This window comes from Sorex fumeus, unplaced genomic scaffold, assembly GCF_029834395.1.
Source record: "Sorex fumeus unplaced genomic scaffold, SorFum_2.1 ptg000019l, whole genome shotgun sequence".
Taxonomy (NCBI): domain Eukaryota; kingdom Metazoa; phylum Chordata; class Mammalia; order Eulipotyphla; family Soricidae; genus Sorex; species Sorex fumeus.
The window spans coordinates 12,707,689-12,779,777 of NW_026606076.1; the positions used below are offsets into that span (position 1 = coordinate 12,707,689).

The 72,089-nt window shown below is 43.6% G+C and overlaps 1 protein-coding gene and 1 pseudogene across 1 annotated transcript; both read right to left on the reverse strand.

Moving 5' to 3' along the window:
• Window positions 1-16,081: 16,081 nt before the first annotated feature.
• LOC130022509 (olfactory receptor 7A5-like) lies at window positions 16,082-35,495 on the reverse strand. The gene is made up of 5 exons (XM_056113276.1): window positions 34,592-35,495; window positions 33,565-33,594; window positions 21,985-22,133; window positions 16,873-16,989; window positions 16,082-16,144 (listed from the first exon to the last, which is right to left on the reverse strand). The coding sequence occupies exons 1-5, from the start codon at window positions 35,493-35,495 to the stop codon at window positions 16,082-16,084; spliced, it is 1,263 nt and encodes a 420-aa protein (XP_055969251.1).
• A 24,620-nt stretch (window positions 35,496-60,115) lies between these two features.
• LOC130022510 (olfactory receptor 7A10-like) lies at window positions 60,116-60,897 on the reverse strand (annotated as a pseudogene).
• Between the last annotated feature and the right edge of the window lie 11,192 nt (window positions 60,898-72,089).

The window sequence follows — 72,089 nt, forward strand, 5'->3', positions numbered from 1 at the left end:
CTTGCAACAACAGCCCTTGAGACACAGGTAGTAAGACAGTGATAGAGTGTTGAGAAAGACTGTGGTAACATACTTTCTCTCTAATTGTTTCATTTCCTGTGTGTCTAGATACATCAGTGGGTGTGATTAGTATTGCTTTGCTTGTGAATTGTCTGTTGGAGTCCTTTGCTTTAGGATGGTGAGGTCAGCAGTGTATTTATTCCCATTTTTTCATTGCATTCATTGAAATTCTAGAATTAAAATAGGTCTCTTTTGCATTAATTAAATAAATTAACTTTAATTAAATTATAAACATGGATGTTTTAAATTTACTAATTTATTTATAGAGGTGTGTAAAGGAAGAATGTGAGGGAAAATTTTGTTATGGTAAAACTGGCATTGTTAGTCTTAATACTATGATTTTTTTTTTTTTTTTTGCTTTTTGGGTCACACCTGGCAATGCACAGGGGTTACTCCTGGCTCTGCACTCAGGAGTTACTCCTGGCAGTGCTCAGGGGACCCTATGGGATGCTAGGAATTGAACCCGGGGCTATCTCTCCAGCCCCCAATACTATGATCATTTTTGAGGGAGGGAGAGAGAAAGAGCAGTGTTTGCCATAGAGGCAGGTATAAGAGAAACATTGATGATGATAAGTGGTGGAGGAACGGGTGTTGGAACATTGTATGGCTGAAACTCAATCATGAATAACTTTGTAACTGTGTATCTCACAATTATTCAATTTTAGAAATGAATAACAAAGCTAGGGTCACATGTGTCATGACAAATTCTGAGAATCAAACTGAGCAGAATATAATACTATATTGGATTTTCTGTACTTATATGAGTGCCACTAATTTATACACTTTTTATTGAATCACCATGAGCTACAACTACAAAGCTTTCATGTTTGAGATTTGGTCCTACAATGTTTGAGCACCCATCCCTCCACCAGTGTTTATTTAACACCACAAATGTCCTCTTTATCCCTCTTGCCACCCCCACCCTTCCCACCCCATGTGTCTGTGGTATGCACCTTCCTTCTTACTCTCTCTCTACTTCTGGGCGTTATGGTTTGAGTGCAACTAATTTAGTTCTTGAAGTACTCAAACAGCCGGGGTAACAGCAACATTAATAGATTTTTTACTATTTTTACTATTTTTACATTTACTCCGTGGTCTAAATTAATTTCTAAGAAAAAAACCTTCTGAACATACCTAAATGATACCGAGTTGATTGGGAAAGGTTAATAAAGCTGAAGACATGAAGTGTAATACAAAGATCATTTTTGGGTTTTTGGGGGGGGGTTTTGTTTTTTGTTTTTGTTTTTTTGCTTTTTGGGTCACACGCGGCAATGCACAGGGGTTATTCCTGGCTCTGCACTCAGGAATTACTCCTGGTGGCGCTCAGGGGACCATATGTGATGCTGGGAATCGAACTCAGGTCGGCCGCGTGCAAATCAAACGCCCTACCCACTGTGCTATTGTTCCGGCCCCTAAAAGATCATTTTGACAACCACAAAGTTTTTATATTTCTAGTAATGTGGAAAAATATAATACGTGATTTTGCCTTTATCACTTGCATCTAAAGACTTAATCATGACTATTGACCCCATTGGGGGCGATAACATCACGTATGATGTGTTTCTGCCAATATTTCCCTTAAAAACTATTATTTTCTTTGTATATATTTGGTGCAAGGATATTTAATGTTATAGATTAGTGATTTCTATGTTATTAATAGATTGGTTCCTTATGCAACAGCTGTCTGTAGTTTATTTTCAATATTGCTTAATGTTTCTATGATGACCCGAGTTTTTCTAAATTAAAATTTAGGGGGCTGGAGCAATAGCACAGCAGGTAAGGCTTTAGCCTTGCACGTGGCCGACCTGGGTTTGATTCCCAGCATCCCATATGGTCCCCCAGTACTGCCAGGAGTAATTCCTGAGTGCAGAGCCAGGAGTAACCCCTGTGCATCACCAGGTATGACCCAAAAAGCAAATAAATAAATAAATAAATAATAAAATTAAGTAGAGGCTGGAGTGATAGCACAGCATGTGGGGCATTTGCCTTGCACGTGGCCAACCCAGGTTCAATTCCCAGCATCCCATATGGTCCCCCAGCACTGCCAGGAGTGATTCCTGAGTGCAAAGCCAGGATTAACCCCTGAGCATCACCAGGTGTGACCCAGAAAGCAAAAAAAAAAAATTAAGTAAGAATTCTTAACTTCTGATATAAGTATGAAATTTATCATTACTCGGTATATATATATATATCACCAGGACAAGAATGAGGTTCCCAGCTAAATTTCATCAGAGTAACAGACCTTTGCTTGTTAGAGAGGAGACCGGCCACTCTCAAGAGATTAGGGGGGTTAGTTATTTTTCATCACTTGCCAATACTGTGATGATGCACTTAGTCAAGATGCAGTTCCAACAACTGGAATTTTGAGAGATTTTAACTCATAATTGGAATGTTTGGTGAGATTGGAGATTCACTGAGGCATCATAATTATTAAATATAGCTGATTTCTAACAAGATTTTCATTTATTACTATATACCTTCAAAGATGTTTCCTTCGATTTCGGGGGTATAACATGCTCCATAACGTTATGTTAAAACCAAGGGCTGGAGTCATAGCACAGTGGGTCGGGCATTTGCCTTGCATGCAGCTGACCCGACTGACCTGGGTTCAATTCCTCTGCCACTCTCGGAGAACCCGGCAAGCTACCGAGAGTATCTTGCCCACACGGCAAAGCCTGGCAAGCTACCCAATTCGATATGCCAAACATAGTAACAATAAGTCTCACGGTGGAGATGTTACTGGGCCCGCTCAAGCAAATTGATGAACAATGGGAGGACAGTGACAGTGACAGATAAAACCAAATGGTTACGTAAGGACCTGTTAATTTACAAAGTGCTTGCCTAGCACATGGCCAATTTAGGTTCTATCCCCAGCATCCCATATGGTCTCTGGTGAGGAAAGTGAGCACAGAACAAAGTACATCAGGTAGCAGCAGGAAGGGCACTTGCCTTGTATGTGGTCAACCTGGGTTTGATCCTCAGCATCCCAGCATCCTGATAGGGCCCACTGAGCCTGCCAGGAATAATCCCTGCCAGGAAAAATCCCTGAGTGCACAGCCAGGAGTAATCCCTCAAGATCACTGAGCATGTACCCTCCAAAAAATTATTTCCTAGTTTTATTATGTTTTTCATTCTCATGTTGGATCCCTATCAAGTGAATGTTGTGAGTTGTGTACAATAGGAACTGAAGTTACTCTCTCCACCTAAAATGGCCTGACACCTGACACCATTCCCGGCTCCGTGTTTCTTTGTTGAATATCACTTTCCAGATTCTTCACTCTATTTAATAGGGCTAAGTTGATGTCTGTATGCTAATATAATAGTAAGTAAGTAAGTAAAGGCCCTCCCGTTGATCATCGATTTGCTCGAGCGCCCAGTAAAGTCTCCATTGGATATTTTGTTGTTACTGTGTTCGGCATATTGAATATGTCACGGGGAGCTTGCCAGGCTCTGCCATGCAGGCGAGATACTCTCGGTAGCTTGCCGGGCTCTCCGAGAGGGGCGGAGGAATCAAACTCGGGTCGGCCATGTTGGCTGCGTGCAAGGCAAACGCCCTACCGCTATGCTATCGCTCCAGCCCTAATATATAATATATAATTAATGGATTTTTGGAAATAAAACCCACACGGCAAAGCGTGGCAAGCTACCGATGACGTATTCAATATGCCAAACACAGTAACATCAAAAGTCTCACACTGGAGACGTTACGGGGCCCACTCGAGAAAATTGATGAACAATGGGAGGACAGTGACAGTGACAGTGGAAATAAAATTATTTTATTTTAAAATTAATATTATGGGGCTGGAGCAATAGGACAGCAGGTAGGGCGTTTGCCTTGCACGCGGCCGACCCGGGTTCAATTCCCAGCATTCCATATGGTCCCCCAGCATGTCCAGGAGTGATTCCTGAGTGCAGAGACAGGTGTAACCCCTGAGCACCTGCTGGGTGTGACCCCAAAAGCAAAAATAAATTAATTAATAAAATAAATTTAAAAATTAAAATTATTTTATTTTTGGTTTGGGGGCCACACTTGGCAGTGCTCAGGGTTTACTCCTGTTCAGCACTCAAGGGATCACTCCTGGCAGACTCAGGGGACCTTGTGGGGGTTCCAGGGATCAAACCCAGGTTGACCACGTGCCAGGCAAGCACCCTATCTGCTGTACTATTGCTCCAGTCCCTGTAATAAAAATTTAATCAAGAATTACAATGCTTGAAGTTTTGATCTTTTTCTGGTTGCTTTGGCTCATGGTGTCTTCAGTGAATATCTCTCTACTTTAGGAATTTTTTTCCTTTTATGAAAATTGTCACTGGAGTTTGGGTATTTTGTTCAGGAAAGATTTCCACTGATGATATACTGGTTCCTGGCTGAAAACTCTAGGGCACCCTCAGGAGAGGGATGGATCAAGTCCCTGCCTCCGCAAAAACATTTCCATTGATATTTTTGCTCAATTTCTTTAATCTATTTTTCTGAGTAGCCTCTAAAGCAGTGCTCAGGGAGTGTTGAGAACCACTCAAAGTGATGCTTGATTAATACTTGGTCAGAGGGTCACATGCACCTTTTGTTCATTACAGCACATTGTACAATTGATGGAACATGGAAGCAATTCGGATTTCAAATGACAGACTAGATAATGAAGATCTAGTGGATATACACAATGAACTATTTTATTAAGCTTTATGTTTTCATTGCATTTTTTTCTGCATTTCAATGCTAGGGCCCAGATATATAGTGCTGCTCTGATTTAGCTATTCTGGGCTGCTCAGGAATCCAGAGCTGCCTTGGGCCTCCAGCACCTGACGAGCTACCGGGTTTCCTTGTGGATCTGAGATTAAAATTAGGTCCCTGAGCAAGAAAGGCATTTGTCCCTGATGCTTAGCTATAGCATGGTCTCCTTGTCAATGTCTTATAAAATTCTACAATGTATATCTTTTACCTCACTGTTTAACCTTATTCATAAATATTTTACACTATTATGAAAGTGTGCACTTTATTTTTTTTTGCCCATGACTATTTTTTAAATATTTTCAACTATTTTTAATTGAATCACCGTGAGATACTGTTACAAAGCTTTCATTTCAGTCATGAAATGTTCAATGTTCCAATATCCGTCCCTCCACCAATGAACATTTCCCATCACCAATATCCCATATATCACCCACTGCCACTGCCCTCCCAGCCTGCCTCTATGGAGGGCACTTTTTCTCTCCTCTCTTTTTCTCTCTCTCCCTCTCTTCCTCTCTCCCTCCCTCCTACTCTTTCTCTCTCCTCTCTCTCTTTCTCCTCTCTCTCTCTCTCTCTCTCTTTCTCTCTCTCTCCCTTTGGGCATTAGGGTTTGCAATACAGATATTGAAAGGCCATCCTATTTCAACTTTTCCCCACACATCTCCCATCCAGAGCGATCCCTTCCAACCATCATTGCCATTCTGGTCCCCTCTCTATCCCAACTGCCCTTTCCCCTAGCCTTTTAGGCAGGAGTCCAACTCTGGACCAATCCTCCTACCCCTTGTTTCTACTGTCCTTGGGTGTTAGTCTCACACTTTGGTGTTTTGGTTTTTGTTGTTGTTGTTGTTGTTTTGATATCCCACATGTGAGCGCACTCATTCTATGTCTGTCCTTCTCCTTCTGACTTATTTCACTCAGCATAATCTCTCTATGTCCATCCATTTATAAGCAAATTTCATGACTTGATTTTGGCCGAGCCAGGTTCGATTCCTCCGCCCTTCTCAGAGAGCCCAGCAAGCTACTGAGAGTATCTCGCCTGCACAGCAAAGCCTGGCAAGTTACCCATGACATGTTCAGTATGCCAAACACAGTAACAACAAGTCTCAAAATGGAGACGTTACTGGTCCCACTTGAGCAAATCAATGAACAACAGGAGGAAAGTGACAGTGACAGTGATTTTTTTTCTAACGGCTGTATAGTCTTCCATTGTGTAAATGTACCATAGTTTCTTTAACCAGTCATCTGTTCTTGGGCACACAGGTTGTTTCCAGATTCTGGCTATTGTGAACAGTGCTGCAATGAAAACACAAGTGCTGATGTCATTATTCGGGAGAACATGGTTATATAGGGGAAGAGAGAGATGCTTTATATGTGGATCATAAGACAGGAAGAGGTAGGTGAAATCTATAGTCCACATGGGCTAGATGAGGAGAGGCACGAGGTGTCAAGGGATTTCAACGAGCAAATGTGGTGGTGGAACCATAAGCTTTACAGGTGTCAGCGCTCCCTAATCTGGCCACAGGCAGTTTTGAGGCCATTGAGAGATCCTATCACTGGAGGATTCCAGTTGTCATGGCAACAACTCACCCTCCTCCAGGCTGGGACTCTGGGTTTCCCTGCAGGAGTCCAGCAGCAACCTGTTGATCAGCCTGCTGCACCAGCAAGAATGCCAACACCTTTGAAAGCTGAATTTGTGTTAACAAAAAATTATTAGTTCTTCAGATGACTGGTTAAAGAAACTTTAGTGCGTTTACACAATGGAGTACTGAGTAGCTGATAGAAAAGATGAAGTCATGAAATTTATATACAAGTGGTACTACATGGAAAGTATCATGTTAAGCGAAATGAGTCAGAAAGAGAGGGTTAGACATAGAAACATTGCATTCATCTGGGGAACATAAAGTAACAAAATAGGAGACTAACACTCAAGAATAGCCGAGATAAGTACCAGGAATTTTGCTCCATGGCTTGGAGGCCAGCCACACATGGTAGGAAAAAAGGCAGCTCAGATAGAAAAGGGAACACCAAATAAAGGGTGTTGGGAGGATCCTCCCAGGATGGGAGAAGCATGCTGAAAATAGACTATAGACCAAACATGATTGCCACTCAATGCCTCTTTTGCAAACCACAACATCCAAAAGGAGAGAGAGAACAGAGGGGAATGCCCTGCCACAGAGGCAGGGTGGGATGGGAGGGATGGGGGGTGGGAGGGATACTGGGATCTGTGGTGGTGGGAAATGGGCACTGGTGGAGGGATAGGTATTTGATCATTGTATAATTGAAACCCAAGCACAAAAATGTGTAAGTCTGCAACTGTACCTCATGGTGTCTCACTAATAAAAATTTTTTTAAAAAATACAAATAATAACATACTTAAAAAATTATTAGGGGTGCTGAAGAGATAACATAGCGGGTAGGGCATTTGCCTTGCACACGGCCAACCCAGGTTCAATTCCCAGCATCCCATATGGTCCCCTGAGCACCGCCAGGAGTAACTCCTGAGTGCAGAGCCAGGAGAACCCCTGTGCATCGCTGGGTGTGACCCAAAAAGCAAAAAAAAATTATTAGTTCTTCCTTTTTCTGGGGGCCACAACTGTCAGTACGCAGGTGCTTCTCCTGTCTCTGTGCTTGGAGGTTTTGACCTGAGGTTCTCAAGGCACCATAGTTGCTGGGGATCAAACCCAGCCCTGCTGCATGGAAAACACATGCTCCAACCCCTTGAACTACAACTACAACCTTAGTCCATCCTTCCTATCTCTTCTGAATCCAGGAAACTGGCACAAATAAAAAAAAAAACTTTGAAAGTATAGAATTTAGCCAGTTCAACCACTGTCTACATCTGTTTCTTACCTTCAAAATATCCATCATATTCCATGTTGTGGGGCACTGAGCTTATTAAAGAAGATAACAACTTGGAAAGTTTGCTGTTCAACATTAGTTTCTGCTTTGCCTATGATTGTACTTAAACATGCAAGTTTTTGTTGTAGGTTGCTGCAGAGATTTGGCAGGTGATAGACAATCACCATTAGGGAATTCCCCTGGCAAAGAACGTGTCTTATAGAGCGGGAGCAATAGTACAGTAGGTGGGACGTTTGCCTTGCATGAAGCCAACTGGGTTCGATTCCCAGCATTCCATATGGTCCTCCATGCACCGCCAGGAGTACTCAATGCAAAGCCAAGAGTAACCCCTGAGCTTTGCTGGGTGTGACCCAAAAAAGAAAAAAAAAAGAACATCTTAGTCCCTAACAGGATTTTTTTAAGAGTGATTCCTTTACCATGAGATGGTACTTTGGGACAAAATCCCACATTGATGAAAAACACAATGGCCTACAGATTTCCCAAATGGGAATCAAAACCATTAAGCAAACTCTTCATTTCACTGTTCTTCCTTCTCTCTCCCAAGAAGCTACTTTGTTCATAGAGTAGCTGGAGGAATATTCTTTACTTGGCCTCAGGATGTTCCTGAATGGATAAACGCTCCTTGTCTGCCCTCTTTGTTCCCAGGTCACTGACCCACCATCACGACAAGCAACGTGCCTGTTTCGCCCCGTCCCTTTGATCCCACCATCAGTGCGTCTTCTCTGCACTTCTGTAACTGGCTCGCTGTTTGTCCTTCCATCACTCTGTACAACCTGGGACCCCTGAATGGTTCCTTTGGGCTTACTTGGTGTTTTCTAAAAGGTAATTGTAGGCAGGGGGGCTGGAGCGATAGCACAGCGGTAGGGCATTTGCCTTGCATGCGACCGGCCCGGTCAACCCGGGTTCAATTCTTCTGCCCCTCTCGGAGAGCTGGCAAGCTACCAAGAGTATCTTGCCCGCATAGCAAAGCCTGGCAAGCTCCCCGTGACATATTCGATATGCCAAACACAGTAACAACAAGTCTCACAATGTTACTGGGCCCGCTCGAGCAAATCGATGAACAATGGGAGGACAGTGCTACAGTGCTACAGTGATTGTAGGCAGGAGCCCATGTGAACAGAGTCCAGAAACTCCAGGAGGTGAGTGGCCATAAATCAAAATTTCAAATCATTATTGATGCTGGAGCTGGGAGAGGACTCCAGAATGCAGATTCCATGGAATGATAATGATGTCAGAAGACATTCTTCTCTGATATTTCTTTGATGGTCTTCTCACTACCACTTTAGTGTGGTATGATGCTGCTTATTTGAAAGAAATGTTACTTTTATTTTAAACAATTTTACTGAGGTAATACTGAACATAATAGAGTTTTCAGGGGTCCAATGTCTAATTTGATGTCCATGCTATATCTCAGTTCCTGTCAGAATTCTAGTTTCATCCATTACCATATCATTGTCCTTGTACTTATAGATTATTTAGGTAAATAACCTTTCTTCATGGGCTAGACACATTCTTACAAAAATGTGATTTTCATTGTGACTTCTCATCTCTTACAATCAATTTTTTGTTTTCAAATGATTTTAAATGATTTTGTTTGAGTCTTGCATCATTTATTAACATGCATCTGTATATATGTGCTTTTATGAATCAATAGCATGTTTCTTAATCAGCAAAAAAGACATCAGCTCTGTTGACAGAACATTTCTCTGTGAAGACTTTCTTTAATTGTCTTTTTTATATATATTTCTGTCAGGTCCTTGGGTTTTTATCACAAAAAAATCAAGAAACTCGTGTATTGGGGCCAGAGCAATAGCACAGCGGGTAGGGCGTTTGCCTTGCATGCAGCCAACCCAGGTTGGATCCCCCGGAATCCCATATGGTCCCCCAAGCACCACCAAGGTAATTCCTGAATGCAGAGCCAGGAGTGACCCCTGATCGCTGGGTGTGACCCAAAAGGCAAAAAAAAAAACCCAAGAAACTAGTGCATAGAAAGTTTTACATTGCCAGCTCATTTGAAAGTCATGTGACCCAAATAAATGATCACTTTGCTCATTTGCCCCTTTAATTGGTATGTATCAACTCTTTTCTCTCTTTAGCAAAGATTTCAATACTTTTGGAACAGTTCTGGATTTAATAGATGTTCTACAATGATCTAAAATGGTTTGTTCATGTAAATGTATGGGGCAATTCTCTGTCACAGATATTCCCCACAAATTTTATGGGTTTTGATTTATTTTTAAATGACTCAGAATTAAAAAGTAGTTAAAAGTTACAAAGTTGTTCATGACTGGATTTCAGTCATACAATGTTCCAATACCCACCCCTTCACCAGTGCACATTTCCCACCACCAATACCAATGACCAATGTCCCCAGTTTCCCTTGCCTCCCACCCCCCCAACCCTCCCTCTAGGGCAGGCACTTTTCTTCTCTCTCTCTCTCTCTCTCTCTCTCTCCCTCTCTCTCTCTCTCTTGCATTATGACTTGCAAAACATACTGAAAGGTTATCATACATATCCCTTGACCTCCTTTTAGCACTTGGTTTTTGTCCAGAGTCATCATTTCCAGTTACTATTGTAACAGAGATCCCTTCTCTATCGTAACTGCCCTCTTCCCCCGCTGACATTCTTGGCAAGCTTCCAACCGTGTGTTAGTCTTGATTAAAACTCTGTTCGTGATCATCAATCACCCTCTAGCACTTAAATATTTGTCTTCAAATCCCAAGGCTGTGCTTGTTAGCGTGACTCTTTATGTTCTCTAAAGCATGAATTCATTGTCTCATTCTGACATTTCGATAGAAGAAGTACCATGAATCGTCCCACTGTGCCCACAAGGAACCCAGGTGCAGATGCAATGACTCACCAGGGCTTATTTGGGTGTCGAGTGGAGATTCAGTCCCAAGCTGTCAGCTTCCAGCTTCCTTCATTCCCTGTTACTATCAATGTTCTTCGTCATCTTTATTAAACTTATGTCTATATATGTAGGTGTGTGCTGAGAACAAGGATTTTTTTTGCTTCAGCGGATGTGTTTTGATATCAATCTTGATCACACACCCCACCCTTGTTCTGGCACCTGCTATGTGTGCACACTCAGGTAAGTCAACCCCTGGAATAACCCACTGATCCAAGTGGCCACAATCCCTCACCCACCTACAAACACAAAATGACTGCTGGAGAGATACATGGGGGATTGGTACAAGGAACTGTGTTTGGGAGCCTTACTCGCTTTGTCTGTCCTGATCCCCACCATCCTCTCTCTCTCTCTCTCTCTCTCTCTCTCTCTCTCTCTCTCTCTCTCTCTCTCTCTCTCTCCCCACCTCTTGTTTCCCTGAAATGACCAAATTCACAGCCCCACCAGGATTCTGCACCTTCTGTTCTCCCGGCTCAATGTTTCAATGGTTTTGTTGTTGTTGTTGTTGTTGTTGTTGTTGTTGTTGTTCTGGGGAGTCACATCCATCGATGCTCAGGGGTTACTCCTGGCTCTGCGCTCAGGAATTACCACTGGCGGTGTTCAGGGGACCATATGGGATGCTGAGAATCGAACCCAGGTTGGCTGCATGCAAGGCAAATGCCCTACCCACTGTGCAGTCCCTGAAATGACTTTCTTGATTTCAAAGGTCAATAAAAGTCATTCATGCAAGCCAAATAATGTCTTTAATGAAAATGGTATTGTGGTATATATTTAGAAAAGGTGTAAAACTGTTCCTTGAAAACAAATGCTCTTTATTGCATCATCACCTCAATGAGAAAAATAATCACTTAATCACTTAACTTAACTTCCCGTTAGTCGTCGATTTGCTCGAGCGGGCGCCAGTAACGTCTCCATTTGTCCCTGTCGCGTGCTAGTGTAGCCCAATGGCATCTCTTCGCTCCGGGAACATGGAGGGCCTCAAACCGATCGTTCATGATCTTGACAAAGAAGTCTGACCATCTGGTAGGTGGGCGGCCACGCGGTCTCTTGACATCCCGTGGAATCCAATCAGTAACAGCTCTAGTCCAACGGTCGTCTTTAAATCTCATTACGTGACCAGCCCATCTGATTTTCGACACCTTGGCATATGAGACAGCGTCCCTGATCCTTGATCGTCGACGGATGTCAGAACTCCGGATTCGTTCTCTCATTTGAGTGAAACGTGTTATTCCAAGCATAGCTCTTTCTATTCTTCTTTGGGAGACCTGAATGGCGTTCTCATCTTGTTTGCATAGGGCCCAGGTCTCTGAGGCATATGTTAATGCAGGAAGAACAGTGGAATCAAAGAGATGTGTCCGGAGCCGGAGGTTCTTCGTCCTCTTAGCTATTTCTTCGACGTTCTTGAAGGCGTTCCAAGCCGCTCTCTTCCTCCTGCGCAGCTCGGGTGCCAGGTCATTTCTCATGTTGACCTCTCGACCTAGGTACACATAGCTGTTGCATTCGGAGATGGTCGTTCCATTGAGAGCGAATGGGGCGTCAGGAACAAGGCTGTTTCTCATAAACATTGTCTTCGTAAGATTCAGCTGTAGTCCTACCTTTCCACACTCACGGTCAAAGTCGGCCAGCATTTGTGCCGCTTGGCTGATGTTTGGTGTTATTAAAACAATGTCATCAGCAAAGCGGAGGTGGTGTAGTTGCCGACCATCTATCTTCACTCCCATTCCTTCCCATTCCAGTCGTCGCATGATGTTCTCGAGGGTGGCACTGAAGAGTTTCGGTGAAATGGTATCACCCTGCCGCACCCCTCTCTTGACATCAACGATCACTTCTTTGTAGAATGGTGAGATCCTGGTAGTGAATCTGCAATACAGCTCACGGAGGATCCTGATGTATTGGGCTTGAATGCCCTGATTGGCTAGGGCTTCAATGACCGCTTCCGTCTCAACAGAATCAAAGGCCTTCTTTAAATCAATGAACGTTAAGCAGAGCGGCATCTTGAACTCCCGAGAAACCTCAATGAGCTTGGTTACCGTGTGGATATGGTCGATGGTGCTGAATCCTTTGCGGAACCCTGCTTGCTCGCATGGTTGTCCTTCATCTAGTGTTCTGCCAATCCTATTCAGGATGACTCGAGTGAACAGCTTGTAGATGACAGACAATAGGCAGATCGGGCGATAGTTGCCAATGTCATGGATGTCTCCCTTCTTGAACAGTAGTACGGTCCTGCTGGTTTTCCATTGGGACGGAACCTTGCATTCAGACAGGTAGCGAGTGAAGAGCCGAGCCAGTGTATTGATGAGTACTGACGGCAGGTTCTTCAGGTGTTCAGGTCTGACCTTGTCTGGGCCGGGTGCTGTTTGCTTCTTTACCAACGAAATGGCGTGTCGGATTTCGGAAGGGAGAACATTAGGAACGACATACCCATCCTGTGGAATTTGGTATGTCGGCAAGTGGACATGGCTATCGAAGAGATTTGAGTAGAAGTCATGGATAATCTTCTCCATTGCCGTTCTGGAGGATGTGATGGATCCATCAGGACGTCGGAGGGCAGTCATCTTGGTCTTATAGTTGGCGAAGGACAGGCGGGCGTTACGAATACTTTTCCCGGCTTCTGCCGCATCTATCAGTACTTCTGCTCTTCTCTCTTTGAGGTCTTCCTTGATCGCATCTCTGCACTGCTTTGCAAGCTCGGACGTTAGCTTGCGGTTGCCTGAGGCATGCGCCAAACCACGCTGGCGAATTAGCTCAAGAGTTTTCGAAGATAGGCGACTTTTTGTGGCTATCTCTCTCTTGGCGTTCCTCGCACATTCATGGAGGTGCTGAACCAGTCGATCGTATTCCTCGTCAATGTTGTCAACAATGGCATCTTCCCATGTTGCCGCAATAGTACCAAAGAGTTCCCAGTTGGTGGTCATTCTGGGAGTTCTCTTTTTGAACTTTGCAGCCCTTTCTCCCCGCTCTGTGAAGTAGAATTTTGCACGAAGGAGACGGTGGTCCGATCCCGTTTGAAATTTTGGGACAACAGCGACATCAGTCAGGCAAAACCGTCGATTGAATATGATGTGGTCTATTTCGTTGTGGAATCGTCCACCGGGAGACTCCCATGTCCATCGTTTAGATTCTGCCTTCTGGAACTGTGAGTTACCATGAATGGTCTTGGTCGACATGATGAACTCAGACAGTCTCTCACCCTGTTCGTTCCATTCTAGGCCATGGGTCCCGATGTGAAGTTCTTCAGCTGATCTTCTCGGTCCTATCTTGGCATTAAAATCACCCACAATGATCTTGTAGAAGGTGTGGTCTTCTTTATAGAACTTCTCTAGCTCCATGTAGAACTTCTCGATTTCTCTTTCATCATAATGAGATGTTGGTGCGTAGACAACGAAGATAGAAACTGCAGGCAGTGAGCCACATCTATTCAAATGTAAACGTCCGATTCGGGTTGTTAGGCATTCGAATGAATCAATGCTCTTGGCCAAGTTTGTGTTGACAAGGACACGGACGCCTCCAACACCTCTTTTATCGCATGTTCCGAGGATCAATTCTTCTCCGGTGTCGAAAACAGCATGGTGAGATTCGTGCCTTCTTGTCTCGGTCAGACCAATGATGTCGTACTTGATCATTCGCGCTTGTACCATCAGGTCCTCGATGGATGCATCTGATGCTAGCGTACGTGCATTGAAAGTACAGACGATCATTTTTGTCTTCCTTCGTTGTGGCAGCCTAGGTCGGCCTTGAGATTTTGTCGGCCTCTCCTTTCTCATCCTTCTCAGTGCTGCCATGTCGGTGAAGCCTTCAGGGTCAGGTGAATGAGACCAGTTGTAGTTACTGGTTTTGGCATATCGAATACACAGCGGATAGCTTGCCAGGCTCTTCCGTGCGGGCGGAATACTCTCGGTAGCTTGCCAGTCTTTCCGAGAGGTATAGAGGCTTTTGGGGTGGCCTCTAATCACCCTATGCGGGAACTGAAACTGAGAAAAATAAGTAGAAAATAATCCTGTTTATCTGGAAAATAATCATCATCTTTTTTTTTGCTTTTGGGGTCACACCTGGCAATGCACAGGGGTTACTCCTGGCTCTGCACTCAGGAGCTACTCCTGGCGGTGCTCAGGGGACCCTATGGAATGCTGGGAATCGAACCCGGGCCGGCCGCGTACAAGGCAAACACCCTACCCACTGTGTAATCTCTCCAGCCCCAATAATCCTCATCTTTTGTCCAATTCTAGAATCCCCTCCACCCCATGGACCCACAAAACCTGACAGGAACCATACAATTTCTTCTTCTGCGATTTTCAGAGGAAGCCACATTGGAGCCCTTTTTATTCGGGCTCTTCCTGTCCATGTACTGGGGAACCTGCTCCTCATCCTGGCCATCAACTCAGACCCCCACCTCCACACGCCCATGTACTTCTTCCTGTCCAACATGTCCTTTGTGGACATCTGCTTCACCTCCAACACCATCCCCAAGATGCTGTGTAACATCCAGACATGCAGCAAAGCCATCAGCTATGAGGGCTGCATCGTCCAGATGTATTTTTCCATCCTCCTTGCTGGGCTGGACAACCTTCTCCTGACTGTGATGGTCTATGACCTCTTTGTGGCCATCTGTCACCCCCTTCACTACACGGTCATTATGAACCCCACGGCCTTGAGGGAATGAGGACACGAAAAGGATTTGGAGGGTTTGCAGGATTTGGAGGCTTCGCCTTTCTCGTCTTCCTCACAGCCACAGCCGGCCCCGCCTTGCCGGCTTGCACTCCTCTGCCCCTCTCTCCGGAGACCCGCAAGCTCCCCAGAGTCTCTGCCCCGCAGGGCAAATCCTGGCAAGCTGAGAACTCTGCCAATGGACAGAGCCCTGCCGCTCTGTTAGTGCTCCAGGATTCCCGTTGCGTTAGCACCGCGCTGTCCTCCCGCAGTTCCTGGATTTGCACGAGCGGAGCCAGTAACGTCTTCATTTTGGGAATTGGGTTGTTGTGTGTTTGGCCTCGGGAATACATGGGATACTATGGCATGGGGGAGCTTGCCAGGCCCTGCTGCTCTGCTAGCGCTCCAGCCTCCAAATCCTGCAAACCCTCCAAATCCTTTTCGTGTCCTTATTCCCTCAGGGCCGTGAGGGAATAAGGACACGAAAAGGATTTGGAGAATTCGCTGCTGATCCGAATTCCCCACCAGTACCCCCGCACCCGCCAGAACCGACCCCGGGCTGCGGCCCCTGCCCCTCACTCGATCTGGTCGGACAGTCCACTGTAGATGTCATCGTCAGCCACATCTTCATCAGAAAAGGGCCTGTGCGCGCCGCGCCGGGGGACAGGGACGGGGTGAGTTGGGAGGTGGTCCCAGGGCGGGGGGGGGGGGGGGGGAGGGAAGATGGGGAAGGGGAGAAAGAGGGAGAAAGGGCAAGGGGAGGAGGGGGAGGAGGGAGAGGAGGAGGATGGAAGAGAGGGGGAGGGGAGGAGAAAAGGGGAGGGGTGAGGAAGGGAGGAGGGGGGATCATTGGCGGTGAGCCCCAGGCTCTCATCTCAGAGGGTTACTCACGCGATCCCCTTGCGCAGAGCGATGGGGGCCTGGGACAGAGCAGACAGGGTCCTGATGACCTGTGACAAGGGTCGTGGCTGTCAGTCTGCCAACCTCTGCCACCCACTGGCCAGAACACAGCCTCTGACATATAGCGCCAAGACTAGCCCCAGGGCCGAGCCCCCAGGTCTCTGAGTCAGGAACCCCCCACCCGAGTTAGCCTCAACTGTGCCTCTACGCTCCAAGCCCACCTCCTATTCCATCTTAACCACATGGGGGCATGACACTTATCCTCCGTGACAGATGGGGACCAAGGGCTCAGAGAGACACGAACATCTGTCACTGAGGTCCTTCAGCAAGGGAGAGGGCAGGGGGTGGAACACTCTTCCACTTATCCCAAGATGTTGTCATACAGTGTATCCTGGCTTGCATGCACACGCACCACACGCACACACATGCATGCACATTAACACACGAACACACATCCAATACGTATAAAAGTACGTGTTGGGACTGGAACTATTGCACGCGGCTGACCCGGGTTCGATTCCCAGCATCCCATATGGTCCCCTAAGCACCACCAGGGGGAATTTCTGAGTGCAAAGCCAGGAGCAACCCCTGGGCATTGCTGGGTGTGACCCAAAAAAGCCCCCAAAAAAGCACGTGCACACACACAGACACACAAACACAGGCACACACACCACACATAATTGCATGCACACATGTGCTCGCATGCAAGCACACAGACTCTTAACTGGAGCAGCCCAGCTGTTCCGCGGAGCAGATCCAATCTCCCTGCCCCACTCACCTTCCCGAAGTCCTGAACATCAAAGGGATCAAAAGCCTCGAACAGTTCACTCCGCTTGAGGCCAAACTTCTCACAGCAGGTAGACAAGAAAGTCTGAATGTTCTTCAGACACAGGAACTGGGGGACAAGGGGAACAGAGAGATGATGGTGTCCCTGTGACTGGGAGAAGTGAGCTAAAGGGACAGAGGGGTGCAAAGCCTCAGGGTAGCCCCGTTGGGAGACTGTCAGGAACAACCTCCCTTATTGAAGCTGCACTCTCCTGGATCAAGCTATTCCTGAAGCCAGCTCTACTTTCAAGAGTTGTGTTTTTTTCCCCACAGTAAAATGTATATAGGGCTGGAGCCATAGTACATGGGGTGCGATGCTTGCCTTGCACACAACCATCTCAAATTCGATCCCCAGCATCCCTTATGGTCCCTGAAGCACCACCAGGATTAATTCCTGAGTGCAGAGTCAGGGGGAACCTCTGAGCACCACCGGATGTGGCACCCCCCAAAAAGGTAAAATGTCTATGATCTTTTGGGACTGGGAAGATAGGTGAAAGGGCCGGAGCACATGCTTTGCATCTAGGAGGCCCCGGTTTGATCATCTGGACCCCGAGGACAAATCTGGGGTGGCCCTCAGGAACTGACACATATGGCCCCAGAACCAAGCACACACAAACATTCACAAGCTCTGCAAGCCTCAGCCACAGGCCAGAGGGGAGCGTGCTTGCTTTGCACACGGCCAACTGGGGTTCCATCCTCACCACCCCATGTGGTCCCCCAAGCCCCACCAGGAGTGATCCCTGAGCACAGAGCCAGGAGGAAACCCTGAGCATCACTGGCTATGGTCCAAAAACAAAATTAAAACAAAGATGAATGGGTGGGGGCTGGAGAGAGAGCACAGAGTTGAAGACAGATCTTGCTCTCACCCAACCCGGCTTTCCTCCCCGCCCCGCGTGCATGGGCATCACTAGCTGCAGCCCTGGAGGCCCAAGCACTGCCTGGGTGGTCCAAGTGATCCCAAACATCACAGGGAAATCACCAGAGTGGCCCCCAGGCTGCCTAAGCACTTGGGAGCCCCCCACCACCCCCCAAAACAAAAGTGAGGAATGAGAGCTGGAATGTGCTCCCTGTGCTGTATTCATGGGCTCTCGCCACAGCCTCTAACCTCAGCCCTTTGCTCCATCCTTCCAGGTGAGATGAACCTCTGGTTGAGATCATTGACCCTACTGGGCATGGCCAGCAGATGGGACCACAGCGATAGTACAGTGGAGAGGGCGTTTGCCTTGCATGCGGCCGACCCTGGTTCCATCCCCAGCATCCAGCATCCCATAGGGTCACCCAACCACTGCAAGAGTGGATCCCTGAGTACAGAGCCAGGAGTAACCCCTGGATACTGCTGGGTGTGATAAAGGAAGGAAGGGAGGGAAGGAGGGAGGGAGAGAGGAAGGGAGGGAGGGAGGGAGGAAGGAAGGAAGGAAGGAAGGAAGGAAGGAAGGAAGGAAGGAAGGAAGGAAACCGGAAAAGCCTCTCTCTTCGGGCTAGATCCCAGCAGCGCCCACAACCGACCTCTGCCGTTGCCAAGAGCCCCCCTCCTCTGCTCTTCTCCACATTTCTCACTGCTCGCAGTTTGACTTCCTGTCACTGGCTGATGAAGAGCAGGAAAGGAAGAGAGCAACTCCCAAGCTAATCCTTCAGAGACTCTCACAGACTTTCGCGAGTGGGGGTAGGGGGGTGCGAAAGACAACAGTAACCCTCGGCACAGCAGGAACACTGGACTGGAAAACTAATGGGAAAGACGCAGAGAAACCCACCAAGTTCAATGAGCGAAGACAACAACGTGGAAGGCAGAACCAACCCCAACCAGCTCTGGACCCCTCAGAAAAAGACTCTAGTGACAGTGTGATGAGGGTATCCAATGAGCTCCAAGAAACAATGGTACAGATAGTCAGCAAAGCTCAAGAAAGTATGAGGGGGAATGGAGCAATAGTTCAGTGGGTGGGTACTTGCCTGCATGCTGCTGACTTAGTCCCATACAATCCCCCAAGCACTGCCAAGAGTAATTCCTGAGCACAGAACCAAAAGTAACCCCTGAGCATCACTCAGTGTGGCTCACAAGCAACAATAACCACAATAAAAGAAGCATGAGAGTCGAAAAGAGAAAACTGCAATCAGAAATGAAGGTGGGAGGTTGGAGTGATAGCACAGCGGGTAGAGCTTTTGCCTTGCACGCAGACGACCCAGGTTGATTTCCAGCATCTTGTATGATCCCCTGCTCATTGTCAGGAGTAATTCCTGAGTGCATGAGCCAGGAGTAACCCCTGTGCGTCTCTGGGTGTGACCCAAAAAGGGGGGGAAGGAAGGAAGGAAATGAAGGTGATTTGAAAAAAAAACTTGTTAGACAAAGTTGGCAAAACCCTCCATGACACTGAAGCCAAAAAGGTAAAAAAGGGGCTGGAGCGATAGCACAGCGGGTAGGGCATTTGCCTTGCACGCGGCCAACCCGGGTAAACTACAGAGCCAACAATACTGCAAGCAAGAGATCCAAACTACAGCAATCAAACTTAAAAATATACCTGTCAAGGAGGCAGCTGTGGGGTGGGGAGAAACCTGGGGATATTGATGGAGGGAAGTGGACACTGGTGGTGAGATGGTTTTGGACCATCATATGACTGAAACCATTATGAAAACTATGAATGATACATGGGTTGGGTTAGAATTCTAATAGCAAAGAGCACGTAACTCTTTGGCAAGATTGTGAAGAGGATTAACAATTTGAAAATATTTCAATGTTAACAATAACATTGTTTTTAGGGCAATTGAATCTCTATCTTGATCACACTTGGGAACCTGGAGGATGATCAGAGTATCCCTAGCTTCCATCCACCCTCCGTAATATTGCAACTAAAATAGTTCTAGGAATCTCCCCCCCCCCTTCTCTCTGAAAATAACCAATCTGAGAAAAAAAAACATTTTAGTCAACAAACTATTTGGCTGTATCGGCAAATATGTAATATTTGTAAACCCCTTAAAACACCATCAAAGGTCTGACTTCCATACCAGGAACTAATATGGGTTATCTAAATAATAAATCCCATTGCACTGGGGTTTTAGATGGACATTCATTCTTTTTTGTTTTGGTGGCACATCTTGCTGTGCTAGGGGCTTTCTCCTCACTTTGCTGAGGGATCCCTCCTGGCTAGGCTCACTGAACCAAGGCTGGCTGTGGTGCAAGGCAAGAGTGCTTCCCACTATCTTATCTCTCTGGCCAGAGGGAAATTCATTCTGAGTGCTAGGAAAGGAAAGAAGATGGTAAGTGAGGTGCATCCCTCAGCTTTAGGGAAGACACAAAAACTAAACAATGCTAATAATACTTGAAGGCAAGGAGCTGGAGTGATAGCACAGCGGGTAGGGTGGTTTCCTTGCACGTGGCCGACACGGGTTCGATTCCCAGCATCCCCTGAGCACCACCAGGGGTAATTCCTGAGTTCAGAGCCAGGAGTGACCCCTGTGCATCGCCAGATGTGACCCAAAAAGAAAAAAAATAGAAACACCAAGATTTCATTTTGGGGACTAGGACTGCGGGGAGGCACTCCTGACTCAGTGCTCAGGGTCACTCCAAGTCCTGCTCAGAGGAGCTTGTGGTGCAGGAAGTTTAGCCTGGCTCGCCACATGAGAAGCACGTGCTCCACTCCTTTGGGTCATCTCCTCTGTCCTGGACCATTGTAAATTTCTATTCCATCTTCTGTATTTCCCTCAGTCACTCTACTTTCACTGAATACAGTCTTACTAATACCTTTGGGTCTCTGCAAGTAATGCATCAATTTTGATTAGTCAAATCATCATCCAGAGCATCCACAAAAGCCATTATCTGTGCATCCTGGCATCCATCCGAGACAAGCAGTGTTCTCACTTTTCATTCTCTCCCACCTTCCCCTGCATCATTTACACCATGCGCATTTACGGCATCACTGCAGTGTTTACTCACCTGAGTGAGGTTGCAAGAAAAATACTGAGTGGAAACCCAAATTACTCCCTAAATGGTTGAGGATGGAGATGGTAGCCAGCTGGATCAGCAGGAAGGATGCAAACCTGGCTTCCCGCAACACACTCACAATTCCACTGTAACAATCCTGTTCTGACCAGCCCAGGCTGAATCAACTGAAGAGCTGAGCAGAACAGGAGATATTTACAGCCTCCCCGTGTCTGCTCATTAACCCCCGTTTCATTTCTCCCTCTGAGACCATTTGACCTCTGAGACCATTTCCCTGCAGGAGGCTGACCTGGGCAGGATGCAGATTTCCCACCGGTAGGAGATATTCTAAGAGGTCTTGTTAGAAGTCAGGTGTATGGAATCATCAGGGCTATCCCTTGTGTTTCCTGATGGATAGAGATGTCACCTCCAATTAGTTGGTATCTCACATATGGGAGCACTAGAAGTGTCATACATGTATCCACTTTGATTTTTGAGAAGGCTAAATTTCAGTTATTTATTTTTGTATTTTTATTTTATTTTATTTGCTTTTTGGGTCATACCAAGCGATGCTCAGGGGTTACTCCTGGTTCTGCACTCAAGAATTACTCCTGGCATATGGGATGCTGGGAATCGAACCTGGGTCAGCCGCGTGCAAGGCAAATGCCCTACCCGCTGTGCTATCTCTCCAGTCCCTAAATTTCAGTTTTTAATGCATTCATTTGACTTAACATAGACAAAATATTTTATATTTAAATTCAACTTCATCAGAGAAATCCTTAGTTATGTGTGGGGTGTGTGCACCCTCTGCTGGTAGGGAGCATCCCTGATTATTTTCATTTTCTCGAGCTTTTCAGGAAGAAGGGTCTCTGGAAATTAGCAGAGATGTTGCACCTTACCTTCTCCCAAATTTAGTGAGGGCCACCAAAGTCAAATAGAGAGATGGACAAACAGCTTTTGTGCTACTCCCTGTGCACTGCATGGTGGGAGGAGGTCTCAAATCCTTGACTCATGAATCAAAGACAGCAATAACATTGATACCCTAGAACTTCCTTCCGGTGTGTCAGTTAAGCGCATACAAGATGAACTGCAACCCACAGTGAAACAGTCATTGCGCATCCTGTCCAGCTTTCAAAGGGAACAAGACATGGTTACACTGTTCAGGGTGGAGGAGCACATAGAGCATTCCTCAATTTTCACCACCCCATCAAACTGTTCATATGGTAACTCAAACTGGGCTGAGTATCCAAATTTAATATCAGTTGCTTCCTGTCTGCATCCCACACCCTTGGTGCGGAAATCCCCTGAATAAAGAGAAATCAAATGCATAAGAGGAACTTGGGGAAAAAGCAATTAGAAAAGGGGGACATACTAAGCTTTCCCACAGTCCAGGGAAGTCCCCTGTCTTGGGAACAGAAAACGAAGTTGGGAAAATGAAGAATACTGGCTGATTTGAGAAAAAGTGGCGCTATAATTCAATCCATGGGATCTTTCCAGCCTGCAGGGGTTGGTCATATGGTTATTGATTTAAGGGGCTGTTTCTTTACCATAACTGGGCTGGAGCGATAGCACAGCGGGTAGGGCGGTCGCCTTACAAGCGGCCAACATGGCCGACCCGAGTTCGATTCCTCCGCCCCTCTCGGAGAGCCCGGCAAGCTACCGAGAGTATTCGATATGCCAGACACAGTAACAACAAAGTCTCCAATGGAGACGTTACTGGGCCCGCTCGAGCAAATCGACGATCAACGGGAGGGCCTTTACCATAACTCAAGCAGGAAAAAATAAGGAGGAGTTTGCATTTACCATTCCAGTGCTAAATGGATCAGAGGCAGCCAGAAGCCAGTGAAGGGTCCTGTCTGAAGGCATGTTAAACAGTCCTAGCATTTGTCAGCATTTTGTTGGCCTGGCCTTACAGGAACCTGTCCCCTTTGCTTCACTGGTCCATTGTATGGATGGGATCTTAGGAGGTACCCAATCCCCCTCCCTGCAAACGAACAGCTAACAGCTATTATTTCAGTATTAAAAGAACAAAGGGCTGAGAGAGGGTTTTGCATAGCTCCTCATAAAATTCAGGTATCCAATTCAGTATCTTGGATATTTATTAATAAGAATGGAAAATCAGGCCAACAAAAGGCTAAATTATAACTGATGACTTAAATGGCTTTCAAAAATGTGTAGGAGATAGAAATTGGTCATGTGGCCTCCTTTGGAGTCCCTACGAAAGGGCTAAGTCTTATAGTTAACATTTTAGAAGGGACCTTAGTTTGATTAGGCTTCTTCACTACTTGACCCTAACCCCCAAATTAGAATTAGAACAGAGGCCACCCTTGTGTTCTGGAAGCACAGTTAGAGAATGTCCTAAGCCCCAGGCCCCAGATGAGAGCATTAGTTTGTCTCTCTTCCTCTTTTTTTCTCTCTTCTTCCCCTTCCTCAAAATCTCCATGTAAAATCTGTTTTTACGGGCCGGAGTGATAGCACAGCAGGGAGGGCGGTTGTCTTGCATGTGGCTGACCCAAGTTCAATTCCCAGCATCCCATATGGTTGCCTGAGCAACGCTATGAGTAATTCCTCTGTAGAGCCAGGAGTGACCCCAAGCATCTGAGTAATTCCTGAGTGCAGAGACAGGAGTAACCCCAAGCATCTCTGGGTGTGACCCAAAAAATTAAAAGATAAAAAATTAATTTAAAAAAATCTATTTTCACCTCACTGCTGTCTACTCCTGAGATTCTTTTCTGCAATATAGGACAAAGTACCTGGAAACCCTGGGTGAGGCTTAGGACTGACTTTCCTTTCCTGCAAAGAGTGATTCCTCGCTCCAGCCTCAGTCCACAGCTCCCCAAGAAATCTGGTGGTGGGGATCAACTCCCGTGTGGAGAAGATCAAGTGAATGTCTGGTGTGGCTTGACGGCCACCTGGTGGGGCTGGCAGGTGTGGGAGGGGGTGATGTCTGGCTCACGCCAAGCAGGGGCTCATCGCAGACTTTATCAGTCCTAGTCTTCCCAGCTGAGTCTGGGGGTTGCAGAGGCGGATCGGGAGAAAGTGAGCACCTCTCACCTCCCCGCCTCACATAAACCGACTTAAACAGTGAGTAAAGGGACAAACATAATAACCTTTCAGTACCTGTACTGCAAACTATAATGTCTTGAAGGGAGAGAGAGAGAGTGGGAGAGAGAGAGAGAGAGAGAGAGAGAGACAGACAGACAGACAGACAGACAGAGACAGAGAGACAGAGAGAGACAGAGAGACAGAGATAGAGACAGACACACAGTCGGAAAACAGAAGTGCCTACCATAGAGGGAGATTGAGGGGACAGTTGGTGGCATGGAAGCTGGGGACATCAGTGCTGGGAAATGTACACTGGTGAAGCAATAGGTGTTGGAACACTGACTGACTGAACTCCAGTCATAAAGAGCTTTGTAAGGAACTCTCTCACAGTGATTCAATTATAAAAATTTAAAAATATATCCATCACCTTTTAAAAAGACAGCTAAAGGATCAGAGAGATAAATAAAAAATAGTTATAAGACACTTGCCTTGCATGTGGCCAACTTGGATTGGATCCCAAGCACCACACATGGTCCTTTGAGCACTGTTGGGAGTGAGTCCTGAGCACAGAAGAAAGAACCAATCCTGAGAACCACCAAGTGAGGCCTCAAAACCAAAAAATTTTAAAAATAGAGAACTAAAATGTAACTGATGCATGGAATGAAATAAAAGGAATGGAATATTCTAATCCATCCATCATTATTTGTGATTCATGAAAACACAGTGCTGAATGTGATGTAGGCAGGCAGGCAGATAGGGAAGGCGCCTCCCAAGGTATGGCTAAATTTCCTGGAAAGTAGTAGCCCTGACCTCATGGAGAACTGGTGTCAGTCTGTAACAGACCCTGAGGAGGCTGGACCCCTGCAGAGATGACAGCAGCAGAATTAGAGACCAATTAAGGTCCTGAAAGATATTCACCAGAAACTCCAAAGCTGTTCCTTTGACACCTGACCACCCCCCACCTCTGTCAGAAAAACTCCAGACAAAGGCATCCTTAAGAATACCAGCATATATGCGCTGAAATTAGAAGTAAATCACACACAAAAACAGAAAACTAAATTAAACACATGGAAATTAAACAGTGCGCTATTAAACAACGAGTGGCTTAGACAGGAAATTAAAGAGGAAATCAAAAGATTCCTAGAAACGAATGAAAATGAGGACACGAGTTACCAAAATTTATGGGACACAGCAAAAGCAGTCTTAAGAGGAAAGTTTATAGCTCTACAAGCATTCCTCAGAAAGGAGGAGCGAGCCCACATAAATAAACTAACCTCACAGCTTAAGAACTTGGAGAAGGACCAACAAAAGGAGCACAACCCTAACAGGAGGAAGGAAATAATAAAACTCAGAGCAGAGATTAACGAGATGGAAACCCAGAAAACAATCCGAAAGATCAATGAAACCAAGAGCTGGTTCTTTGAGAAAATTAACAAAATCGATAAGCCCCTAGCAAAACTCACAAAGAAAGGGAGAGAGAAAACCCTAATAAACCGAATCAGAAATAAAAAGGGGGTCATTACAACAGAAACTACAGAAATTCAAAGGATCCTCAGGGAGTACTTTGAAAAGCTTTATGCCACAGAACATCAAAACCTCGAGGAAATGGATAAATTCCTAGACTCCTACAGACTCCCAAGGCTGAACCAAGAAGGCCTGGAATACCTGAACAGACCTATCACCATCAAGGAAATTGAAATGGTAATAAAAAGTCTCCCCAAGCACAAAAGCCCTGGCCCGGATGGATTCAATAGTGAATTCTTCCAAATATTTAAAGAAGACTTACTCCCAATCCTCTTTAAGCTTTTCCATGAAATTGAAATATCAAATACACTTCTGAACAGTTTCTATGAAGCAAATATCACACTGATACCAAAAGCAGACAGAGATAACACAAAGAAAGAGAACTACAGGCCGATATCCCTGATGAACACAGATGCAAAGATCCTCAACAAACTACTAGCAAATAGAATCCAACTACTCATCAAAAAGATCATACACCATGACCAAGTAGGATTCATCCCAGGGATGCAAGGATGGTTCAACATTCGGAAATCAATCAACATAATCCATCATATCAACAAAAGCAAAGATAAAAAGCATATGATCATATCAATAGATGCAGAGAAAGCATTTGACAAGATCCAGCACCCCTTTATGATGAAAACCCTAGCCAAAATGGGCATAGAGGGGACTTTCCTCAACATAGTTAAAGCCATCTACCACAAGCCTACAGCAAGCATCATCCTCAATGGGGAAAAACTGAGAGCCTTCCCTCTAAGATCAGGGACGAGACAAGGATGCCCACTCTCTCCACTGCTGTTCAATATAGTACTGGAAGTACTTGCAATAGCAATTAGGCAAGAAAAAGACATTAAGGGCATTCAGGTAGGAAAGGAAGAAATAAAGCTCTCACTATTCGCAGATGATATGATACTATACTTAGAGAACCCAATAACCTCCACCAAAAAACTCCTAGAAACAATAGACTTGTATAGTAAAGTTGCAGGTTATAAAATCAATTCCCAAAAGTCCATGGCTTTCCTATACGCAAACAGTGAGAGAGAGGAAAGCTATATGAAAAAATCAATCCCGTTCACAATTGTGCCCCAGAAAATCAAGTACCTAGGAATCAGCTTAACTAAGGAAGTAAAGGACCTGTACAAAGAAAACTACAAAACGCTACTTCAGGAAATAAAAGAGGACATGAGGAAATGGAAAGACATCCCCTGCTCATGGGTCGGAAGACTTAACATTGTCAAAATGGCAATACTACCGAAAGCACTGTACAAATTCAATGCAATTCCTATAAGGATACCCATGACATTCTTCAAAGAAATGGAGCAAACACTCCTGAAATTTATATGGAACAATAAACCCCCACGAATAGCTAAAGCAATTCTGGGGAAAAAGAAAATGGGAGGAATCAACCTCCCTAACTTCAAACTTTACTACAAAGCGGTAATAATCAAAACAGCATGGTACTGGAACAAAGGCAGAACTGCAGACCAATGGAACAGAGTTGAATACACTGACATCTCCCCCCAATCATATGATCATCTAATCTTTGATAAAGGTGCAAGAAATGTGAAGTGGAGTAAGGAAAGCCTCTTTAACAAATTGTGCTGGCATCACTGGACGGCTATATGCAAAAAAATGGGCTCAGAACTCTGCCTAACACCATGTACAAAGGTAAGATCAAAATGGATTAAAGACCTCAACATCAGACCAGAAACCATAAGATACATTGAAGACAAAGTTGGCAAAACCCTCCATGACATTGAGGCTAATGATATGTTCAAAGATGACACGCCACTGGCTGAGCAAGTGAAAACAGAGATAGATAAATGGGACTATCTTAAACTAAGAAGCTTCTGTACCTCCAAAGAAACAGTGACCAAAATACAAAGACAGTCTACAGAATGGGAAAGAATATTCGCCGAATACACATCTGACAAGAGGTTGATATCCAGGATATACAAAATACTGGTTGAACTCCACAAGAAGAAAACATCCAACCCCATCAAAAAATGGGGCAATGAAATGAACAGAAACTTTCTCAAAGAAGAAATCCGAATGGCAAAAAAGCACATGAGAAAATGCTCTACATCATTAATCATCAGGGAGATGCAGATCAAAACCACAATGAGATACCATCTCACACCTCAGAGACTGGCCCACATTCAAAAGAACAAAAGCAACCGATGCTGGCGCGGATGTGGCGAGAAAGGGACACTCCTTCACTGTTGGTGGGAATGCCGACTGGTTCAGCCCTTTTGGAAAACAGTATGGACGTTCCTCAAAAAATTAGAAATTGAGCGCCATCTTTGAAGCGTTCAGAATAAGAGAAGGAACACATGGAGGGTGCGGGATCCCGGAGGAAAAGAAAAAAGAAAAAACAGGTTCCAAAAAGAGCCGAGAGCACCGGCAAGTTCCAGATGGAGTAGGCGCCGCATCCTGCCTCCCCCAGATGGAACCCTGGTGACCAGAAGCCTCTACAAACACAGCTCGAGTATGCGGGAACGAGGACTTTTTCTGAAAACCGCGCGGCCGCTTATGCGGCCGCGCGACATCTCTCTATATATAAAGTGATCAATGAGAAGTAAACCACCCAATCTTTCTCCCTGAAAATCAGAGTTAAGTTTGGAGCATGGCCACAGCCCCAGAAACACAAGGACTTAATGCAGAAACCAGCAGCTTGGAGCAGAAAAGTGAACGGACGATGAGTTAACCCAGGCCATCATTTCTGCCTAGAGGGGAAAGGGTGTTGCCCCATTCGCCCTCTCTTCTCTGGAAAGAAGGATGGCGGCCGCATGGGAGCCTTGTGGACAGCAGGTATGAGCCGGGGGTGTGGGGGGCGACTAAAACTTCACGAGAAGGGGGGCATTCCGGTCCGTCCTTCACGCCCTACCGAGGTCAACAGTTGCCCCCCACGAGCGGCTCCCCAGCACGGCCACAGTCCCAGAAGCACAAGGACTTAATGCAGAACCCGGCAGCTTGGAGCAGAAAAGTGAAAGGACTATGCGTTAATCCAGGCCATCAAGTCTGCCGGAGGGGAAAGGGTGTTGCCCCATTCGCCCTCTCTTCTCTGGAAAGAAGGATGGCGGCCACATGGGAGCCTTGTGGACAGCAGGTATGAGCCGGGGGTGTGGGGGCGACTAAAACCTCATGGGAAGGGGGGCGTTCCAGTCCGTCCTTCACGCCCTACCGAGGTCACCAGTCACCCCTCACGAGCGGCTCTCCAGCACGGCCACGGCCCCAGAAACACAAGGACTTAATGCAGAACCCAGCAGCTTGGAGCAGAAAAGTGAACGGACTATGCGTTGATCCAGCCCATCAAGTCTGCCGGAGGGGAAAGGGTGTTGCCCCATTCGCCCTCTCCTCTCTAGAAAGAAAGATGGCGGCCACATGGGAGCCTTGTGGACAGCAGATATGAGCCGGGAGTGTGGGGGCGACTAAAACCTCATGGGAAGGGGGGCGTTCCGGTCCGTCCTTCACGCCCTACCGAGGTCACCAGTTGCCCCCCACGAGCGGCTCTCCAGCACAGCCACAGCCCCAGAAGCACAAGGGCTTAATGCAGAACCCAGCAGCTTGGAGCAGAAAAGTGAAAGGACTATGCGTTAATCCAGGCAATCATTTCTGCCCAGAGGGGAAAGGGTGTTGCTCCCTTCCGCCCTCCTCCCTCTGGAAAGAAAGATGGCGGCCACATGGGGGCCTTGTGGACAGCAGGTATGAGCCGGGGGTGTGGGGGCGACTAAAACCTCATGGGAAGGGGGGCGTTCTGGTCCGTCCTTCACGCCCTACCGAGGTCAACAGTTGCCCCCCACGAGCGGCTCTCCAGCATGGCCACAGCCCCAGAAGCACAAGGGCTTAATGCAGAACCCAGCAGCTTGGAGCAGAAAAGTGAACGGACTATGCATTGATCCAGGCCATCAAGTCTGCCGGAGGGGAAAGGGTGTTGCCCCATTCGCCCTCTCCTCTCTGGAAAGAAAGATGGCGGCCACATGGGAGCCTTGTGGACAGCAGGTATGAGCCGGGAGTGTGGGGGCGACTAAAACCTCATGGGAAGGGGGGCGTTTCGGTCCGCCCTTCATGCCCTACCGAGGCCACCAGTTGCCCCCACGAGCGGCTCTCCAGCACAGCCACAGCCCCAGAAGCACAATGACCTAATGCAGAACCCAGCAGCTTGGAGCAGAAAAGTGAAAGGACTATGTGTTAATCCAGGCAATCATTTCTGCCCAGAGGGGAAAGGGTGTTGCTCCCTTCCGCCCTCCTCCCTCTGGAAAGAAAGATGGCAGCCACATGGGAGCCTTGTGGACAGCAGGTATGAGCCGGGGGTGTGGGGGCGACTAAAACCTCATGGGAAGGGGGGCGTTCTGGTCCGTCCTTCACGCCCTACCGAGGTCACCAGTTGCCCCCCGCGAGCGGCTCTCCAGCACGGCCACGGCCCCAGAAGCACAAGGACTTAACGCAGAACCCAGCAGCTTGGAGCAGAAAAGTGAACGGACTATGCATTGATCCAGGCCATCAAGTCTGCTGGAGGGGAAAGGGTGTTGCCCCATTCGCCCTCTCCTCTCTGGAAAGAAAGATGGCGGCCACATGGGAGCTTTGTGGACAGCAGGTATGAGCCGGGAGTGTGGGGGCGAGTAAAACCTCATGGGAAGGGGGGCGTTTCGCTCCACCCTTCACGCCCTACCGAGGCCACTGGTTGCCCCCCGAGAGCGGCTCTCCAGCACGGCCAGGACTCCAGAACACAGAAACCAATTTCTTAACTATCTGACTTTCAGTAGAAATACTTCCAGGGTCAATAGGTAAAAGAGCAGAAATCCAAAACCAACATTTAATTCTTGAACCCAGCCGTAGAAAGCAAATCACTTCACAATGCTTTTTCAGCATGTCTGATTTGGGGGGGGGGGGGTAAACTCTAAATAATAGTGGTGAATCTTTTATTGAAACAATGAATCTAATCAAAGCAGATAGAGTGTTAACTAGAATTCATCTGCCTCACAGGGACGGGGAGGGGTGGGGGGTGGGGTTTTATTGGGGCTCTTCATGGTAAAAAATAAGTATTGGTAAAGGGAAATGTGTTTGATATTTGCATGACTGAGACATAAACCTGAAAGCTTTGTAACCTTTCCCACAGTGATTCAATAAATAAAAAAAAAATTAGAAATTGAGCTCCCATTTGACCCAGCGATACCACTCCTGGGAATATATCCCAGAGAGGCAAAAATGTGTAGCCGAAGTGACATCTGCACTTGTTTGTTCATTGCAGCACTCTTTACAGTAGCCAGAAACTGGAAGAGACCTGAGTGCCCAAGAACAGATGACTGGTTAAAGAAACTTTGGTACATCTACACAATGGAGTACTATGTGGCTCTTAGAAAAGATGAAGTCATGAACTTTACATACAAGTGGTACAACATGGAAAATATCATGCTAAGCGAAATGAGTCAGAAAGAGAGGGATAGACATAGAAAGATAGCATTCATCTGGGGGATATAAAATAATAAAATATGAGATTAATACCCAAGAATAGCTGAGAGCAACACCAGGAGAATTACTCCATAACTTAGAGGCCAGCTGGGTATTCTAGGGGAAAGGACAATTCAGATAGAAAGGGGAACACCAAGTGGAGGGTGTTTGGAGGATCCTCCCAGGAGGGGAGATGCAGGTTGAAAGTAGACTGGACTGAACATGTTCGCCACTCAATGCCTCTTTGGCTGATCACAACACCCAGGAGGAGAAAGAAAACAAAAGGGAATGCCCTGCCACAGTGGCAGGGGGGATGGGGGGATGGGAGGATGGGGGGGGAGGGATATTATCCTGGTGGTGGAAAATGGGCACTGGTGGAGGGATGTGTATTTGATCGTGGTATGACCGAGATCCAAGCACAAAAATTTGTAAATCTACAACTGTACCTCATGGTGTTTCACTAATAAAAAAAAAAGAATACCAGCATATAAAACCAGTCTTAAAGGCCATTTCAAGGTTTCTCAACCTTTGAGGAACTCTCTCTCTCTCTCTCTCTCTCTCCTCTCTCTCTCTCTCTGTTTCTCTCTCCCCTCCCCTTCAAAACCTCCAAATGAAAACTCTTTTACTTCACCGCTTGTCTACTCCTGAAATTCTTTTCTGCAATGTGAGACAAGAACCCAGTAACCCTGAGTCTCAGGAGTCTCAGGTGGCAGAGGCGGATCGGGAGAAAGTTTTTCTCCTCCCCACTTCACATGAGTCACCACGTGGGGCCCACTGATATCAAATGGAATAAACCAGACACATATGGATAATATTATATGATTGCAATCATAGGCAATACAATATCCACCACAATTAGATCTATGGTGGTATAAGAGGCTTAAAATTACCTGGGTTGGAACAAGTGACAGAAAAATCATTAATTCATTAGAGCAGAATTTCTCTTTAGCTGATGGACAGACATGCCTGCTAATAATAGTGGCGATCCTTGGGACAAGTTATGAGTATGCTTAATGCCACTGAAGATGCATTGAGAATAAAATAGTTAAAACGTGTGAAATTTTAGATTGCATCTATTTTATCACAACTAGGACCACACAATAGAATCACAACAAACTCTTTCTGACTCATTTGATGCTTCACAAATTAGTTTTTCTAAAAGAATCTTGAGAGAGGCCAGTGTCCTGGGGGGGGGGGGGAAGAATCTCAGGAAATTTTGGAAAAGAAAATTATCCTCTCCTAAAAATCACATAGGACATAAAAAAATTTACATCAGTCATTAAGAACCGCTGTTATGAAAACAGATATGATGAACTGACAATTTCAGCTCTTCCTCTCTGCTCTGTTCCCTATTCTTTTTTATACAGTTTTTTTTCTTTTTGGGTCACACTTGGGGACGTTCAGGGGTTATTCCTGGCTTTGCACTCAGGAATTACTCCTGGCAGTGCTCCTTGGGGGACCATATGGAATGCTGGGAATCAAACCCCGGTCGGCTGTGTGCAAGGCAAATGTGCTATCGCTCCAGCCCCTGTTCTCTATTCTTGAAAGCAGAAAATGACAATCACATCTGAGTATTTTCTTTCTAATTAGATGTGATTACTGAGATATTTACCAAACCTGACAGAGAAGATTGACAGAGAAGATTCTAAAGGCGTAAAGGAGGTACCTGTCCAATATAATCTGTTCTGCTTTCTGCAAGGTTAGAAAAGGCTTAGGTAATATATTTAGAATGAGTGGAGGAAATTTCTGTACCAGCAGTGTGAAGGGTATTAAACATTCAGTTGCATGTCAGTTCTCCAACAACTGCTCACCTACCCACACGGTGTATTTGGGACAAAACCTCATGGGATTAGTTTCTTGCCACCTGGGATTCAGAAAACATAGTGAATTTCCCAGCATCAACAATTTCTCCAAAGTTCTGTCATCACTCTTCAGATGATCGCAGAAATGCCAATTTTCTTAGCTGATTTGGTATACAATGTTCTTCTTAAATCTCCAGTTTTCAAAGCTGTTCCATCAACCCATGGAATTTCTTTTGCCTGCATGTGCAAAATATTTAACGTTGTTTCTGTTTAAAGGGCACACTGTAGGCAAGAAGGTGTTTTTTAAATATACAAAAATGGAAAGCCAGAAACAGACCTTACATCTGGGAATTTATATTTCCTCTGAGGTATCTGAGAATTTCATCTCATTTTGTTTGAGAAAACAGTGTTACTGACTCCATTAAATAATGGTATTTATGGTCTTTCTTGGCTGGCAGAGCAAACTTTGTTTCATAGCATCCCTACTATATTCAACCAAATAGAACTGGAAATCGACTGGCTTATGTGACTAATGCTGTTGAAATCAATATCAGGGAATGCTCATCCTTTGGGTCATGGTTGTAGAGATTAAGGAAAGAAAAAGGCAATAATGAATGCAATTGGGAGGCTCTGGGAAATCCAAATTCTCTAACTATTCAGCACTTTATGAACTACCTCATGATGCACTTATTACCAAGTCTAAAGATATGTGGTGACTTACATATGTAAATATGTAAATACATATGTAAATTATGTATTCATCTTCAAAAGGATGGCTACTGTTTTCATCAAGACTTCTATTGCTTCTGGGTCAACATGCCCTGAGTGCCACAGAAATGCAACGTATGAATAAAAATGAGAAGACTAAGTATTCAAATAGTTGCATAATAATTTAAGTTTCTAAATTAAACACTTGAAAAAAATATGTCTGATCGCATAGTCTAACTGGAGCTTCCTTGGATTAAATTTTAGAGTAAATCCAATGACAGAACAAAAGAGGAGACTTAAAGCCCTTTTTCCCTGTTGAAAGAAGCTTATATACAGCACTAACCTTCCCCCAGAGAAGGTCAGTATCCAAAGTTTTCTAGTACAATATAGAACGCTTGGGATCAGTGAGTGAGTCAATTCTAGCAGGGGGTGCTGAAAATGTTCTGTGTATTTAAAAAATTCTTAAAAGAAGTAAAATTGCACATTTTCACAAGGATCTTGGGAATTAATAAACCCAGAGATATTGTCAGAACCATAGAGAAACTTTTTATTACTCTTCACTGTGTCTTAGATCAATCCAAAGATAATTGGCTATTGGAGAATAAATGTAAACTTTGACAAACTTGATCAGATGGTGAATCCATCTCTGGATATAAAAATTTCTGAAAAAGAATAGAATAAAGCTTGGTTCTCCAAGAACGTTTGATATGACAAAATGCCATCACCCCCCATAATCCAGGAGTTGGGAGCTTTTAAAAGTACCCAATCTCCTGTGTGCATTCAGTGACTCTTTTTTTTTTTTACACTGACCTCAGTGAACAAAGAAGAAAATTATGAAGGAAATACAGATGAAATTTTGTTGACATTGTATGAAAAATGAAGACATTGAGCTCTGCATCTAAGGTGAACCACAGACGAGCTCTTTCTGATCAAACAAAAACATCCCCGGGACGGTCCTGGAGTGACAGTACAGCGGATAGGGCGTTTGCCTTGCACACAGCCAACCCGGGTTTGCTTCCCAGCATCCCATATGGTCCACTGAGCACTACCAGGAGAAATTCCTGAGTGCAAAACCAGGACTAACCCTGGTGATACCCAGAAAGCAAAAAAAAAAAGCCCCCAAAAAACACCCCTAGGTTACTCTTCATGGGCTCTGAGCGCTGCTGCTCATAAGCAAAACACATCAAGGTCAGGGGCCTGTCAGAGAGAATGTTTCTCCTTAAAGAGTTTAATGATGGCCTGCTTGATATCCTTGTTTCTAAGACTGTAGATGAAGGGGTTCAGCATGGGGGTGACCACCGTGTACATCACCGAGGCAATGGCACTATCCCTAGAGTTTTCAACAGCAGTTGAACTTAGATACACGCCAAGTCCTGTCCCATAGAACAAGGAAACCACGGAGAGGTGAGAGCCACACGTGGAAAAGGCTTTATACTTGCCACTCGCTGAGGAAATTCTCAGCACGGAGGAGACAATCTTAGAGTAAGAGAAAAGGATCCCAGTAAGTGGAATAATACCCAGGAGTCCAGCAGTGAAATAGATGACTGCATCGTTGAGGAAGGTGTCCGAGCAGGCAAGACGGAGCACTTGATTGAGTTCACAGAAAAAGTGAGGGATTTCCAAGTTCGTACAAAAAGACAGTCGCAAAACCATGAGGCAATGCAAGAGAGAATCAGAAATACTCAGGATCCAGGATGCTAGAAGCAGGAGTCCACACAACTTGGGATTCATGATGACCATGTAGTGCAATGGGTGACAGATGGCCACAAAGCGATCATAGGCCATGACAGTCAAGAGGAAGTTATCCAGTCCTCCAAAAATCATGAAAAAGTACATCTGAGTGAGGCATTCTCCGTAGGAGATGGCTTTGCTCTGCATCTGGATGTTGAGCAGCATCTTGGGGATGGTGGTGGAGGTGAAGCAGATGTCCGCAAAGGACAGGTTAGAGAGGAAGAAGTACATGGGCGTGTGAAGGTGGGGGTCAGAGATTATGGCCAGAATGATGAAAAGATTTCCAATGAAGGTGATCAGGTACATGGACAGAAATACCCAGAAGATGAGAGGTTGTATTCCTGCTGCCTGTGACAGTCCCAGGAGAATAAATGCTAACGGACGTGTTTGGTTTCCAGGTTCCATGGAGCTGATGTGGCGGCTGGAATAGAAGCAACAGTGATGCAGATTTAAGTGCAAACATGTACCAATAAGGTTACATCAATGGAATGGCTTCATTTCAAACACATTTAATAAATCCCAATATATTATCTAGTCTATAGACATTTGTCTATAACCTGGAGATTTCAAGATTTCTGAATGGTTTGATTTCTCTTTATACGGAAAAAAGATAAGCCTTGCTCCTGAACCAAATATTTTCAAATATATTGCTCCCTCTAAAATTTCTAGAGGGACTTTTATTTTTTCTTTTGGTTGGAAATATAGTTTGGGCCTTTTTTTAAATTATCTAAATAGATATTTTTAAACATATCACTCAGGTCACTGGGAAAGAGCATGCTTGATTGAGCATTGGCGAAGGAGGTGTTGGGGAATAGAATTAGAAAAAAAATCCCAGTGCCTAACATGTTTCCCTCTCAGCACCCTCTGATTATGTGACATTAGAATATCAGCAAATGAGCAGATATTATTTCATGAAGGCCATTTTTATTAAGTAAAATAGTGAGTTTGATGAAGATGGAAAATATAGAGGAAAACTTATGAAGAGAACAGGTGAAGGCAATGGGATAGATCCACATGGGAAGGAGATACCCAACGAAAGAGTATCCGGGTCAGAGAAGAGTTTACAAAAAATGACCTCCTACAGGACAATTTCTGCCACCATATGAGAGCAGTGTGTATAGGACAGGGAGAAATACAGCAGAGACCAATGCTGGAGATAAAATCACAGCTATGGCTGGAGACCAGAGCACTCAATGTTGTGGCCAGCGAGCTCTCAGTTTTCTTTGAAAGTGTGAGATGTTGTTTTCTAAGATGTGGCTAAGGCATTCTATTCGTTACTACACATGTAAGTGACACCTAATTCAATGTCTCTAAATTACACATAGTCTCCCTCCTCTTCTGTTTAGTACAAATTCTACATTTCTTGTTGGTAGAAGACAACTTTGGTGTACACTTTTCTATGGGGGTAATTTTCCTTACACACCCAAGGTCACCCAAGATATGACATCCATAACACATTCACACCCACCCAAGGACCACGGGTATGAAACAGTTTCCTCCTGCTCAGAAACCATAACTGAGAGGGGAGCGGAAGATAGAATGTTGCATGAGACTCTGGGATTCAAGCTCCTCTTTTTTAAGTTTGGCATTTCAAGAGTTTCCAAGCATTGGATAGTTCTGCATGGTTTCTAAGGACAAGTGCAATCTAGAAGAGAGATGTTTTGGGCAACAGAAGAGAGAGATAGAGAGCAAATGGAAATACTTAAAACACAAGACAGTCATTTATGGAAGGAAGTAGATGTTCTGGTGAAGGTATTGGACTGTAGATGCATGAAACTCTTATCAATAGTATTATAAATTGGGACTGAAGCAATAGTATAGCAAGGAGGGTGTTTGCTTCACAATCTGGGTTCGATCCCATATTGGTCAAGAATAATTCCTGAGTGCAGAGCCAGGAGTAACCACTGAGAGTGCTGGGTGTGACCCAAAAGTGCAATAAGTAAGTAAATAAATAAATAAATAAATAAAATGCATAAGTAATTTGTAGGCTTTACCTTGCTTTAGTCAGCATTTTTTAAAAAGTATTATAAATTACAGTGCCTCAATAAAAATATAATATATATACACTAGTGAACTAAAATAGTGAATTTCAATAAACTTTTCAAGAGACTTGATACCAAGTCTCTTCTACACATTCATACTTTCAGAAAATAGAAGCAAACAAAACTTCTTCCTAACTCATCTGTGACATTGTCCATGTCCTAGTTCTCAAAATAGGTAAAGAAATTACAGAAAAGGAAAACTCCATATCAGGATGACCTAGAAGCAAAAATGCATGACATAATGTTAATACATAGAATTTTTTAGCAAGCCAGATAAGATTTGTTCATGGTAAGCAAGTCTAAGTAAACATTATAAACCCAATGTCATTCACCACAACAATAGACTGACAAAATAATCACATCAAATGAACTAGAGATAAGATAAAATTCAGTATTCTCATTACAAGTCTGTTAGAAATAGACCGGTTCTCAACTTGATAAAGATTATATTCATAATCCTATAGTTATCTCATACTTGATGGTGAGAAACCACTTTTTTTCTCCACAAGTTTAGGTATAAGTATCAATGATCTTAATCACTTATTCTATTTAACATCATTCTGTACTTCCACTTTGTATAATAATACAATAAAATGAAGTAAAGTTATACAAATGAAGTCGTTAGAAATAGATATTTTTGTTCAGAGAGTAGAGGCTCCTCTACATGGAAAAGTACTCAGCAAATAATTTAATGAAAATACATTAGAACTAATAATCCCATATAGTAATGCTGGGAGGAACAAGGCCCATAACAAACACTCAGTTACCAATTACATGTCAAAAATGAACAATAAAAATTTGAAACAAAAATCTAATTTTGATAGAACTCAAAAACTGAAATTCTTAGATATTATTTTATCAAGTTTCCTACAGAATATATGGACAGAAAATTACCAGCACAATAAATGAATCAAACACAGTCTAATTGGATGGAGAGAATTGATATTTTGAACAGGAAGCACCAATCCTGTAATTTTCTCAATTGGTTCGTACGTTCAATGCTTTGCCAATAAACAGTCCAGCAGACTATTTGTAGGTAAAAATAAACTGAAGTTTACATGGAGAATAAAAAGGCTAGAATAACAAACAAATTCACAAAGTAAACAGAACTAACTTCGAGAACCTACGCAAACCAATTTTAATACCTTTCACAAAGCAGCATTCATCAAGATAGTAGCATCTGCAAAAGGAGAGACACAAGAATTCACAGACAAAAGGGAATATCCTACAAAAAAGACCCACAATGAGAGAGGAAATGTATTCGTGACCAAAAGGAAAGGGAATTCACATTTCTAACATTGGAACACACACATACAAACAAAAAGATCAAAACACAAACCTGGTCCAGGAAGTGATTAAAAGTGTAGAACGTACTTAAGTAGAAAATACAGCACTCTCCAACTTTTACAACAAAATAGAGTAGAAAATCTAAAGGTCTTGGATTTGGTAATGAGTTTATTTGATTTACTAATTTCTTTTTTTTTTTTGGTATTTACTAAGGCAATAATTGTTTACAACATCACATACACGTTAGGAGTATACTTTCAAACCTCTCCAGCAGTATGTCATGCCATACCCACCATCATATTAGAATAATGTTTTCCTGCTGTCCAACCAAACTTTCCGCTCATATTCTCTACTTTTGTCCAATATATCTGAACAAAATATCTGTGAATAACATCCTTATAAAAAAATTTATATGCTTAAGTAAATAAACATCCTTATACAATATGCTTAAGTAAATAACATCCTTATACAAAAATTTATATGCTTAAGTAAATAAACATTTAGAATCATTCGTAGCATCATTTTCATTAGAAAATTGGGATCTGTAATAATGAATAAGATCTCATACCTACTGAAAATATTAAAAAGCAAAACTCCAGACATATTAATTGGTAACAGAACATGAAGAGACAGAAGCTCTTATTCATCAGTAATCACAGTAAAAGCTGGTTCAATCACTTTGAAAGAATATTTTACAGGTCTTACAAAACAAAACACAGTATTTCTAGCTAGTCAAGCACTTTCCCCATGAAGAATATAGCCATAAATAAATTTATTTTTAAAATAAAATTTTTAAATCAATGTTTTATATATAGATATTGATTTATAATGACAGACATCTGAGACATATATTGCCATAACAAAGTTATTTTTTAAATTATTGAAAATCTTGCAGAACACATGGTTCTGACATCTTTATTCATAATCTCCAAAATTTGGAGGCGTCCAAAGATCCTTCATTAGGTAAGTGGATAAGTAAAGGTCTATGTATCATATAAAATTACTATTTCATGACAACTTGGAAAATAAAAACTGTCAGTGGTTCCAGGACCTTACAGTCAGAGAAAAAGAGTTGAGCAGATAAGCAAAAAAGATCATTCAGATTCTTTACGAAATTCACACTGATAACATCATTATGAACACAATATTATTTGTCAAAACTCATTGAACTGGTGCCACAAAGAGTAACCATAATGCTGTAAGCAAAAAGAATAAATGCTTTGTTAACTTTTTTTCTAAGAAAACATTTTTTGATCATTCTGCTAGCAAATCATCGGTAACAAGCAATATAAAATAAATTATTGAGGTCCTACTATTGGGGCAGGTTTAAGGGGTAAGATTAGGAAAATTGAAGAAAATGGTAGAGGGAATGTGAAATGGTGGTGGGACTGTTATTAGGAGATTGGATGCCTGGTACAAATCATTGTTAACTTTGTAAAACACAGTGTTTAATAAAAAGTGTAAGGGGAAAATTTGCATAGATAGGCCTTAGATATTCCATGCAAACTCCAAAATATATTAACACAGAATTGGTTTAAAAGCGTTATTAGGGGCTGGAGAGATAGCACAGCGGGTAGGGCGTTTGCCTTGCATGCGGCCAACCCAGGTTCGATTCCCAGCATCCCATTGAACTGATTATCCCTGAGCACTGCCAGGATAATTCCTGAGTGCAGGGCTAGGAGTAACCCCTGTGCATTGCGGGGTGTGACCCAAAAAAGCAAAAAAAAGTGTTATTAATGACAGGTAGGACATGATTATTACCATAATGAGACAAAAGTATAAAATAGAATTTATATAAGTCATGTCATAATCACTAATTGACTCTTATTTATTTATTTTGCTTTTTGAGTCACATCCGGTGATGGAAGGGGTTACTCCTGGCTCTGCACTCAGGAATTACTCCTGGTGGTGCTTGGAGGTCCATATGGGATGCCAGGGATCTAACCTAGGTCAGCCATGTGCAAGGCAAATGCCCTACCTGCTGTGCTATCACTATGGCCCTATTTTTTTATTTTTTGATCATTCTATTTTCCAATTCTTAAAGTTTTGTTGGAATAAGCAATATAAAGTAAATCTGTCATGTGCCAAAGGGGGCAGGTTGGAACTAGGAGGGAAATTGGGATATTGGTGGAGGGAAGGTCATACTGGTAGTGTTGGAACACTAAATGCTTGAAACAACTTTATAATGAACAACTTTGTAAATCAAGGTGGTTTTAATAATTTTTAAAAAGAATATATGTAGTGAATAATGTAGAACAACAATCTAATTATATCACAAACATCTGAAAGAACTGTCCCAAGGGATTTAAGGAACAATTGTAGATGAAGTAACAACCGAAATGAGAGAACTGATAATAAGTTAACTAACTGCAAAGAATTAGTGCAAATGTAAAATTATATGTTTCCATGGCATGGGTTCATATTCTGAAATCTATACACTGGAAAGCAACAGTCAAGTAAATAGATAATGAAATGAAAATACAGGATCTACACTGTTGAGAGTTGAGTGTTTGGATAAACCAGGCGCTGTTACATGTGGTCACATGTAGTCATAGTTGGAGATACAGTACACAAATTATATATATCAGGGGTATAAGCAGGTTAGTAAACAGACTTATACTTTCTTGCTCATCATCAGGGAGGTCCAAGAGAATTACCCTACACTTTCAAACCCCAATGCAATGAGAAGTCCTTTTGGAAAGTCTTCTATTAAAATGTTTTTAATTTAATTATTTTTTAATTCTCAGTGAGATACAAAGTGACAAAGTTTTTCATGATTGGGTTTTAGTCGTATAATGTTCCAACACGTGTCCCTCTACCAGTGCACATTTTCCACCACCAATGTCCCCAGTTTCCCTCCCCACCTGCTCCTATGCAGGCACTTTCTCTCTCTCTCTCTCTCTCTCTCTCTCTCTCTCTCTCTCTCTCTCTCTCTCCTTTTGTGTTTTATATTTTGCAATGCAGATACTAAAAGGTTATCATACACATTCCTTTAGCTAGTTTCAACACTAAATTCTTGTCCAGAGTGATCATTTCTAACTATTATTGTCATACCAGTCCCTTCCCTATCCTAACTGCCCTCCATTCCTGTCCTACACACATACACACACACACACACACACACACACACACAAATGTAGAAAACTTCCAACCATTTCCCAGTTCCCCTTGCCCCTGTTTCCCCTGTCCTTGGATATTATTATTACATACTATTTTTTTATATCTCACAAATGAATGCAGTCATTCTGTGTCTATTCCTCTCCTTCTGACTCATTTCACTAAGTAAAAAATGTTTTTTAATTTTACTCACCATGGTTTACAATTTTACAATATTGCCAATGTTGGGGTTTCATGCATACAACATTCAATATCCCACCCCCCACCATTGTGTTCGTTCCCTTCCATCACTGATTCCATTGGGATTTACTTCACTCATGTTGCAGTTCCAGCTCAAGATACAGCCATCGTTTCTGAAATTTTCCCCCTAAATTCAACTGTGTGCCCCTTGAGCTGAGAGTATGCGGCCTCTGACTCTCTTTCTTAGTCTCAGAAGGCAGGAATGACTGAATAAATATTGCTCATCTGCCGAACAGTCAAACGGTCAAACGGTCAAACAGTAGACTAGTTAAATAGGTATTTCCTACAAGGGGGAAGAAAAAAGAAAACAATGAAGCTAGAGGAAAATGTTGATGGAAGTCTTATGAGGGTGACCTAACACCAGAGACAGAATTAAGGAAAAAGAAATTGGGGGGAGGGGGGTAGAACTGTGGGACAGCAGGTAGGGGCTTTGCCTTGCCTGCAGACCTAATGGTCCCCCAAACACTGCCAGGATTGATCCCTGAGAGCAGAGCCAGGAGTCAGCCCTGGTTTCTGGCGTGGCCCACAAAGGGGGGAAAATCTATTTTAGTGTATTCAGAATCAGAAATGATGATTTGTCAGAGCTTTGTCTCATGAATTTTTTTTCTTTCCTTGTTATCCGTATTGAGGCCTTCAAATCACAAGCAGTACCTGAAAACCTGGATGACCCAGACCCAGAAGAGAATCATCTCAGCATCCTTTTCACTGCATTTACCGACCCACCTTCTTGGAGCATAATGGAGAAATGTTCACCCACTCGCCTTTGTTCCAAAGATATAAAAGGGGAAAGGCTTCAGTCTCTCTCCAGAATCCTGCCTTAGGGGACCCTGCCCAGATTCTGGGTGCTTCCCTGCCATACCTTGTTCCTTTCTCCTCCTTTGTCGTTTCTAAATAAAATATTTTACTGAATTTGGGGGCGGGGAAGTGAGGGATCTCATGCTATTCCACATCACCCAGCCCCCTTAATGATGCTGCGGCTTACCCAGCGAGAGTCACAGATACCAGTTTCTTCCTTGGCTGACAGATACAGATGGACACTCTCCCTCTAGGAAGAACAGGCAGATGAACCCACACATGAGGACGGGTGGAATGGCTATTGCCTTTTCTTGTCACCTGTGTGTAGGAGGAGCCTTTAGAGTTTCTGTGGAGTTGGGGGGAGCATTCCCTGGATGCTCATTAGTGACATATTTTTGGGGTTCTCTAAGCCCCCAAGAGATTTAGTTCTTCAGAAGGAAGAGAGAAAAACAATACACGCTCTGTCAGTGCTGACCCTTGGGGAATTTATTTATGGCTCTTATCCCATTGGATGTCTTCCTTCCCAAAGGAGGTCCCCTCTCTTGACATCTGGCTCTCCCCGATAGGCGGGGACTCCACTCTTAATGCATCCTTCCATTTTATCTTTTCTCCTCCCAAGAGCTAACTAGAATCATTGAACGTTATTTACTGACATTCTAGCTTTTTTTTGGTTTTCTGGTAGGTCTGGTTGTTTTCTTTTTCCTTTTGGGGTTACACTCCACTGGTGATACTCAGGGGTTACTCCTGACTCTGCACTCAGGAATTCCACCTGGCAGTGCTCACGGGACTATATGGGATGCCGAGGCTCGAACCTGGGTCTGCCTCTCACAAGGCAAATACCCTCCCCTCTGTATTACCACTCCAGCCCTCACTGGCTTTTGTTTATTTGGGGGTTACATCCAGTGGTTCTCAGGGCTTGCTCCTAGCTCTGTGCTCAGGAATCAATCCTGGCAGGACTTGGAGGAGACCCTAAGTGATAAGGAGGGGGTCAAACCCCAGTCAGCTTCATGCAAGGAAAGCACAGTACCCAGTTCCCATTTCTCTGGCCCCTTCATTGGGTACATTTATTTCACTGCCATTTCTTATCCTTTATTCACTGGAAGAATTTCAGTGCAGACTTGTGTTGTGAAACAGGTGGAAACTTGTTGAGACTGGGACGTGATTTTGAAGAACTTTCTCTGCACAGTTTTGAGTTGACTTCTCTCTCTCTCTCTCTAATTCAAACTTGGATCAAAATCTTTCCTCCCCCCCACACTTCTATTTTAATTGAATCACTATGAGATACACAGTGACAAAGCTGTTCATGATTGGGTTTCAGTCATATAGTGTCCAAACACCCATCCCTCCAACAGTGCACACTTCCCTCCACCAATGACCCCAGTTTCCTTCTGTCCACTCCACCTGCTCCCACATCTGCCTCTATGCTCTATGACAGGTACTCTCTCTCTCTCTTGTCTCTGTCTCTGTCTCTGTCTCTCTTTCTCTCTCTCTTTCTCTCTCTCTCTCTCCCTCCCTCCCTCCCTCCCTCCCTCCTTTGGGGCCTTATGGCATACAATACAGGTTCTGAAAGGTTATCATGTCTATCCCTTTACCTACATGAGCTGACTTTTGTGTGTGGACTGGTTTAATTCTTTTGCATGTGGTTGAACAGCTTTCCCAGCTCCAAATAAAGAAAATATGTTTTCTCCTAGACTCTGTTGCCACAGATTAACTGTGAGTCTTTTTTTTCTGGGCTCTTTACCCTGTTTTGTTGATTTCTGTTTTTGTGCTTCTATGGCAATGTTGCACTGTGTTAAGTACTGTTGCTTTATAATATAGTTGTCTTTCAGAGAGGATGTGATTCCTCTAGCTCTGAGACTTACACATGATATTATATAGATAGAAAATGCTTAAGATGCTACCCAAACTGTTAAGACGTGGTACTTTCAGTCATTTTAGTTTTTTTCATTTTTATAAAAAATATATGTATATGATTTATTTTAGGGCCACATTCATCAATGTTCAGGACTGCAGTCTTGGGGACCATCTGAGGTGCCAGAGATTGAACCCAGTCAAGGCCGGAGCCCTCCCTGCTAGACTGTCTCCTTGGCCTTCTAGTTTTGTTCATTTTCGTGGCAGTGCCATCATATCATATTTCTGTTTTAAAATGCACTTTCTTCAGGGCTGGAGCGATAGCACAGTGGATAGGGTGTTTGCCTTGCACACGGCTGACCCGAGTTTGATTCCCAGCATCCCCTATGGTTCCCCCGAGCACCACTAGGAGTAATTCCTGAGTGCAGAGCCAGGAATAACCCCTGAGCATCGCCGGGTGTGACCCAAGAAGCCAAAAATAAATAAGTAAATAAATAAACAAAATAAAATAAAATGCACTTTCCTGATAGCGAATAACGGTAAACATCTTTTCATATGCTTTCTTTTTTTATGTCTTCTTTTATGAGGGGCGGAGGGAGTGGTGAGGGGAGGCCACACCTAGCAATTCTCAGGGGTTGCTCCTGGCTCTGTACTCAGGAATAACTACTGGCAGTGCTTAGCGGAACCTTATGGGATGCCACGGATCAAACCTGGGTTGACTGCGTGCAAAACAAGCACCTCTGCCTGCTGTCCTATTGCTTTGGTCCTTGTATGTCTTCTTCTGCAAAGTACTTTTGAGTCTTGTGAGGGGGTTGGTGGCCACACTGGTAATGCTCAATGGCAACTCTTGGCTGTGTCTGTGCTCAGGGAGTCACGTCTGGTGGTGCTCTGACAGGGGACATGGTGGGACTGACTGCATGCAAGACAAGTGCCTTAACCTATGCCCTATATCTCTAGTTCCAATTTATTCCTTAAGCAATTGGTTGAGTTTTTTCCTGAAAATATCCACTGGGAGGGCTGGAGAGAGAGAGAGAGAGAGTAGATCAGGTAGGGTGCTTGCCTTGCATGCATCCGACCACGGTTCAAATCCCAGCATCCCATATCGAATCTGCCCAGAGTGACCAGTAAGCCCTGTGTATTACCAGGTGTGACCCCAAAACCAAATCTTGGTGTGATAGCACAGCGGTAGGGCGTTCGCCTTACAAGCGGCCAACATGGCCGACCCGAGTTCGATTCCTCCGCCCCTCTCGGAGAGCCCGGCAAGCTACCGAGAGTATTGGATATGCCAGACACAGTAACAGTAACACAGTAACAACAAAGTCTCCAATGGAGACGTTACTGGGCCCGCTCGAGCAAATCGACGATCAACGGGAGGGCCTTTACCTTTACCTTATAAATATCTGCTGGGAAGATTTATATGTTGGTTTATTTTTTTTAATTTTTATTTATTTTTGGCTTTGGGACCACACCCAGCTGTGTTCAGGGCTTACTCCTGGCTCAGGAATTATTCCTGGCAGGGCTCAAAAGACCAGATGGGGTGCCAGGGATCAAACCTGGGTGGACTACATCCAAGGTAGATATCCACTATTCTATCACTCTGGTCCCTGTTCATTTATTTTTCACTAGATATTAGAATTAGAATAATACTAGAATTTTATATATGATTATTAGAATTAGAATAATATTATAATTTTATATGTGATCATTAGTATTAAAGTTGGAGTAATATTATAATTTTATATATGATCATCAAAGTTAAAACGAATGATATTAGAATTTTATATATGATCATTAGAATTAGAATAATATTAGAATTATATACATGATCATTCTGGCTCTTTTTTCCTTTGTAAGTTCTGACAATGTTTGGGTATCAGTTTGTTCTATTTCATGGATTGATCGACGGAAGTCAAGTATATCATTCTTCTGCAATAAAAGGGGGCTGATGGTAGCCTCACCATTTTTGCCAAACCTTCAAGATATAGGCCATTATTTTATTCAAATTATTGCTTCTGCTTCATTCACTTACGTTAAGGCATCACTGAATCAAAGTGGGCCCGTTCCTCGTTCAACGTGTCACCATTTTAGAAGGTTTAAAAAGTTATATTTCGAGATCGAGGCCCTCAGCTACCCTTCTTCTAAGAACTATGGATGCACACACACACACACACACACACACACACACAAACACACACACATCCCAAAATCTGTGTGGGAAGGTGATAAAAATAAAATGTAAAATGTAAACTACTTTCCTAAATAATTTTGAAGCAAAACTGTTCACAGTCAGAAAAGGAGAGCTGGAGCAATATTACAGCAGATGGGTACTTGCCTTGCAAATGGCCCGTACAAAATTTGATCTATATGGTCCCCTAAACACCATCAGGAGTGATCCTTGAATGAAGAGCCAAGAGTGAGCCATGAGCCCTGAGCACTGTTGGGTGTGGCCCAAACACCCGTCCACCCGTCCCCATAAAAACAATAATAATGAGAAAAGTAAGAGGAGGAGGAGGAGAAGGGTTGGAACCTTGGCGAAAAGAAGACGGGTTTGATCTCAGAGGGGAGAGTGTGAGAGAGACAGACAGAAACAGAGAGAAAAAGAGCTACTCCATTCATTGCTTGGCGGAACTTCCCGGGGCAGTGCCCAGAGGCCAGACTCATAAAAGTCTGAGAACAAACATGATAACGTCTCAGTATCTGTATTGCAACTAATAATGACCAAACAGAGAGAGAGAGAGAGAGAGAGAGAAGAGGAAGAAGACTGGGGGTGGCGGTGGGGGGGTTGAAGGAGGGAAACTGGAGACATTGGTGTTGGGAAATATATACCAGTGAAGGGATGGGGGCTGGAACATTATATGACTGAAACCCAATCATGAACAACTTTGTAATTGTGTATCTCATGGTGATTTAATAAAAAAATTAAAAATAAACCTTTCCTGCTTCACAAAAAAAGGAAGGAAGGAAGGAAGGAAGGAAGGAAGGAAGGAAGGAAGGAATATTGTCCCACCCAGAGCTGAGGTCCTGGTGACTTCAACACAGACTGCACCCCATTTGCTTTTGCACAGTTGATTTAATAGGTTCTGAGAAGAAGAAAGACTAGGGGCTTTCTATGCAGGTTAAATGCCAAGTTTAGGGCCCTTAAGGAAAATGGATCCCGATTCCAGCGCTCTCCACTGAGACTTCCCAGGGTCTTTGTTCCTGCCCAATGATTCTTAGAATTCGATGGTTTTGATCTTAGGATCTGAGCTGCCTCCTCAGTCTGGAACGGAGGGCTGGGGTAGGAATTCCATTTTAGAGCACATTTTGGTTTTCTGGCTCATTTTGAAATTCATTGTCAATCCTCTCTGACACATCCAACCTCTCCGCATATTTCATTTCTCAACGGGAATCAGTTCACCCAAGTTGTGGGGAGGCACTGTTCCCCACAGTCTCCCAGAGATGGTGATTTATGCCATGCTGAGAGACCTAGGTATGGGTTCTTCCTGTGCCCAAGGGAGGCACTGTCACTGGTGATGAAAAATGGTTTTTTTTACATTTTATTTTCATAAGGTTGTTCACATTAATTGATTACATCCAATATCCCAACACCAATCCCACCACCATGAAACCTTCCCACCACCATCATTTCAAATTTTCCCAACACCATTCAAGCCTGCCAGCCAGGGGCAGATGCTAGGTAATTTGTTTAATATTTCCTATTATGAATATCATGAGAGGTCATGTGGCCGCGAGCTTCTGGATTCTAAAATTGTAAATGGTAAATGGTTGGGGTCCAGAGTCATCTCTGTAGGGAGCTAATCCATTTTGAGATTTATTTGGGAGTCTCTGGATCAAGGTCATTGATGCGTGTTTTCTTTTAACCTTCAAGAGTCCCCATTAATTACCCCATATCAGTCCTCAAATCTCAATCCTTATTTAAACTTCTTTCTTCACCCTTGACTCAATACCCACAGTGACCCAGACAGAACTTTTTGTGTTGGAATGTTGACCAATGGACTCTCCACCCCTCCCATGCACTTTCACTAAATTATGTCCCAGTAGAGAAAGAGATAACATTCCACAGCTTCAAAGAGGTGGTTCCACTCTCCATCACCCACTCACCGGCTTTGCTCCCTCTCTGTTCTGCTTTCATTGGCTTGGTTCTCATAAATACTGATCATATCCTGCAGAGCTTAGCTTAAATTCACACCTTCAGTGCTTGGTGCCTTTATATAACCATGTTCCTGGCTGTGAGTGTCAACCCACAGTCAGTCTAAAATTTCCCCCTCTCTATCTAAAAAACTCCATCTTTCGGGGGCTGGAGCAATAGCACAGCAGGTAGGGCATTTGCCTTGCATGCAGTTGTCCCAGATTCAATTCCCAGCATTCCATATGGTCCCCTGAGCATTGCCAGGAGTAATTCTTGAGTACATGAGCCAGGAGTAACCCCTGTGCATCGCCGGGTGTGACCCAAAAAGCAAAAAGCAAAAAAAAAAAATCCATCTTTTTGCCAGAGCAATAGTACGATGAGGAGGGTATTTGCACACAGTCGACCCGATCCATCCCTGGCATCCCATAGCAGCCCCAGAGCAGTGCCAGGAGTAATTCCTGAGTAATTCCAGAAGGAACCTCTGAGCATCGCTGGGTATGGCCCCCCAAAACAAAAACAAACAATAACAGAAAAACTCCACCTCCTCCTGCCAACAGCCTGTATGAACATTTTTCAACATTCTGTGGCCATTATTTGTTTTCATTTCTCTTAAAAATTATGATTTACAAAATTATTGATAGTTGATTCAGTATCTGTATTGCAAACCATAATTCCCAAAATGAGTGAGGGAGGAATGGACGGAGAGAGAGAGAGAGAGAGAGAGAGAGAGAGAGAGAGAGAGAGAGAGAGAGAAGAAAAGTGCCTGCCATCGAGGCAGGTGGGGGCAGAACAAGAGGGAAACTGAGAACATTGGTGGTGGGAAATGTATAATGGTGAAGGGGAACATTATATTACTGAAACCCAATGATAAACAACCTTGTAACTTTGTATCTCATTGCAATTCAATAAAAAATATTATTTCAAAAAGTTAATGATAGTTGCGTTTTAGGCACCAATTCCACTAGCAGTGTTACCTTAACCCCCACCTGTCTTACCAGACTGCCTCCTGCCACCCTATACTTGCTGAGTTTGGGGATTGTGGTTTAGATCTCAAGCTTTCAGTGTTGTGGAATCTGCCTTGGATGCATGGCTGTACCATTTTCCCACATCACCAGTATCAACAAGGCCCCTGACCCTTACTCCCCCATCGCTTCCCTTTCTCATCTTTCTTCCCCACCTTGATTTCTGTTCTTCTGTTCTATAGCCTCTGGGGTTAAGGTTGATCTAGGCACCAACCCTCTTTATCACGTGGCATGTACTCATTCAGGTATTCTAGCTGCCTCAGATAAGTGAGATCACCCTGTATATTCTTCCGGTTTACTTCATCTATGTACCTTCTTTTTTACATCATATCATGATACATCCCGAGCATCCTCCACCCACATCCTCCAAACTCCAGTAGGCAGGGGTCACACCCACCAACTGGCCCCCTGGCACCGTGTAATCCCATCAACGGCCAAGACTCAGAGACTATAAAACCCAGCTCTCAGAAAAGAACAGCCAGGGTGTTGGCCCCGCGCCTGGCTGTCCTCGCCAGGGCCCCTTGGAGGGGAGCAGATTGAGTTTCCCTCCCCGCCCCAACCAGGGCTCCAGCAGTCGAAGACATTCAGAACCAGCCACCACCATGCTGAGACCACTCTCCACACGCATGAAGGTACTGGCAGAGGAACAAAGACATACGGGTCCGGGGCTGAGGTCCAAGCCTGCTCGGATTGGGGCTGAGCATCCTCCACCCAGATCCTCCAAATTCCAGTAGGCAGGGGTCATACCCACAACTGGCCCCCCGGAACCGTGTAATCCCATCAACGGCCAAGACTCAGAGACTTTAAAACCCAGCTCCCGGAAGCATGCGGCCGCATTTGTGGCTGCGCGACATCTGGACAAACTGGCAGGCTACGAAATGTAACCTGCCCTCACAGCAGAGTCTGGCAAACTCCCAGTGGAGAACCCAATATGCCAAATACCAGTAACAATGATAGGTCTCATTATCCTAACCCTGAAAGAGCCTTGAATATGGCACTTTAAAAAAATCTCAGGGCTAGGACAAAGGGGTCTGCTCGAGGCAATCGACGAACAACAGGATGGTCGTGATCATCGTGATCATGACACAAAAGACACTTCCTCATGCCCTGATTTTATAGAGGCATAACCATTTAGTAATTTTGTAGGGTGGGGGGAGAGGAAACTCAATGTCTTCTTTTTTTCTTTTTTTGGTCACACCCGGCGATGTTCAGGGGTTACTTCTGGCTCTGCACTCAGGAATCACTTCCAGTGGTGCTCAGGAACCATATGGGATGCTGGGAATCGAACCCGGGTTGACCACATGCAAGGCAAACCCCCTACTCATTGTGCTATCGTTCCAGCCCTCAATGTCTTTTGTGTAGGTAGAGAATGACTTGAAATATATAGCGAATCTATAGATGTTCATCATACTCCTTCCCACTTTCTGATTTTTCTTATTTGGGAACAGTGTTGATCCGTGCATTTTTTATTAAGTATAAAGTGTGGTTTCAGAGAAATTGCCAAAGACAAGAGGTGCAGACAGGAATGAAAAAAGGAGGGAGACAAGAAAGAAGGGGTGAAGGATACAGAGGAGAAATTTCCACTTTATGAAGTGGAACTCATTAGGGGAAGTGGGAATATTTGGCAAGAAATTAGAAAATAGAATAAAGTATCACAAAGTGATACTCTTTTTTAAGAGTAGCCACTTTATTTTATCTATTTATTTATTTATTTATTTTTGCTTTCTGGGTCACACCCAGTGATGCTCAGGGGCTATTCCTGGCTCATGCACTCAGGAATTACTCCTAGCGATGCTGGGGGACCATATGGGATGCTGGGAATCGAACCCGGGTCAGCCGCGTGCAAGGCAAACACCCTACCCTACCCGCTGTGCTCTCACTCCTGCCCTAGGTTATCTTTTCTGATTCATCTTTGTGTGTGAGTGGTGTGTGTGTGTACAAGTATATGTGGGAACTGATTTCAAGTCCCCCCCTAATAAAAGCCCCAAGATTGGGGTATTTCCCTGGGTAAAACAAATTTAGGGTAGTTTAACTTTACACAATCAGGGCAGCAAACGATCAATCACCCAGACAAGAATAGAATTTTAAACGATCTTGACTTGTCACTATATTTCCAACAGCCTAGGGAAGTATCTGTCTCTGTTCTCAATGTTCCTGTTAATTATTTTTAGCTTTATATTTATGCTTTTGGGGCCGTCTCCAGCAGTGCTCAGAGCTTACTCCTGGTTCTGAACTCAGGGATCACTTCTGATGGGCTCAGAGAACCCCGTGGCATGTCAGGAATTGAATGGGGCAAGCACTTTACCTGCTGGATGTACCTGCTAATTTTGTTTTGGGACCACATCTGGCAATGCTCAAGTGTAATTACTCTTGGCTCTGCACTCAGAAATTACTCCTGGCAGTGCTCAGGGGATGATATGGGATGCAGAGATTAACCACAGGTCAGCCGTGACTAGACAAATCCCCTAAACATTGTACTATATCTTTGGCCCCACACCTGTTAATTTGTGAGGTACCTGCTGATTAACAACCCTTAATGTACTAGTAGTGGCTCATGTGTCCGGCCAGAGTCAGGGAACGAGAGGGATGGGAAGAAGAAATTGCATCCAATAAATAACCAGTTCATCCCTTATTCAGGGCTGTCAAGGATAGTGTGTAGGATAGACAGGACACAGCATCCATCTGTATCATGCTTTGCAGCTGACCTTGCTGGATAGAGGTCAAGGGTGCCAATACAATTACTTTCACTATGGTAGATCGCCACATGAGGAGTGTATGTGGGTCAGTTCAGTACGTGACATATTGCTGGCTAGTATCTCTGCTGGATCACAGTGCAAAAGATATGTCTTATTCTGAAACATAGTAAAATAGCTAGTTTTTTTTTTTTTGCAACATGAAGTGTGTTTTTTTTCTATTTGGGCCACACCCAGTGGTGCACAGGGGCTACTCTGGCTCAAGCACTCGGGAATTACACCTGGCAGAGCTCGGGGGACCCTATGGGATGCTGGGAATCGAACCTGGGTCAGCGGTATGCAAGGCAAACGCCCTACCTGCTTTGCTATTGCTCCGGCCCAGACAGGAAGTGTTTTAAAAGATTCCCAACTGCCCGTGAGCAAAGTTCTCTAAACAAAGAGCACAGCACAGCAACAGTGCCAGGCTGCAGAGACCAGCTACCCAGGTGGTTGCTGACATTGGCTGGATGCTCCAAGGGCCCCACACACTGACTCTTAGGGTTCAACTCATGGAACTCATGGAACTGAAGAACATTCTACCATCCTCAATAACATGATGGTCCTTGAGAGTTTGATGCTAAGTCCCACTCAGACCAATGCTATCACTTTCCTTTTTATCAGTGTTCTAGAAACAGAGAGGCAAATGGCCTGGGGCTAAGCCTGGGGGAGTTGGACTTCCATTGCTTAAGCAACCAACTTACACCTCAGACCTCACTGAGTAACAGATACCTAATATGCAGTCTTGTAATCAGTGTGCAAAAATGCTTTATTAGGGGCTGGAGTGATAGCACAGCAGGTAGGGTGTTTGCCTTGCACGTGGCCAACCTGGGATCGATTCCCAGAATCCCATACGGTCCCCTGAGCACCGCCATAGCCAGGTTGATGCCTGTGTATCACCGGGTGTGACCCAAAAAGAAAAAAAAATGCTTTATTAGGAACGTCACAAGAATACATTATTATAAACATCTAAGAGGTAGATTGTTCTTAATTATCTTGCCATAGAGAGAAACACATAGCATGAAGACTGACATTCCAGTGGGATCTTACTGTGATATAAGTGTATCAGATCCATAAATATACACAAGGTTATATATGTCAGTTTTAGACCGGTTAAAAATAAGTCTAATCACAAAAGTTGAAGCGGGGGCAATAAGGAATAACAGGTATAAAATAAAACAAAATATCAAATAAGACAATTGCTACTAAATAAGTTTATGTGTTTATAATACACAGCAGAATTCAAGAAGACTCACTGATAATAGATCCCAAAAAATGTGTCACCTTTTAAACATTCCTACAATAATCTTTGCATTTGTTTATGAGCTATATGCAGTGTCACAAAGTGGATGAAAAATACCTCATTCCCCCCCTCCCCGGAATATGGACAATCAAAAGCAAGAATAAAAACCCATACTCCAGTAAACAAAATAACTCTCACAAATATTAACAATAGAATAAAATACTCTATGGGGTCTTAAAGCAATAAGGTAATTGCAACGTAAAACTCTAGAATTTCCTGGTGCTCCAGTAAATGACATTCATTATTTTAATTTGAATCAGTGAGGAAAGAGAGTGTGGGATGCATGCTTCATGAACTGCTCTCCTAGATAATATCTACCTCTATTGCTTCATACCTCCTAACTAAAAACAGAAGTCACTCAAGTATACATAGTCTTAAAAAGAAACTCATTTCAGCACAAATTCCTGATCACAAAGGATACTATTTTCTCTTTGTTTTGTTTTGTTTTTTAGCTTTTTGGATCACACCTGGAAATGCTCAGGGGTCACTCCTGGCTCTGCACTCAGGAATTCCTTCTGGCAGTGCTCGGGGGTCCATATGAGATGTTGGGAATCGAACCCGGGTTGGCTGCATGCAAGGCAAACACTCTACCTGCTGAGGACACTATTTTCTGATTATACTTCGTGGCAAAACTCCTCAGACGTGTTCTAAATATTACTACCTGTTGTGCCTTTGCCCAGACCCCAAAAACTTGGGGCAAAGTTTACCAAAAAAGTAAACGGCCAAAGTTAGGTATGTGGGAGACACACTCACAAACCACCTCCGGCTCAGATATATAATTGGAGGTATGGCCTTTCTGGTTCCTGATCGTACTGCTTAACAACCATGATCCCAGAGACTCAGAAACGAATCTCGGAACCCAAAGGCTTTTGGCAGAAATGCATCCTGTTCCTGCAGTAGGTTACTGGCACTAGGCCATGCCAGGTGGGAATAGGTTTCGTGCCTTGGCCTGTTCCCCTTGGTGGCCCGGTGACCACCATCCTCCAGAGGCCACTGGACAGTCAGGTTTGGGCCTGCAGTGACAAGACACGAGGGGCCTCACAAGATGGGGGTGGAAACAGCCCTTTCCTCCCCATCCCAGCGAGACTCTGAGTCGCTGCCTACAAACGGCCTCTCTGACTCCTGATCAAGCTAATTAAGGGCCATGATCCCAGAGACTTAGAAACAAATCTCAAAACCCAGCGATTTTTGGCAGAAATGCATCTGGACTGCATACAAGGTGGCTGCCGCCTCAGAGCTTCTTGAAAAGCCAGTTTGCAGTGGATGACACCAATGCCTTGGAATGCCTAAATGGAGATAAAAACCTCCGGTGTGAGGGTGAAACTGATGCCATGACAAGCTGCAGCTAACATAAGGTCTCAAGTAGCCTCCTCCTTCCCTGGAGCAGGACTTGCAGTTTCTGGTAAACTCCCAGTTGAATAATTTGCCAAGATAAGAAATTGGGCAGGGGTTGGAGAGATAGCACAGCGGGGAGTGCATTTGCCTTGCAAGTGGCCAACCCGGGTTTGATTCCCAGCATCCCATATGGTCCCCTAAGCACCGCCAGGAGTAATTCCTGAGTGCAAAGCCAGGAGTAACCTCTGTGCATCGCCGGGTGTGACCCAAAAAAGAAAAAAAAATTGGGCAGTTTGATCTAGTGGGTTGTAAGGGGTCACTGTACCCTCCTTAGGAACTGCTACTAACCATTACCTAATTGCTGACCACCATTGTGATAGGGACAATACTAAAAATATACCAGTATATAAATTGCCTCTTAACTCTGAACCCTATATAAAATGCTTGTGATTTGGAGTCGGGGTCCTTGTCAAGACTCAACTGCATTGGATGAGACCTGGACCCTAACTCGAACTAGCACTGGCTCGAGCTAGTAATAAAGTTCCTTTGCTTTTGCATTAAAAATAAATAAATATTACTGGAATTCCTACTCATTCTGGAGTCTTGTCCAGAAGGATTTCTGTTCTTATCACTTATTGAAAAGTGATGACCCTTGTATGGCAAACTCCAGTTCTTTTTTCTATAGCAAGTTCAATTCAGCATAAATGAACATAGTCAAGTAAAAAAACAAAGCATCCTTTTTCTCTACTATTTTTGGTGGGGTTTGGTTTTTTTTCGTTTTGTTTTGTTTTGTTTTGCTTTGCTTTTTGGGTCACACCCCACTGGTGGTACTCAGGGGTTACTCCTCACTCAACACTCAAGAATCACTCCTGGCGGTGCTCAGGGAACCCTATAGGATACCAGGGATAGAACCTGGGTCAGCTGCATGCAAGATAAATACCCTCCATGTTGTGTTAACACCCTGGCCCCCTTGTTTGGATTTCTCATGTAAACTGCAATCCATTTCCGTGTCTTTCCAAAAGTATCCAGTGAAGTCAGACTCACCTGGTTGGGGTCTCCAAGAGAAATTCCTCCATGTGGTATCTGGGATTTCCTTCTGGATGGTTGATGATGGGGAATGAACCTGAGTTGCCAGGAAGATCAGGAGATCAGGAAGGCAGGAAGCGTGAGTCCCTCAGACAGACAGAGGACTCTGAAGACAGCAATCTTGCCCATTCCACCCCTTGCTGCTAGCAACCTCGGATCCCTCAGCAGAGGGGCTATTTACGGTTCCTTATTTCTCATTAGACCCATTTCTTTGTTATCCCAACCAGTTGTACCTAATTTCCCTGCGGACACGGGTCTGGACAGGAATATCTTGGTAATGATTGTCTCTTCCCAAGAGGCCAGGTTAGAAATCAAGTGAGTCCCTTCTTCATTACTTCTTCTCCAGGCACTTCCAGGTCTCCAGAGGTCTAAACTCCCGGCCCCTTATCCCCAGTCCAAGTTCAGCTTCCGCTCTTGCCCTCTGGGTCTTCAGGGCATTGAAAATGGTGCAACACGGACCCTCGGGTTTCTAAAAATGGGAGTCTCCCACTCTAATGAAATATAGAACCCAGTTCTTTTTACAGACCCATTCATACTGTAGTCCTGTCTTCATGAAACTTCTACAAACACAGTGATGAATTGCATGTATGCCACAAATGAAGAGATTTTTATTAGGTTCTTCATGATCAAGTGATAATGATAGGCAATACATTCAGATATTAATGGCCGTGTGCCTGATTTAGTAAATTTTAACTTCCATAAAATTTCATTTCGTCCAAAATGATGATTATACATGCTTCAGATTATATTGTGAAAAGGGGACTTGTAGGGTTTAATGTTGTGCCCCCAATTTTCTTCTGAATAAAGAATAAAAATACCCTTGTGGTGAAGTCGGCAGGCTGTCATTTGTCAATATTTGTGACAAAAAAGTCTTAAGAGATCATTTATCTCCAGGAGATATTTGACAATATATCAAGGGATGACACTAAACTCTAAGGACAGAAGCCAACATAAAATATTGTCTAATTTCAAATATCAATAGTGAGAATAAACTAGCATTCCTACACCTATTTTGTTCCTATGAATTACCCAGGAGCTTAGAAATGGAGATCTACATTGTATGACTGAAACCTAATCATGAAAGTTTGTAAGTCTGTAACTATATCTCACTGTGATTCATTAAAAAAATTTTAAAAAGAGAAAAGCAGAATTAGTATATTAAAAAATTCATAGATTTTATATACCTTATGTATAGTATTGTTCTTTCCTCAGTTGTTATATGTATAAATAGTATATACTTTATAAGTCTACTATATACTCTATATTAAAACGTTTTTATTTCCAAAAATAAAAATAATAATAAAATAAAATTTAGATCTATGCATTACGTCTATTATGTATCAGTCTCAGTTTCTAAGTTCTTGGTGTATTCAAATCCCTGCCAAGACAGCAGAGATACCCTGCACACCCACATCAGACTATGGATTGATGGGGAGACCTAGTAAATTAAGGCTATTTCCCTTCATACAAAAATACATTTCTTTAAAAGAAGCAGTTAAAGATTGACCCTTAAAAGGGCTTGATCTGCATCTAATGTTTACAGATACAACGATCTGAGTCACTAGAACTGAAGACCATCATAATATTTTTGGATTGGCATTTGTATTCTTTGAAAAGGACATTTAAAATCATTTTGCTATTCAGTTTTATTTCCGATCATTGTATTAAGGTGGTGATATTAAATTCCCTTCCAGGTAACCAAGAGAGGGTTGAAAGACAAGCATACTTGTTGAGGAAAATGCTGAAGCATTGCTCATGTGATGGGAAGAATTTCAACTCTTACGTGATTCATTCTTTAATTATGAAGATAGAATATGAACCTGAACATAAATGATAACTTTAAGTATTTGTTTCTATAACTTTATTATTTGGAATACATTGCTATTGTTCAATCACTGCTTTTAATGGATATGGAAATATTTAGAATAAGTGTCATTATGATAGTAGGAAATAGTCACTTTGGACAGGAATTGAGTGCTGAAAGTAGGTTAAAGTATAAGGTAAAGGTAAAGGTAAAGATAAAGGTAAAGGCCCTCCCGTTGTTCATCGATTTGCTCAAGCGGGCCCAGTAACGTCTCCATTGGAGACTTTGTTGTTACTGTGTTTGGCATATCGAATACGTCACGGGGAGCTTGCCAGCCTCTGCCATGCGGGCGAGATACTCTTGGTAGCTTGCCGAGCTCTCTGAGAGGGGCGGAGGAATCGAACTCGGGTCGGCCATGTTGGCTGTGTGTAAGGCAAATGCCTACCTGATAGGGGCTGGAGCGATAGCAGAGTGGGTAGGGCATTGGCCTTGCACGCGGCCAACCTGGATTCGATTCCCAGCATCCCATATGGTCCCCTGAGCAATGCCAGGAGTAATTCCTGAGTGCAGAGCCAGGAGTAACCCCTGTGCATTGCTGGGTGTGACCCAAAAAACAATATATGGGATAAATTTTCAGTATCTGTATTGCAAACTATAATGCCCTAAAGGGAGAAAGAGAGAGGGAGAGAGTAAGAGAGAGAGAGAGAAAGAGAGAAGAAAAATGCCAGGTAGAGAGGAAGGGCCAGGGCCAGAGGGAAACTGAGGACATTAGTGGTGGAAAATGCACACTGGTGAAGAGACGGGTGTTGGAACATTAAATGACTGACAATCATAAATAATTTTGTAACTGTGTATCTCACTATGATTTAATGCTTTAATTAATTAGATAATTAATTTTTTATTTAAAAAACGGAAAAGATAGAATAAATGCCATTGAAGAGAATGAAAGGAATCACATACTGAAATTTCTCAAGCAGAGACAGGAGGTAACTCAACGAAAAGTACAAAAATGCCCCAACAAATCCTTTACAAAGATGAACAAAGACCCTCCCTTATGGCCATGGTCTCTGATACTTAAATGATGGGTTACATGAAAAATATGTCTGCTTTATAATGCAATGTGTAATGAACTTTTGAGTGACCATATCAGGAGATGAAAATGACTTAGATTCCATCACTAACTATAACCATGGGAGATGATTCTTTTATCTTAAAATTTTATTTTCTATAGAGAATATTTAAAGGTATGTATGTGCTCATCAGTTTTTGTCAGCGATTACTAAAAACCTGTGGGTAGCGAATAGTGTTTATATAAAGTGTAAGGGGATAATTTATGGATGTAGGCCTTAGCTATTCCTGTAAACTCCAAAAATATCAACACAATTGCTCTAAAAGTATTATTAATAATTATTACCATTATAAGATCCAAGTATAAAATAGAATTTAATGTAATATACATTAGAACCCAGAGTTGAAAATGTATATATGTAATTAAGAATAGGCACTTTCATATTGTATTGTTTCAATTTTCTTATTTGCATAAGTTAAAATCGTATAGTACTCACTACTTCATATCAAAATCATGTAGTACCTACCCCTTCTGGTTTATTTTCTGATCAATCTAGTTCTTAAAGTTCTTCAAGTTTTAATGTTCTTAAAAGTTCTTAAATTTGTATTGGAATAAGCAGAATGAAGTAAATTTGTTTTGTGCCACAGGGGGCAGGTTGGAATTGGGAGGGAAATTGGGGATGTTGGTGGACAGAAAGTACCACCAGTGGTGCTGGAACACTAATTGCTTGAAACAACTGTTATAATGAACAACTTTGTAATAACCTGTGGATAGCCAAATGAACGTTTTTCTGACAGTAGAAAAAAGAACGATGAGTTATTTTTCAGAAATGCAAATGTAAAATTACTTGGGATTGTATGAATAACGGGGAAGAAATATTTTCCAAATATTTCAGGCCAAGGGATGGAAATCATCTTGTTTTTGATCTCTGATTCTGTGGCATTGTTCCCTACGTTCCTGTGCTAGAACAGTTTCGAAGAGGCTGAAATGATAGCACAGCAGGTAGGGTGTTTTCCTTGCACATGGGCACCCCAAGTTCGATTCCCAGCATCCCACATGTTCCCCTGAGCACCGCCAGGAGAAATTCCTGAATGCAGAGCCAGGAGTAACACCTGTGCTTCACTGGGTGTGAGCCAAAAAGAAAAGAAAAATAAAAGAACAGTTTCAGAGCTAACACTTAAAGGAGTCTCTTCAGAGCTCTCTTTATATCTCTGTTTCATAGACTATAGGTGAAGAGGTTCAGCATGGGGGTGACCACAGCGTACATCACTGAAGATTCTGCACTGCTGTCTGAGCTGTGGGGGACAGCGGAGCTCAGGTTCACTATAACAGCTGTAGAGTAAAATAGAAGGACCACGGAGAGGTGAGATGCACAGGTGGAAAATGCTTTATACTTCCCCTGAGCAGAGGAGATTCGACATATTGAGGAAGCAATCTTTGAGTAAGAGTAAAGGATTCCAGTGAAGGGACCACCCCCCCCAGAATCCCAGCTGCAAAATACATCACCAAATTATTAAGAAAAGTGTTCCAACAGGCAAGCTGGACCATTTGATGAAGTTCGCAGAAAAAGTGGGGGATTTCCAAGTTTGTGCAGACAGACAGTTGCAAGATCATTAAACAGTGCAACAGAGCATGGAGCACAGTCATGATCCAGGATGCTAAAATCAACGTTCCACAGAGCCGGGGGTTCATGATAACCGTGTAGTGCAGGGGGTGTCAGATGGCCACGAGGCGGTCATAGGCCATCACCGTCAGGAGAAAGTTGTCTAATGTCTCAAAAAGTAAATAAAAGTACATTTGGGTGACGCAGCCTGCAGGGGATAAAATTTTGCTGCGTGTCTGGATGTTGTACAACATCTTGGGGATGGTGGTGGAGGTGAAGCAGATGTCCACAAAGGACAGGTTGGACAGAAAAAAGTACATGGGCATGTGGAGGTGGGGGTCTGAGCGGAAGGCCAGGATGATGAGAAGGTTCCCCAGCAGAGTGATCAGGTACATGGACAGGAAAAGCACAAAGATGAGGGGCAGGCCTCTCCTTTTCCATCGCCCAAGCCGAGCTGGGCTCTTCTCCCCACCCAAGTCAGTTTTCCCACTGCTTCTCGAACCCGGGACTTGGATTTCACCCTGCAAGCCCCCAGGCGTCCTCTGGACGACGCCGGGAGACAAAGCAGACCTGAGCTTCTTGCCTCTCCCTTTCCATCGCCCAAGCTGAGCTGGTCTCTTCTCCCCACCCAGTCTTTACTCCCCTGACATACACCAGGTATCCGTGGGGGTGTGGCCACTTTAGAAGTGGGCGTGGCTTTGAAAGTGGGCGTGGCCTAATTTTGGGCGGGCCAACGCTCACGCTGCCGCAAATACTTTACTCATACCAAGAAATCTCAGCCCTACACCTACACACCAATATGAAGAAACAACGGAAATCCACACCACAGGGAGAGGACGAGCAAACAAGTCAAGAAGCCTCAGTAGGTGCTTGCCACCTAAGGGACCTCTCTGACAAATTATTCAGATATGAAGTCATTAAGATGTTCAATCAACTCAATGAAACAGTCAGACAGAGATCCAGTAAATTGAAAGAGGACATGAAAGGAACAATTGATCGCTCAATCGACAAAATACAGGAAGAAATGAGAGCGGAAATTGGAAAGCAGATCAGCTGTATGCAAGGCAAACACCCAAGGCCTTCTCCATTGTTTTATGGCTCCCAACTCATTTCCTGTAGCTGATTTTAATTCTTTCTTTCTTTCTTTCTTTCTTTCTTTCTTTTTTTTTTTTTTTTTTTTTTTGCTTTTTTGGATCACACCTGGCAAGGCTCAGGCATTACTCCTGGCTCTGCACTCAGGAATTATTCCTGGCGTCACTCAGGAGGACCTATGGAATGCCGGAAATTGAACCTAGGTGAGCTGCATGCAAGGCAAACGCCAGACCTTCTATACTATGACTCCATTTCCAACTGGTTTAATGAGAGCTTCTTTCATGTCTTTTAGGAGTACTTGTTCAGATAAAACATGTGGTGGTTAGTGGCTGTTCTTGCTGAAAGGCCAATTTTTCTGGCATCCAATAATACATAAAAATATAAGAGCAAATAAATAAATATCATGTATAACTTGGTAACAGGGTTATGAAGAAAAGGCCCAAGGAATTGAGTAAAAGTGTTTGAGAATTGGTTGGGCTTATATCTCTTTCCTGAGAATTCAGATAATTCTTATTATAAGCATTACAATAATATCATTATTATAATGAGACAAAGACATCTAACAATAATATTCTAATAATATATCATAATAATCGTATAATGATAATATCTGTCAAATATTATTATTAGAGACTTCCAGGAAGCAAAATCAGCAAATATTGAATTCACTCAGAAAATGTACAGCAGGACCCTGAGGGATAGAACAGTAGGTAAGGTGTTTTTTTGTTTGTTTGTTTGTTTGTTTTTTAGCAGTTACAAAGCTTTTGGGTCTAAGTCTCAGTCATACAATGAAACACCCGTACCTTCACCAGTGCCCATTCTCTACCACCAAAAATCCCAGTATACCCCCATCCCACACCCTCCCCCTGCCTGTGGGGCAGATGATCTCCACATTACTCTCTCTCTCTACTTTGATCACATTCAATATTTCGACACCAGGCCCACCATTATTATTTGAGATTTACCCCAACACTCAGATCTGCTGAAAAGGCAACAGTAGGCAATTTGTGTTCTATTGCTGGTTATGACTAACATATGATGTCGTGTGGCTGCAGTAGGGCCATGTGGTTTTGAAATTCTGAAATTTTAACACTTAAATCTGGAGGGATTTCTGCCAAAAGCCACTGGGTTTGGAGATCTGCTCCTGAGTCTCTGGGATCATGGCCGTTGAGCAGCTTGATGAGGAGCCAGAGAGGCCATTCGCGGGCGATGACTTGGGGTCTCATTGGGGTGAGGAAGACAGGCCCGGCTCCACCTCCCCCCACCATCCCTTGAGACCCAACAAGTTTTGTCACTGCGGGTCCAAGCCTGACTGTCCAATGGCCTCTGGAGGATGACAGCCACCAAGTCGCCAAGAGGGAGCAGGCGGAGGGACAGCACCCATTCCCCCTGGGGTGGCCCAGTGACAGTAGCCTACTGCGGGGTCCGGACACATTTCTGACAAAAGCCTCTGGGTTTTGAGATTTGTTTCTGAGTCTCTGGGATCAAGGCCGTTGAGCAGCTTGATGAGGGGTGGGGAGGACAAGCCCGACTCCAACCTCATCCCGTGAGGCCCTGTGTGTCTCGTCACTGGGGGTCCAAATGTGACTATCCAGTGGCCTCAGACGGATGGCGGCCACTGGGCCGTCAGGGGGAATAGGCCAAGGCACGAAACCTATTCCCACCTGGGTTGGCCCAGCACCGGTAGCCTACTGCAGAGACCAGACACATTTCTATCTAAAGCCACTGGGTTCTGAGATTCGTTTCTGAGTCTCTGGGATCATGTCCATTAAGCAGTTCAATCAGGAACCAAAGAGGCCTTGCCTCCAATTATATAGGCTGAGCCGGAGGTGGTTTGTGGGTGTGTTTCCCACATACCTAACTTTTGGCCGTTTACTTTCTTGGTAAACTTTGCCCCAAGTTTTTGGGGTCTGGCCAAAGGCACAGCAGCAATTTTGGGGTATCTGGAAGTCTGAAGGCGCCATGAGGCTGCTGATGCACTCGCCTCACAGGTACAGATTGACCTGCTGGCGGCACCATACCCCCGAATAGAACAGTAGGTAAGGTTCTTGCCTTGCATCCTGGTTCGATTCCCAGCATCCCATAGGGTCTGTGGAGCACTGGCAGGAGTAATTCCTGAGTGCAGAGTCAGGACTAACCCCTGAGCAATACCAGGTGTGCCCAAAATCAACCAAACAAGACAATGTATGGCAGGAGGAAGGTCTAGTAGAGATGCTGAAGACTCTTGTTACAGATAATCACTGTGGGAGGGGGATGAAGGAGTTCAAAGGACACTGTGAGAGGTAGTGAAGAGAATTTGAAAAGCAGAGTCTTAACTTCTCTGGGAAATGAAAGACCCGGAGAGTCTCCGGCCTTACCACCCCGAATACACCCGATCTCGTCTGATCTCAGAAGCTAAGCAGGGTCAGGCCTGGTTAGTACTCGGACGGGAAAGACCTTGGGAATTTCAGTTCTTCCCGTGCCTGCTGGTTTGGGGTTTGGTGTTTGTTATTGTCAATGTTTTGCTTTGGTTTGGTTTTGATCTGGGTCCAAACATCCATGAATGATGACCCTTTGCTCTGTTGCTCTCTGCTTTTTAAGAATTCTGGAATAAAAGAGAGACAGAGAGAGAGAAAGAGAAGTAAAGAGCCTGCTATAGAGGCAGGGGGAGGGAGGGAACAGGAGGACATTAGTGGTGGAAAATGTGTACACTGGTGAAGGGACAGGTTTCAGAACATTGTATGACAGAAACCCAATCACAAACAACTTTGTAAATGTGTATCTACTGAGATTCAGTAAAAATTAAAAAATAATTAATTGAACATTAAAAATCAAAGACTATTTTCTACTAAAAAAAATTCTGGGATGCTGGGAGCCGTGGTGGTGGATGGGCGCTTGTGGAGGGATGGGTACTTTTGATCATTGTATGACTGAAACCCAAGCACAAAAATTTGTAGGTCTATAACAGAACCTCATGGTGTTTCACTAATAAAATAAATAAATAAATAAAATTTCGGGTCTATTGTATGTATCATATTTCAAAGTATATGAGCTCAGGTACTACTAAGGACTGTATATGCCTTACCAGAAAGTGCCCCCCCCACACACACACAACATTATTCAGTCTTGTAAAGGACCTCCTGCCACTTGCAACAACACGGTGCTCTTTAGGGACTGATGTCAATGATGTCTCAGAAACTAAAGAACAAAATTCTATGATCTCACTTACACACACAGCATCTAAAATTGAAAATTGCCACAAGTGGAAGGGCTGAGGGAGGGCAGTTAGCACAGAGAAGGGATCACTGTAACAGTGATAGTTGGAAATGATCACTCTGGACAAGAATTGAGTGCTGGGGGGCTACAGCAGGCAGGGCATTTGCCTTGCATGTGGCTGACCCAGGTTCGATTCCCATCATCCCATATAGTCCCCCAAGCACGCCAGGAGCAATTCCTGAGTGCTCGAACCAGGAGTAAACCCTGTGCAGCACCGGGTGTGACAAGAAAAGACAAGAAAAGAAAAGAAAGGAAAAGAAAGAAAAAAAATTGAGTGCTGAAAGTAGGTAAAGGGATATACATGATAAGCTTGCAGTACTTGCATTGAAAACCATAATGCCCAGAAGCAGAGAGAGAGAGAGAGAGAGAGAGAGAGAAGGAAAAAAAGCGCCTGCCGTAGAGACAGGCTAGTGGGGGGCGGGGGGGAATAGGGTAGGTGGGAGGGTGACAGGATGGAAACTGGGGACATTGGTGTTGGAAAATGTAGACTGGCAAAAGGACTAGTATTGGAACATTATATTATTAAGACCCAATCATGAACAACTTTATAACAGTGTATCGCATGGTGATTTCATAAATAAAATAATAATAAAATAAAATAAATAGAAAATGGGCTTTCCAATTCTTGGGAAAAAGAAAATGGGAGGAATCAACCTCCCGAACTTCAAACTGTACTACAAAGCAGTAATAATTAAAACAGCATGGTACTGGAACAAAGGCAGAACTGCAGACCAATGGAACAGGGTTGAATACACTGACATCTCTCCTCAATCATATGCTCATCTAATCTTTGATAAAGGTGCAAGTAATGTGAAGTGGAGTAAGGAAAGCCTCTTTAATAAATTGTGTTGGCATCACTGGACGGCTACATGCAAAAAATAGGCTCAGAACTCTGCCTAACACCATGTACAAAAGTAAGATCAAAATGGATTAAAGACCTCAACATCAGACCAGAAACCATAAGGTACATTGAAGATAAAGTTGGCAAAACCCTCCATGACATTGAAGCTAATGGTATCTTCAAAGATGCCACGCCACTGGCCGAGCAAGTGAAAACAGAGATAGATAAATGGGACTATCTTAAACTAAGAAGCTTCTGCACCTCCAAAGAAACAGTGACCAAAATACAAAGACAGTCTACAGAATGGGAAAGGATATTCACCGAATACACATCTGACAAGGGGTTGATATCCAGGATATACAAAATACTGGTTAAACTCCACAAGAAGAAAACATCCAACCCCATCCAAAAATGGGGCAATGAAATGAACAGAAACTTTCTCAAAGAAGAAATCCTAATGGCAAAAAAGCACATGAGAAAATGCTCTACATCATTAATCATCAGGGAGATGCAGATCAAAACCACAATGAGATACCATCTCACACCTCAGAGACTGGCCCACATTCAAAAGAACAAAAGCAACCGATGCTGGCGTGGATGTGGCGAGAAAGGGACACTCCTTCACTGTTGGTGGGAATGTCGACTGGTTCAGCCCTTCTGGAAAACAGTATGGACGATTCTCAAAAAATTAGAAATTGAGCTCCCATTTGACCCAGCAATACCACTCCTGGGAATATATCCCAGAGAGGCAAAAATGTATAGTCGAAGTGACATCTGCACTTGTTTGTTCATTGCAGCCCTCTTTACAATAGCCAGAAACTGGAAGAAACCTGAATGCCCAAGAACAGATGACTGGTTAAAGAAACTTTGGTACATCTACACAATGGAGTACTATGTAGCTCTTAGAAAAGATGAAGTCATGAAATTTACATACAAGTGGTACAATATGGAAAGTATCATGCTAAGCGAAATGAGTCAGAAAGAGAGGGATAGACATAGAAAGATTGCATTCATCTGGGGGATATAAAGTAACAAAGTATGAGATTAATACCCAAGAATAGCTGAGATCAGCACCAGGAGGATTACTCCATAACTTAGAGGCCAGCCGGGTATCCTAGAGGAAAGGGCTATTCAGATAGAGAAGGGAGCACCAAATAAAGGATGTTTGGAGGATCCTCCCAGGAGGGGAGATGCATGTCGAAAGTAGACTATGGACTGAACATGTTTGCCACTCAATGCCTCTTTTGCAGACCACAACACCCAAAAGGAGAGAGAGAACACAGGGGATTGCCCTGCCACAGAGACGGGGGGATGGGGGGATGGGGGTGGGAGGGATATTATCCATGGTGGTGGAAAATGGGCACTGGTGGAGGGATGGGTATCTGATCATTGTATAATTGAAACCAAAGCACAAAAAATTGTAAATCTACAACTTTAAAAAAAATAAAATAAAATAAAGGTGAAAAAAAAAAATGGGCTTTCATGGGTTAATGGTATGAGAATCAAGGTGATATTCTTTCAGATTAAAATTTATTGTTCATAGATCAATGAATACTGGAACGATGGTTACTCTGGAGCTGCACAAATCAATGCTACTTCAATATCAATTCAGAGTTGCTAAGAGATTCTGTATTAATTAATTCTGTTTTTGCAAGCAGAAAGGAATATCATGTGATGGAAGTGTTAACGAATACTACAGAGGTAATCACATTACACTTTATAAATGTATCCAATCGGTATATTCTTAATCTCAATGTTGTGGATCAATTTATTTCAATACAAAAGACATAGAGGCAGGCTGTTGAATAGAAAGGAGTACAAAAGAAGGTAATAACTTGTAAAATACAAAAACACATTCTGGTTTTAAAATACACGGACGTACTCATCATGACTTACTGGGAAGGAACCACAGAAAAATTTACAAATTTTTAAGCATTCCCCCCATTCTACTTTTATGTCTAAGATGAATGCAAGACAGCAAAGTGAGTGAAAAATGTCAAGTGTTGCTTGAAAGTATGCAATCAAGAACTGGGACACAACCCCACTTCACTTAATCACTTAACTTCCCGTTAGTCGTCGATTTGCTCGAGCGGGCGCCAGTAACGTCTCCATTTGTCCCTGTCGCGTGCTAGTGTAGCCCAGTGGCATCTGTTCGCTCCGGGAACATGAAGAGCCTCAAACCGATCGTTCATGATCTTGACGAAGAAGTCTGACCATCTGGTAGGTGGGCGGCCACGCGGTCTTTTGACATCCCGTGGAATCCAGTCGGTAACAGCTCTAGTCCAGCGGTCGTCTTTAAATCTCATTACGTGACCAGCCCATCTGATTTTCGACACCTTGGCAAATGAGACAGCGTCCCTGATTCTTGATCGTTGACGGATGTCAGAACTCCGGATTCTTTCTCTCATTTGAGTGAAACGTGATATTCCAAGCATAGCTCTTTCTATTCTTCTTTGGGAGACCTGAATAGCGTTCTCATCTTGTTTGCGTAGGGCCCAGGTCTCTGAGGCATACAACCCCATTCCCAGTAAATAAGTAAAACACTTGTTCAATTTATTAAGCTTGTAAAATACCACAAACTAAAAATTATTTTATCTTCATAATAAATAAAACTAAAATTGCCTGTTCTCCCTGTTAGCCTGTAGCTCTGCACTGCACTGTCCTCCTGTTGTTCATCAATTTGTTCAAGCGGGCCCAGTAACATCTCCATTGTGAGACTTGTTGTTACTGTGTTTGGCATATCCGGGTAGCTTGCTGGGCTCTCTGAGAGGGGTGGAGGAATCAAACTTGTGTCAGTCGCATGCAAGGGAAATGCCCTACCCGCTGTAGTATCGCTCAAGCCCTTCCTATTTCCCTAGTAAACAAACTTCAAGTTTTATGGGAATATGCTGAAATAGAGGAGGTATATAATACTGGTGATTATACATCTCAGGAACTTCCTTGCAAGGTAATATCTAACTCTGACCCCACTGGTCTAGAGTGTTAAAAATACTTCTAGATTATGGACCATAATCTATAAGTATTATTAGCATATAGATTATTATGCTAATTATTATTAGCATATAGATTATTAGCATATTTTTATGCTCCATATACCTCATTTTAAACAAGTAACAAAAACCTCACTTCAGCTGAATGAATAAAGAAAATACACTTCACCTCACTCACTGTATTTTCCTATTGCCTTTAACAGTAAAAAACAAAAAAAATCGTCAAAGAGGATTTAATTTACTGTAATGACCACAAGTCTCTATTATCTGTCTCATCCAAATGGACTTTTATTCCCCTGATTCAATTGTTTACAATGAGCCTTGTATTTCTTTTTTTTTTTCTTTTTGCTTTTTGGGTCACACCCGGCGATGCACAGGGGACACTCCTGGTTCTGCGCTCAGGAATTATCCCTGGCGGTGCTCAGGGGACCATATGGGATGCTGGGAACCGAACCTGGATCGGCCGCGTGCAAGGCAAACGCCCTACCCGCTGTGCTATTGCTCCACCCCGAGACTTGAATTTCTGAGACCAGTGTGTGAGTCTATTTTGGGGGTGATTTGGAGGCCAGCCCCAGCAGTGCTCAGGACTTAGTCCCTGCTCTGTGCTCGGGGATCACTCCTGGTGGGGCTAAGGGACTATGAATGGTACAGGGGATCAAACTGGGGTCAGCTGCATGCAAAGCAAATACACCTTATCCCCTGTACTATCTCTCTGGTTCCATGAAACTCTCTCAAAAAAATTAGCAAGACAAAGAATTAGAAGACCAAGAAGCAAAAGGACATGAGTATCTCTTGTCTCTGTACTTGTTAAGAAGTCCTGTGACCTCAGTTAGAAGGAGAGGGACAGATATAGAATGACTGCACTCATTTGTCAGATAAAAAAATAATAATAATATGAGATTAATACCCAAGGCCAGAAGAATCAGGGGCCAGGAGGACTAGTCAATGGTTGGAAGTTTACCACAAGTGGGGGCGTTGGGATAAAGGGCAATTAGGCTGGAGAAGGGACTGGTGTGACAATAATAGTTAGAAATAATCACTCTGGACAAGAACTAAGTACTGAAAGTAATTAAAGGGATGTACGTGATAACCTTTCTGTATGTTTACTGCAATCCATAATGCCCAATAGGAAAAAGAGAAAGAGAGAGAGACACACAGAGAGAGAAGAAAAAGTGCCTACCATAGAGTAGAGGCAGGGGTGGGGTGGATCATGCAAATCCTTTTTTCAGCTTTTAGGGCCACACCCGGTGATCTCAGGAGTTACTCCAGGCTTTGCACTCAGGAATTACTCCTGGCAGTGCTCAGGGGACCCCATGAGATTCTGGGGACTGAACCCGGATTAGCCACATACAAGACAAATGTCCTACCTGCTGTGCTATATTGCTCTGGCCCCTCACAATTCAGGACATTGATAGTGGGAAATGTACACTAGTGAAGGAATGGATGATAGAACATTGCATGACTGAAACCCAATGATGAACAATTTTATAACAGTGCATCTCACTGTGATTCAATGAAGAAGAAGGAGGAGGAGGAGGAGGAGGAGGAGGAGGAGGAGGAGGAGGTAGGAAATAAAGAAGGAAGGAGGAGAAAGAAAGAAAGAAAAAGAAAGAAGGAAGGAAAGAAGGAAGGAAGAAAGAAAGAAAGGAAGGAAGGAAGGAAGAAAGAAAGAAAGAAAGAAAGAAAGAAAGAAAGAAAGAAAGAAAGAAAGAAAGAGAAAGAAAGCCCTGTGACCTCAGTTAACAATTTTTAGCTAGCTCCTGTTCCCTCAGAATATTTTGTGGTACCTCTTGGACTCTGAGACTCACCTGAATGAGGTTTCTACAAAGATTTTCTTCCAGTGAAAATCTAAATTCTGCCACGGAGGATTGATGATAAATGAAAAATATTTTCACAGTCCATCAGGGGATAAAGGACTAGAGTGTTGATCTCTGAGCCAGAAGAAATAGGATCATAAAAGCAATAATCATGCACATCAACCTCACCATAGTCATGCAAATCCTTTTTCCGTTTTTTTAGGGCCACACCCGGTGATACTCATGGGTTCCTCCTGGCTCTGCACTCAGGAATCACTCCTGGCTGTGCTCAGGGGACTATATGAGATTCCAGGGATTGAACCCGGATCAGCCACACGCAAGACAAATGTCCTACCTGCTATACTATCACTCTGGCCCCTCACAATTCAGGATTCTGTGGCATGACTATTGAAAAGATATTTACAGTTTGCTATTTCGCTCATTAGCTAGAGTTCCCTCTTGTAATTCCAGCCATTTGCACCTAATTTCCCAGTAGACACTAGTCTGGACAGAAAGGAATTTTTGGCAATGATTTCCTGATCCCCAGAGCCCAGACTAGGTGTGAACCCTTTTTTATATTATTCCTGCTCTCTGGACTCCAGGTTCCTAAACTCATAATGCCTTTCCCTCACCCCAGCTCACATCTTTACACATGTCAATGGCTGAGGAACCTGAGGAACCTGTTTTACTACATCCCCTGGATTATCAAACATTAAAACTTAATGATAAAACAAACTCTGATGCCTCAAGAAATTTTCTCTCTCTCCTCTAATAAAGCAGAGAAATGAGTTCCTTTATATAAACTCATGGTACTTTGTTTTTTTTGTTCTTTGAGTTTTATTTGTTTGTTTTGTTTTTGGGGTCACACCCAGCGATGCACAGGGGTTACTCCTGCCTCTGCACTCAGGAATTACTCCTGGCGGTGCTCAGGGGACCATATGGGGTGCTGGGATCGAACGCAGGTCAGCCGCATGCGAGGCAAACACCCTACCCGCTGTGCTATCACTCCAGCCCCAACTCATGGTACTTTGGTTGTGGGAAATATCCACCAGTGAAAGGGCAGGTGTTAGAACTTTGTATGACTGAAGCCTACTCATGAACAATTTTGAAACTGTGTATCTCATAGTGATTCAAATTAAAATTAAATAAATTTATAGCTTCATGACATTTTTCCCAAAACAAGAAAATAATTTCATATTTATATAACAAGAAATTTTGCAGAGCTCTCACTATAATGTGTTGTAATGAGTTATAACATGCTTCTGAATAAAAGATATGCTACAGGTCTTATAAAATTTGAATTATATAATTTGAATTATATAATTATTAATAAAGTTTCATTCCATAGGGTTGTATTATTAGAACTTCCATTCTCCGTTGCAAAATTGAAGCTGAAGGGTTATGAAACCTGCACAATAAGGAACTTGAAGGGGATTGAAAGTAAGTCAAGTTTTTCCCAATTATCAACTGTCAGTGACTCTTGAGCACAGAAAGCATTATCTGAAGTAGATCTTTTGAAAAACTGTACTTTTTAAAATTACTTTTTAGGGGCTGGAGCGATAGCACAGTGGGCAGGGTGTTTGCCTTGCACGCGAACAACCCGGGTTGTTGAC

Coding starts and splice junctions, on each gene's coding strand:
- LOC130022509 (XM_056113276.1), bottom strand. CDS start 35,495: ATGGAACCTGGAAACCAAACACGTCCGTTAGCATTTATTCTCCTGGGA. Junction 16,990..21,984: donor GCTCCTCCACCCTGAACAGT/GTAACCATGTCT, acceptor CTTGTCCCCCAG/TTCCTGTGTCTGAAGAACAT. Junction 16,145..16,872: donor ATGTTCAGGACTTCGGGAAG/GTGAGTGGGGCA, acceptor CCCTTGTCACAG/GTCATCAGGACCCTGTCTGC.